This window comes from Zootoca vivipara, chromosome 7 (assembly GCF_965207765.1).
Source record: "Zootoca vivipara chromosome 7, rZooViv2.hap1.1, whole genome shotgun sequence".
In the NCBI taxonomy this organism is placed as follows: Eukaryota; Metazoa; Chordata; class Lepidosauria; order Squamata; family Lacertidae; genus Zootoca; species Zootoca vivipara.
Genome location: NC_142590.1, coordinates 68524051 through 68596139, shown reverse-complemented (window position 1 = coordinate 68596139; position 72089 = coordinate 68524051). Strand labels below are relative to the sequence as shown.

The following is a 72089-nucleotide window of genomic DNA, read 5'->3' as shown; positions in this document are numbered from 1 at the left end:
TTCAGTCCAGAATTGGTTCTACTGCTTCTGGGAACAATGGCTGAGAGGGAGACAACACAGAATCGGAGAGTGACCCCAACAAGATCTGAGCAACGAAAGAAGAGGTCATAAACTTGAATAAAGTTGAATTTTCACACTTTGTTCTGAATTTAATTTGATCCCCCCCAAACCCCCCTGGAATTCATTGGCAATGATTTTGGTGGTAGCAGAAAAAGAGATTGTGTGGATACAGGTGAAAGCCAGAGCATTTATATAAAGCTGCTGACAATTTCCAGTTCCTAATACTTTCCACACTTAAATATACCTGAACATAAGATAGTACACTCACTGGAGTTCTTACCATACACAGAACTGAGATTAAATTAGTTTTAAAGTTTAAAAAAAACTATTTTGAAGCATATGCTCCCTTTTTTATTTTATTTGTTTAATGTTTCCTAAGAAGTCAATAGTGTGTTTTAGATTGTGGAGGAAAACTACCAGCACAAAACTTTTCCATTTGGTCAGAAACCTGGCTGTGATTTCTACTACAGGAAACATGGTGCAGATATATACATAGATAAATGTAAAGTGAAAGTTCCCCACCCCTGCCTCACTGGCCAACTTTCTGTTTGGTGAGTATGGCAGAAGTGAAGAAAAAATCACTAGAGGAAAGTGCAAGAGTAAGAGAGAGAATATCTCAACCAGTATGTTTCAGTGTATGATGATGGTTGATATAGGATGGTGTGCATGTGCAGAAACTAATCTTGCTAGCAAATAAGCACACCCATTTCTAATTTTGTACCCTTGTCCCTTTTTAGCCTGCTTAGGATTTCTTCAGCAAAAAAATGTTAGCCAAAGAGTTTTATAGAGGCACTAAATTTTTACTAACTCTTCCTCCCTCCTGACTTCGGGGAAAAAATTATGAACATACAATGACTTCTAGACCTTTTCTATCCCTGTCTTTTTAGCAATCCATAGAGTCGGCTTTCTGTCACTTCCCCCCCCCCCAAAAAAAACCCAGCAAGGTTAAGTTTCAGTAAGATCACATGGCTCTGTACTTGAATAGGCATGTCTTCTTTCATTTTTTTAAACAAATCCTAAGCCATGCCCAAAAATGTCCCAATGTATAGCCCATTAATAATGAAAGGAGAATGCATTGATGTATTACTGAGTAAAACAAGGGAGATGGTAAGAGAGAGAACAGTTTTAACCACAAATAAGTTGAAAACACGTAACTGTATTTTTGCAAGTGTGAGATTTTAGGACACTGACAGAGTATAGAAATCCATGGGCAAAAAACCTAGAGTTCATAAAAGGTATAGGGTTATAGCCATTCATGAAACAGACTTCCATGTGTGCAACAGAACTTCCCCTTGCTTTCCTGCAGCCCCTTGCACACCCTCAAAATCTGCTTCAGTGGGTTAGGGGACCCTGTGGAGCAGATTTAGGAGGTGCATTTGGGGAGAGGAAGTCCCATTGCGTGAGCAAAAATTTGCTTGAGCAGTGTTAGACACGGCCCATAAGGTTTAGGGCAGATTAAATGTGAAAAAGCAAGGAACATTGTCCACAGTAGCCTTAAAGATATGGGGTGATACTCAACTATTGCTTCATTCAGAGTAGACTCATTGAAACTAATGACCACAACTAAATTAGGTGTGTTAATTGCAAACTCTGCATAAATGTGAGTGAATGCCAGCCCCAGTGTGATGCGAAGTTGCAAAGAATACTGAGAATCAGTTTTCAGAGGGCACATGCTTGTGGAATTTAGACAGGTGAGCATTGTGGTTTATGTTAGGGCAGGAAATTTGGGGAAGACAAAACAAAATATCCATTGGGTGACATCTAACATCACTCACATGACAGCATGTCTTCTTCCTCAGGGCTCTGCATTCCCATGTGTTCTGGAAGGTGTGTCAATCCTCAAATACATATTGGGGAAATGTGGTGCCAAGTGCGAGAGGCAGGAGAGCAAAGAACTTCTGTTGCACAAGTGCAAGTCTCTTGTGCTGAGAGATTGGCACCCATTGCTGGCTTTTAAATCTAACAAAAACAATCATGGGACACCTTAAAACATCTCCTTATGTTTGTATTGTGTTTTTTTTTGCTTCTGGAAATGATACGTGAATAAGCATTTTTTAAAACGAATAGATTGCAGCAGGAGTTTTCGCAAGCGAGAGTATTACTTCATCAAAGGCATGATGAAGAAACACTTGCTCCCAACAGCTTATAAAATATTGTGATGATGCAATATAAGAGTCTGTTGGTGTAGTAAGGCTGTTTATAATCTCTGCTACAGCAGACTAATATGGTTAGTCTCCTGGAACCTTTCTTTGAGACAATACTTTATTTTGTTCAGGTATAAACTTTTAAGATACCATATGCAATAAATTCATGTAGAACTGGCAGTACATTTCTGTTACATTTATTAATGCATGGGTAGCCTACATGGTACTCTCCGTTTGTTTTGGACTACAACCTTTGGCTAAGGCTGATAGGTGTTTTAGCCCACAACATCTAGTGGTCACTGTATTTGCTAGCCTTGGGTTGTTCCATGTTTCAGAATTGTCTACTGAGGATTCATTCTGATTTGTTTGCAGGGAGCAGGGTCGACCCACCCATGAGATGAGGTGAAGCAGTTGCCTCAGGCAGCAGTTCTGGCCTCCGAGGAGCGTGCCACTGCAATGTGCCACCACCTATTCCTCTCCAGCCTCCTTTTACTCCCCCACTGCATTCAGTGTAGGGGGTGGCAGAGGAGGAGGAAGAGCCAGGTGGCATATTCAGTTTTGCCTCAAGGAGCAAAACATCCTGGGCCAGCCCAGGTAGGGAGGTTAGATACTGTTATGTCAAGCAAATGTTATCACGCAATTCCCAGTGCATTTCCCCATCACTTTCCTTATTGCAAAAAGTTCAGTTTTGGGGGTGAGAGAGCAGGTTTGTTGTGCAAGAACTCCATATCCACTTTAATTGTGCAACCTAAATTTCGCAGTTAGTATGCGATTGAAAATAGTGGCACTCTGGAAGAATCCCTGGTGGATATGGAAATGGGGCAGGTTTCTGTGCAATTGTGTTTGTATGTCGCAGAGTGCCTGATAACTGTTCATTCTCAATGGGGTTCATCTGGTTTTCCTTTTGAAACCACTTCCTCTTGGTCCCTCCACATGCCTTGGGGTAGTCATTTGTGTGGAGTTTTGGGGCTAGTATCAAGCAGGGATTGCAGTGCTAATCTCTATCACTGATTTCCAAGGTTGCAAGAGTATAAAAGACAATAGAGTATATTCCACTCACAGTAATGTGTTTACCCTAGAACTGCTCAGCTTTTTCCTTGCTATAACAAATTTCCTCAATTGTAACTTCCCTGGGTAACTTATTTATCCAATTTCCTAGTTCAAAAGCAGAGATACAATGGATGTAGAAATAAGCTACCGCTCTTAATAGACTCACTAAAAGTGAACTTTACAGAAAGCTTGTAACGTGTAACATTGACATGCGAGTCAACATCCCTGTTGCCACATCAAAGCGCTTGTGATCAGTTTGCGGAGAGGCAGGGCTTAACAGCAGCTATTTTATTTGCAGAGAAATAGGCAGTGATTAGAGTGAACAGGAAATTTGGTGGTGAGAGGGGGGAATTCTCAGGCATCACCCTTCCCCTGGATCAAAGGCTATATCAATGGTTCTATCTCACTAGCTTTTAAAGTCTAATTGGGAAAAACTAATCATGTCCTACGCAGGCCTTATCACACTGGGTCAGAAACTGTATTGCTGTAGCGAACAAGGCAGGAGATGGCTGCCTTACAGTCATTCTGTTGTGTCTATTGTTACTTCACTCCCAAATCTAAAAATAACAGCTTCATATGTGGTGAGTGGCCTTCAAAGGGAAGATCCATAGCTCAGTGGATAGAGCTTGTGTCAGGTCTATTATCTTTATCTGACATCTCTTAAAAGCAGCTTTCTCTAACCTTGAGTCCCCATATGTTTAACTAAATGCTTGTCAAATCCAGTCAGCGTGGCCAAGGGTCAGAGACGAGATGGGAATGGTAGTCCCAACATCATCTAGGGACCCAATGATGGGTTAAAGCTGTCTTAAATGGTCATGGGTTGCAGAACTGGAAAACACCAAACATCTCTGTCTGAAACTGGACAGCTGCTGGCTTCATAGGCAGTATTAGCCAAGATCGACCATTTTCTGATTCAAGACTGACTAAATTCTAGTCCAGAGTCTGCTTAAATCATATTTTTATCATTGTCATTTGTCTCATGATGGAAGGTTCTAAAAGATAACCAGCTTTCAGTAATTCTAATTTGAAGGGGTATCAGCCTCCCTGTTACACCTGAGCATCTATGGCTGCAATCCTGAACACATTTACCAGGGCATAAGCACCATTGAACATGTTGGAAGTTGCTTCTGAATAAACTTGGGCAGGCCTTTGCCATATTCTACATTACATTTTTTGTGCTTTGGCTTAAAAACGGGAGACACAGTTGAGGCTTGAGGGGAATCCTGAGCAAAGGTTGCTACAAGGTAGATAAACAGTCCTTTTTGTGCTTCTTACCCGATATAAGTATTTTAAGATCTAGGGCTAAAAAATAACTCTGCCTTAAACTAATGAACAAAATAAGCAGTGACCTTGTTTGTTAATACTACTTGGGTCCAGAGGTGGTTGTATGTTACACCAGCAACATATTTAGGTGACTCCTCTACACAGGACACTGAGGCGAGGTGACACTTGAGTTCCCACTATGTGTAGTGCACTTGAGAACATGCACAGAATGGAAGGTAAGAGTGGGGAAGGCACCAAATAAATATTCAGCCAAATTACCAAAGTCCGCCCCTGGTTACACACAGCTGGCTATAATATCAAAAGTATGGTGGTATAAAAATGCCATGAATGTGCTATACTTCCCCCGTTGTGTAATGTAATGAATTTCAGCTTTCTATTCTTTTTTTAAAAAAAGAACTCAAACTGCATTAGTCATATGCATTTCTGTCTTTAGTGCTTCAGAACCACGCCCAGCAGGCCTTGAAGAGTCAGATCAGCCACCATTACCAGGAGAGCAAGGTATAAATTTGGATAACACTGGACATAAGCTTTCGGACTTCACAAACAGGCCACCAGGTGATGAGCATGTTTTGATTATTTTTAATGTACTCTTTATATACAATAGTATCATTTACTGTGCTTCACTCATTGCTTATTACGACTGAACCCGAATGTGGTATTCCTACTACTTGCAGGCACACTGACAGGGACTGAATCACATGTTAGTTATTCGGGTCCATGTAGCGTACCTTTCCCCACTTCAAACTTATTTTCGTTTCCCCCCCACAAAACAAACCTTAGGCTACATTGTTATCCAATGACACAACTTGCATTCCATATTTGCAATAACTATAGACAATACAAAAGAGGCCAGTTTTAGTGACATCTTGCAGATTTTTGATAAACGAGTGTTTCTATTTATCTCTCTAGGCTATCCAGCCCAGCCAATGGAACAAAGAGCTCTTCAGCAAATACCTCCTCAGCTTTTGCAGCATGGACAGCAGCAGCAGCAGCAGCAGCCACCAACACCTCAACAGACACAGTCCCAGCAGCAACAGATGATGATGATGCTCATGATGCAACAGGACCCTAAATCTGTCAGGCTTCCTGTTTCCCAAGGTGCCCATCAACCTAGAGGCCCTCTGAATGTAGACTCACAAAGAATGCCAATGCAGCAGGGGGGCAACATGTCGGTGATGGTTAATCTTCAAGGTCCTGGATCAGTGCCTCCATCTCCTGACAAGCAAAGGATCCCAATGCCAAACAATCAGCCTCTTTTGAACAGTGCACGGAAGATGGTTTACCCAGATAATGCACAGAATCCAACCAGCTCTCCACTGGGAGAAGTTTCATCAGTGCCCTCTGTTTCAGAAGGAAATGGGCCTGAAGTCCCTTTAGCACCTGGGCCTCAAAATAATATAGCACCCCATTTAGTAGTTTCACAAAACCAGTTAATGATGGCAGGGCCAAAACCTGGACCTTCTCCAATGTCAGCTCCCCAAGGTACAAGCCCTCAGCAGCAGTCTAATTCTCTTACAGGCCCTCACCCGCATCATTTTCAAAATGTTCCTACCACATCACAAACATCGAGACCCAAAACTCCAAACAGGGCAAGTCCAAGACCATACTATCCGCAGACTCCCAATAACCGTCCACCAAGCACAGAGCCATCAGAAATTAGTTTATCTCCAGAGAGGCTCAACGCTTCTATTGCAGGCCTCTTTCCTCCTCAGATTAATATTCCTTTGCCTCCCAGGCCCCATCTTAATAGAGGATTTGATCAGCAGGGTCTTAATCCAACCACTTTGAAGGCTATTGGGCAAGCACCCTCAAATCTTGCACTGAATAGCCAATCGAGTTTTGTTTCACCACAAGCACATAAGTTGGACTCCATGGCTATTAGTTCAGGAAAGCAAACCAATGCTTGTGGAGCAAAGCGAGCCAGTCCGAGTAACAGCAGAAGGTCCAGCCCTGGATCCAGTAGGAAAACAACACCAAGCCCTGGGAGGCAGAACTCAAAAGCAACCAAGTTAGGTTTGACATCTCAGCAGAATCCAGGGCTCATGCAAAACATAGACTTACAAAGAAGTATGATGGTCGGTCCAGCCTCTTTGCAAATGCCTACGCCTGGAAGTTTTCAGAATAATGGTATGATAGCTGCCCAGAATCCTGCAATCCCTGTATCAGTCATGACTGGTATTCCTGAGGATAATAAAGATGGCTTTAGCACCTCTCAAGAGAGTGTGTGCCAGAATATGCAGGTTGCCCCAGTAAACAAAGATCAGCGCAACATTGAGCTGAAAGGCGTTCCCAGCCAAGAAATTAAAATACTGGTCCATGAAGAGCAACAGAAGAGGGAGGCCCCTCCTACAGAATCCAACAAGCTTCCCAGTCTGGAAGAAAACAAGAATATTATCTCTCCAGCTATGCGGGAGGCACCAACATCCTTAAGTCAACTTCTTGACAATTCTGGGGCTCCTAATGTTACCATTAAGCCTCCTGGTCTCCCTAGCCTTGAAGTGCCTCCACCAGTGACTTATGCAGATGAATTCAAAAAGATTGCTGCCATTCCTCCTCCCCAGCAGGATCCGCCTTCTAGTAAAGACTCTGTTTGTTCCCTAAGTTTACCTGCAAATACTGAAGCCTGTTCAACTCAAGTGCAACAAGATCTGGGTGACATAAATTCAAGTGTTTCCCAGAATATTTCTCCAGTAATACAGAGGCCTGTTAGCTCTGCTTCTATTTCTACATCACTCCCACCCAATCAGATAACAGTATTTGTAACTTCCAACCCTATTACATCATCATCTAACACACCTGCATCATTGCCCTCTCATCTACAGTCTACATTAATGCCTGCTGTTGTCACCATGCCTAGTGTTGGCAATAAAGTTATTGCTTCTGAAGGACAAACAACAGTTCAGTCCAATGCTCGGCCTCAGTTCATTACGCCAGTTTTTATAAATTCATCCTCAATAATTCAGGTTATGAAAGGATCCCAGCCAAGTACAATTCCTGCAACTCCAATGACTTCTAATTCTAATTTAATACCACAGTCTGTTGCAGTTGTTGGTCCTTTGCATTTGTCCCAGAATATAAAATTCTCATCAGGGCCTGCTCCTCCTTGTTCGTCTTCTAATACTCCTATCTCAAGTATACCAACAAGTCGGCCAGTGGTTATTAATTCATTGCCATCTATTCAGCTTCCTTCTCCCTCATTAATGGCTCCTTCAAGCACTTCTCCGCATCCTTCCATTCAGCAAGTCAAAGATTTCAACCCAGAGGAGTTAAGTTCTCAGACATCAACATCTGACTCAAATGCTGAAGCAACCTCACAGCCTGGAGCTGTGGTCTCCCCATCTGGTGATCAGAGCCCTGGATCTTCCATCAACAGACGAAGTCCGGTTTCATCTACAAAGGGAAAAGGGAAGGTGGACAGAATTGGTCAGTTTTTGCTGACAAAAGCATGCAAGAAAGTCACAGACTCCGTTGACAAAGGAGACGATCAGTATGGTGTGGAAGGAGAAGTGGAAGGTCAAGGACAAGACATTTCAATCATCAACAGTCTGGAAATGGAACAGTTACCAGTAGAACTAGAAGACAATATGGTGGCCTCTCCGGGTCCCACTCTTTTGAAACAAAGCACTTCCGGAACTGGCCATTTAAGTGCTAGTACTACTGCTGCTGTTTCTGCCTCTGTATCTCTAAGCTTATCAGGTAGCACTCCTTCCACTAATGTTCTTTCAGTTGTAACCACTCCAGTGATCTCTGACATCCTAACCACAATTCCAAGCACTAATGGTAACACCTGCAGTTTACCTGCGGAGCAGGTTGGGATTGGACCAGAAGATGAGAAAACAGAAGACCACCATGAATCACCACAGAATAAGGGTATGTTACTCATAAACGTATTGAGCTATTATTCCATTCACTCTGTCGCCAATAATCCAATTCATCTGAAATACATGTGATGTTATGCTTCTGCAAGTATGAATTAAGGATGGGTCATGGTGACAAGGAGGGAGGTTTTTTGTGTGTGTGTTGAGGCCTAGAACAGTAGAACTGGAACAATTGGAAGAAGGAATCTCTTCCAAGAAGCTCTGTTTCTCAAGTTAAATGTAACAATATGTACAATACTGTATTTAAACATGGCTTTAAAAAGCATTTTAGTCAAAGTATTGCAAATCCCACTGATCAAAGATTGAGCGTTAGTAATGATAGCAGTACAATAGCATTTGAATAACTTATTGAACAACGCTATTCAAATGATGAATTCTGTTCTATTGTGTAATCTGAGAACCTTCCAAATTTATTGCTTCTGTAGCATAGTGGAAAGATCTTTATATAATGTCTCTGACTCCTCTGGTTTCTCACCTGTCTCAGATTCATTTGTCCTCTGTAACAAGTAAAATAATGTGATGAGTATTTGAAAATACATACCTCTGATGAACAAAGTAACGTATGAAAAAAGCTAATGCAAATGTTCCATATATACTGGGGATCTTGGAAATGTCTGCTTTTATACTAAATTGTGTAAATAAACCAAACACTATAATAATGGATCAAAGTGAAATTAGTGCATAGAATTGGCATTCCATAGCATCCATATTTATACAATAGTTCCCCCCCCCAATCACTTAAACAAGATACTAAGAAGGCCCTAAATGCTTTGGGTGGGGGGGATTTTGTTTCATTGTTTTCAAATACTTTTGTCTCCTTGACTTATGGTATAACTTGGGGCTATCAATGATATACCTTTAGTTTTCTGCTTAGCATAGGGTTTTCCACTTCGGGGACATTCATATCTTGCAGTGTGATACAGAGCAGTCTGTATTTTCTAGATATTTGTATTCTTTGTTTGTATTTCTTAAGACTGAAAAGTGCATTGGTAGCTTCTTATCTATCTTGTTTCAGCCTCTTTATCCCAGACTCCAGTTGCAACACCAGAAAGTACTGTTCAAAAAACAGGTATGTTTTCCCTTAGACTAAATGGCATACATGTTTATAGGGAAATATATATGTGCATAAATCTCTTCCCTGTATTTTATGTTATCTGCAAGATAGATTTGTAATTTATATTGGAAGAAATATTGTATGTAGTCACAGTATTAAACTGAAGAGTTCAGAAATAATGTATCACATTGACACTGTTTTGACACTGGTCAGAGCAAAGGAAGTGTACTGCAATAGTTTGCAGCTGTATTAGTTTTGGATTGTTTATGCACTAATTATTTTAAAATGAGCAATAAATTTAGGAGTTATGGGGATGAGATTAGAGGCAGTTTATCACAAGGTAAAGAAAAACCTGAATTAAGTTGGTTATGTCTGCTGTTTGGGGTGAGGAGCGATAGGCATTCTGTTCTTCAGAGGATGGTCTGGGGAACACTATCTGACCTCATCTCAAGTGATCAAGCTCCATAATAAAACTGGCAGCATCTAGCAATATGGGCACCGCAGTTATGGAGTGCACATACTCAGAATTCAAAGCTAAATGTAACAGAGATAAAACATTACAAGTTGAAAGCATGCTTTCTTTTCTTTAAAAGTAGGTAAATGTATTCTAGTAAACCTTCAGCTTAACCCACATTTAACTAGTTCACATTCAGCTTTAAATGCAGGGCAAAAATAAAAAAATCAGGAAGGGGGTGGGGTTTCAGGAAAAATGACTTTGGCAATCCCACCTGCCATTGAACCCAATGGGTTTTTGACAATACTATACACAATTTTGGCTTAGGTGTGATCCCTTGGAACGTAACCCCTGCATAAGCTGCAGGCTTGGTGTACTACACTTTGATTAAAAGTTGACAGGGTTGCACTTCATCTGATCTCTGCTTAGTTTATAGCACTGACTTACTTACTCAGACAGGGAAAGGGAGTTGGTGGGGGCAGAAGTGTTGCAAAGATGATCTGGTGAATTGTGCATTTTAGGCCCATTAAAGTCTGAAGTGACCTCCATTTCCTTAGATCAAGAATTATGTGATACATGATGAGGCTACTAATATCTGCTTAGATTTGTCATGTTGAAATATTGCTAGATAGATAACCTATCACTTATTCTCAGAGTAGCAGTTAGATTTCTTAATGATACCCATTTTCTTTTCTTTTCTATATGCTTCAGCAGTAGAGTAACTGATCACCCCACCCCCTCCATTTATCTGTTTCAGAACTGGAAGCAAATTCTGCAATTATTTCTGGCCTGGTTACGTAAGTAATTCACTATGGAATGATAGTAAAGGAGAAGTAATTTCTGTTCTTGGTTTATGTAGTAATGTGTATTACATAACTTTAAAGTATTATGTAATTTCTCTCTCCTTGGCCATGTCTTGTAGAAATCTGCCTAACACAGAGGAAAAGTGCAAACTGGTGGCTGATTCTTGCAAAGACGTAGAAATAGAAACAGAGATACTTGATTGTCACTGTACCACTTGTTTACAGTGAGAATAAACGAGCCCCCCTCCCCCACAATATCTCAGTCCTTGTTACACTCTGTGTGCTGTCGTACGACCACCAACTCCGAACGTCAGAACTTGCATGTGAACCTAATTTAGCATCCTGCATTTATTTCAATTAGTGACATAGGCTAGGGCTCTCATAAAAGCAAGAATGCTTCTTCCCAGGATGTGCCAATTGTATCCAATGTTAGCCCTACACAGAGCAGATCCATTCAAGTTAATAAGCATGCCTTTCTTAGGTTCATTAATTTCAGTAGATCTACAAGTAAAATTTAGCTAGATAGAACCCATTCTGTTAAATAGCCTAACACTTATCTTTCAGTCAAATATACTGAACTATACAGTCCTCCCCTAGATTGGACCAAAACATCTAGGACTAAGGGCTGAACCTTCCTCCTTTGGTTATTTTCTCAAAAGACCAAATATGCATCTTGCCTGGCTTTTCTGTGGCAAGGGTATTTTGCTTCCAAATAACGATACTTGACACCCCTTCATTGTAAAGAGGAATGTAGTTTCTGGATACCAGTCCTAGCACTGTGTTCCATATGTTCAAATGACTGGACCTATGTTTTTATTTATAAAAGTAGCTCTGTTCTTGGTTCCTTGTATTGTCACCGACTAATATTTCCAGAAGCATACAAAGCAAGAAACTTTAGTGTTGATGTTGCAAGGCTATCTTCCTGTTTTTCTTGTAGCATGAATTGTATGTAAATACACAGCTCTTGTATCACTTTTATCAGAAATGAGACGAAGGAGAGCTGCGAAAAGGCGAAAACTCTGAGCAGAAGGAATTCAAGAACGGAGGAATCTTCAGCAGTGCAGGAGACTGTGGAGAATGGGCAGCGCAAGAGGTCCTCCAGACCAGCATCGGCATCCAGCACTGCAAAAGGTAAGGTGCTCAGTTGTTTTCACCCAGTATGTTCCCTTTGGCTTAGAGTTAATTTAATGTGGTGTCGAAATTCTAGAACTAGGAATGAAAAGGAAACAATTTTATTGCATCCAGTTTTATTGTTTTTTTACCTTTCTCTTCTCCATTCTGAATGTCTCCTAAAATATTATATTCAGTACCCATTAACACAGCAAATAGCTTGAAAAGTCACTTTATAAATTTTGAATAGATGGAATATTTAAGTACAGTGGAACCTCTGTTTATGAACACCTCGGTTTACGAATTTTCAGTTTACGAACACCGCGGACCCGTCTGGAACGGATTAATCCACTTTCCATTACTTTCAATGGGAAAGTTTGCTTCAGTTTATGAACGCTTCAGTTTAAGTACTCTGCGGACTGTCTGGAACGGATTAATCCACTTTCCATTACTTTCAATGGGAAAGTTCACTTCAGTTTATGAATGCTTCAGTTTATGAACAGACTTCTGGAACCAATTGTGTTCATAAACCGAGGTACCACTGTATTAGAAGATATTTTCACCCTAAAATATGAAAGGCAGAAGACAAAACCTTGCCTCTCTCTGCAAAATTGGTTTTGCAGAGGAATGAATTTACTTATACTGTTCGTGCTTGTCTGTAGACATCAGTATACTGCAGGCACCCCCAAACTTCAGCCCTCCAGATGTTTTGTACTACAATTCCCATCTTCCCCAACCACTAGAGTTGGCTAGGGATCATGGGAGTTGTGAGCCAAAACATCTGGAGGGCCGCAGTTTGGGGATGCCTAGTTTACTGTTTATAAAAGCAAACTGTGCTGTTGTAACAGGTGTTCCCCAGTCTGGTGCCCTCCAGACAGGGTCGGTCCACCTGTGAGGCAAGGTGTAAAGACCATTTTCTGAGAACTTAGTAGACTGACTGGACAAACCTTAAAACAGAAAATATTAGTATGGTTAATACAGCATGATCCCCTCCTCCCTGTAGTTTATTTTTTTATTTGTTTAATTAATAATCTTCCAAACTGCTTTCACCCCCCAACAGAAACAAATGCGAGTGTTATGCAGTCAAAAAGAAGAAAATCCAAATGAAGTACAGACTGGATATGCAAGGCTTGTAAATGTGTGAATTTTTTTACCGATAGCAGTTCTGAACTGTGATTTCTCACTATATATAAAAAACAAAAAAAACTAAACAAAAATTCTAAAATTCTGTACAGTAATTAATTTTACTATGATCCTGTTCCCAGTAAATGCAACGTTTCTTTTTTCTGAAGACTAAATGATGAGTTGGGGGAATCAGGTTATTTGTTAAATTCTCTGGTTTTATAAAGTCTATACATAGCACACTAGATTTAGCGTGTTGTAAAGAATCTGAGGAGATAATTGTAAATTTATATCTACGTTTTCACTTTTCATAGGAGAAACTAGAGTACAGGGTTGTCATGGTTTTTTTAGATATTAAAATGATGTATTGTGCTGTTGGTCAAGTACTGTATGTGAATAGCAGTTTAAAGGGTTATATATGGCCCAATCTTGGAAATGTAAATAGTTTTATTATATAGTAGGCTTGATGTATTTGTTGTAGAAAAGGACCAGTGGAAAAAAATGAGAGAGTTTGTGAAATGTGGATTACCTAGTGCTCTAAATAAATGTCATCGATCTATAATTTGTATTGTATGTTATTTAACACCAGCTCCTTTCACATTGGGTGTGGGTTACTGGGGAGTTCAGGGACAACATCAGTAAGAGAAGTGCTTTATAGTTCTGCCACCTCAAAAATTTGTTAAGCCATGTTTTTAAAAAATATGAAGCAGCCGAACTCCTTGATACCATAGAGCAGATCTATTCAAATCTCTTGTCCTTCACTGTCTTCATTACTCCTTCCTTTACCTGGTTCACTTCCAACCAGGCTTGTGATGTGTGGAACCCAGGATATAGGAGAGCAGTGTTTCCCAAACTTGGGTCTCCAGTTGTTTTTGGACTACAGCTCCCATCATCCCTAGCTAGCAAGACCAGTGGTCTTCAGAATAATACTGTATACATGACCATTTCCTGTTGGTTGTTGAGTGCTGGAACACTAGTTGAGCTATGTCCTGTGTTTTGAGAGTGGAGGCTGCTTCTCGGGAATCCTTTCTTTCTGGGAACATTTAAAGCAGTGGTAACCAATGTGGAACTCTCCACATAGTAACTCTCTGTTACTATCATGGAGCGTTCATGAATATTTTCATGCTTGGCACGTGATAAAGTACTCTTTGTTCTGTGGCAAAGCAGCTCACATGGGAAAAGATAGCAAAGCAACAGAGGGCCATAGCAAATGGAAGGAGCATGGAGGCAATGTGGAAGTAGAATGGTATGCAAGGACTTGGTCATGCAAATGTGCAGACAGAGCTTTAGCTCAAGTTCCATAATTTTTAGATCCGCAGCCCACCCATTCAGAAAGGTTCATTTCATTTTGATCTCTATTTGGTTGGCATGTGAAATCCTATGCAAGTTAACTAGTATGAATCTACTTTCTCTTCCTGGGTCTCGATTGCCAAATGGCCCAATTGCCAAACAAACAAGAGAAATGTCAGCTGGTTTATTCCAACTGTAGCTACTAGGACTAAGTTGGCTTGTATCAAAGTGTTTCCTCAAGTTTATCCCGTTTATAAAACCACATAATGTCTCATTCATGCAGGGTTTCAGATATCTTGAGAGTTTGCTATGAGCACTGATAGAATGGAGGGATTTATTAAACAAATTTTCTAAATTGGAGTGACTCCTCAGCTACAGTACGTGGGGCATTTGACTAATTAGAAGCCTTATGGTGTAACATGTTGTGTCATGTATTTTAAGAAATCTAGTAAACACATCGGTTATGGTTTAAATATATTTTTTATTTCTTGTCCCACCCCTACCCCCCAAAAAGAGGACACCATTACAGTCTAACAATCAAAACCATATTACACACACACAGGCACACCACAGAACACTTTGAGGCAATTGTGTCCTTTGCTCTGTCAACTCCTTGCAAATGCCTAAACAGTACCCTACAAGCAATGGGCTTCCACCTTCCATTAGCCAACCTTATACTTCTTCAGCAGGTAACAAACACATAAGGACACATTTTGTTTAAACAAGGTATTTGTTCTATGGTATAAGTGATGCGGAAAAGGTTGGTGGGCAGACTTTCATCTAGTCTATGTAAGGCATACAATAAGGATCTATGCTTAAAAACCATGCCCCCGCTTCCCTGTCAGCAGAACAGAACAGAGAGAATGACCAGAAATGAATTTGTCTCGAACACTGAATAACTCTTCTCTAACATGTGCATTTGAAATGCAAAGGTTCCCCCTCCCCACCTTTGGAAGTGGCATTATAACAGCAGAGAAGGGGGTAAGTGTGTTTGTGTGTCTAAAATAAAAATAAATGCTTTAATACATTTTAATACATTTTTAATGGGTTTTTAAGACTAAAACCAAAAAGCACTTTTTGGTTTGAAAAGCCTACGGAAAACAAACAAAAGGTAACTACCCTAATACTATTTTGACAAAATGCTGGTGGTAGGGAAAGGGCTGTCGCTCAGTGGGAAAGCATCTGCTTTGCACACAGAAGGCCCTCTGTTAAGCCCCAGCAGCTCCAGGTAGGGCTGGGAGAGACCCCCACCTGAAATCCTGGAGAGCCACTGCCAGTCAGTGTAAACTATACTGAGCAAGGTGGACCCAACGGCCTGACTTGGTGTAAGAATGTGAGAATTTGAAAAGGTAGCAAAGATTTTCCATGGGAAAGGTGGCTGGATCTATATTCTTTATGGTTCTATGCTGCAGAAATGTCCCTAGCTCCATTGACAGGTTGCTGAAATCAGTGGTGGCTGCTTTCTACATTTTGTTTTGTTTTAAGCAGCCAAATAACTCATTTTTGTAACCAAAATCACAATGTTCTTCTGCGACTGATGCGGGAATCTGCAGAGAGATTCCTGGTTTCACAGTGTGCTTTTGTCTGGAAGCATGATTAAAACATGGGTACAAATGGAGGAGGCCTTACCTTTCAACATCTGGGTTTATGTATGTTCCATGGTCGTGTAGAAGTGGAATTCCCAGGTATAGCTTATTGTCATGTCACAGTGTTGGAGGGGTCTAAAAACCTGCACTTGTTGAAATTTTCCCACCTATGTACTTGCTAAAGGTATAGATGACCTCACGTTGAAAGGTTGGCCATGTATTGTATTGTATTGTACTGTACAGTATTGTATTGTTGTACCAAACTTTCTCTGCAATGTATAACCACAGGTCGGGATTATTGGATATAGTCTAGAATTTACTCTTAGTTTGCATAGGTTGACTGGCCTAACAGGCTTCTCTGGCATCCACTGTGGGCCCTAGAATGTGTTCCAGAATATTCTGCAACACTCATGGGTTCTGCACCAAACAAATCAATACAGAAAATGTTTTCTGAGGTAGGAACTTTGAACTCCGTTGGATTATTAAAAGGAATCACCAATTGCATATTTTGAAATAAAGATGTATGGATATAACAAAACCACATATTTAAATTTAGTTACCCTACTGTGTATCCTCACAGTAAAGATGGCCGCTTACTGTGTCAATAGAACTGATATTTCCATTATATGTAGTCTGGCCTATCAAACTAAACTTTCCTTCCTATTATTTAAATTGGGGCTTACTCATGTCTCTGAAATCGTACAACAAAGACATCAATGAAACCCTGTGAAGACCTATTTTTCCCATTTAATGTTTAAGATAGCCTTGACCATCCATTCTAAACAGAAACAAGTTTCTCTCAGTTAAATGAGACTTATTTTCTAGTTAGTGTGTTTAGGCATCTGACTTCAGTTTCTTCTTTATGGCCTAGTCAGGAAGGGTCTACAGCTGCTAGCAGAACACAAAAACAAAACTCATTTAAATGTGACTGAGAAAATAAATCTCTGTCATGATGTATGATTGCCATCGAGCGCTTTAGCTTTCCTTGCTTTTCTTTTTGCTTTTAAGTGCAACTGACTAATTACATTATTACTAAACAAATCAAATGAATGTTGAGGTGTCCCTTCCCTATGCAATTTATTGTAAATATCCCAGAGTATTCTCTGCCAGTGAAATTCTACCTCATTCCCATTGACTTCCAGTGGTGGGCAAGAGCTCCCCCATGGTTTGTAGCTCAGTGGTAGGATTGGCTATGGTTTTCTCCAGAGCACAGGCCTTGGCTCACTTTGCCTCCTCAGTGCCCCTCAAAACACTTGGGGACTTTGACAAAAAATATTGCTTAAATATATTTATATTATATAATTGTACGTATGTCACAGTATTTACAAGAGAACAGGTCTAAAGAAGGAAGTGAGTTACAAATGGCCACTCTCACTTTTCTAACTTGTCACCCACACCGTGCTGTACGGGAGTACTGTACCACAATGCAATTGTTAAAAACGGTCACATCCCAAAGACTGGCTCTAATTCTGTTATATAGCCAAGCCAGGGGCAACCGAGTCCTTTTTCCTTGACTGAAAGGCAGCAGCTAGTTGCAGAGTATGTTTCACAAATTATGCTAAGGTATATCTTTTTTAAGAAAAACAAAACAGCAGTTCTATCAAGTTCGTAAATTTCTTTAGGACATGCAAATTTGTATCAACAGACTCATACATACGACAACAAAATACCCATCCAAATTAAACAGTTCTAAAACATGTGTTTTTAAAGGTAACAACATTGTTTGTTTTGTCCCTGAGTCCATGCTGTAAATTTTCCTTATACAAATAAATAAGATGTTAGAACTCAACTGATCCCAGGGGTAGCCAAGCCAACACAGTGCTTTCCAGATGTTTTGGCCCACAACTCCCATGAACTGGAGTCAGTATGGCCAATGGACAGGAATCATGGGAGTTGCAATCCTGCAACATCTGGAGAGCACCACATAGGCTGCCCCTGGCCCATCCCATAAACAATGCCATTGCAACACTCTCCCAGCCATTCATTCAGGAGCATTACAGCTAGTCACAACTTTTAAATGCTTGAAGTTTAAAAATGCTTGCATCCTCTCATCGTTGTAACATATTTACAAATGTGAATGCACACCCACATACACAAACACACACAGAAGTTATTATTTTAAGCACCTTTCCTTCGGCTTAACACAGGAGAGCACTATGTAGTTGGTATTTTTTTAACACCATTCTTGGGACTCATCACTGAATTGCCAGGATGAGAATGTTAAGATGGCTTTCCTGAACTGCTAGTGACAGCAAAAACAATGCAGACATTATACAGGTGTTTTAAATTACAGTGTTTATAGGATGTAGACAAAGAGCAGGTTAACATTTTATCATTAGACTTTGGAATTCGCTCTGCAGTAAGAAGGTTTTTGTGTTTACCATAAGAACTCTAGATCCTGTTTTATTCTCATAACATGGCTATGGGGCTCCTGTTTTACAGATGGGAACTAGATCCAGGTGATCTGAGAGAGAAAATACAGCTTCAAATTCTGTTTTCTGAATTCAGCTATTTGCACACTCAACCATTGCAGCTTTTCTCCTTCCCAAAATTTGTACTGTTCTACGAGCTTAAGAAATTGGTTACATTTCTGCACCTTTGAGAGCTTTGAAGTGATGTTGGATCATGGCCAGCATGCGAAGGAGAAAACATGGTTGAATGGTTTTTGTTATGAAACTGATCAAGTTTTGAAAGGGTGACAGGTGATGTCATCCAGCTCTTTATTCACCCTTCAGCAAAGCTATTTATTTTTCTAGGTAGCATTGTTAAAGCCCCGTTTGCCTTTAGCATCACAGGAACATGATGAAATTCTAGTGCTCCACTTGTCAGCATATTAAAAACCTGTCCTAGCATTTAAAAAAAACTAAGCCTGGGGCATGATGGTGTCACAAATCTGATCAACATAAGCTACACAGGGCATGTTTTGACCTCAGGCTGAGCTCGCAATAGTCTTCAGAGTGGAAGCAATAATATTATGGGATAAGTACTTGTTGTTAGGGCTGACACTGGCATTAGGCAGTGTGAGGCAGCTGCTTCAAGCAGATGATTTTGGGTATCATTAAAGGGCAACAACTTGTGAGCTTTTAAAGTATCCTCATCATCCTTTTACTCTCATTTTGAAAGGAATGCCACTACCCTGGGAGCCTTTTTGAACGCCAATGCTCAAGTATAATTGAAAAACGGTGTGAAGACATGCAAAATTGTGCCAGTACAATACTTTCCCCCGTTAACCGCTGTCTGCATTTCTTCGTGTGTACTGCTAAGGCACCAAACCAGCAGAAACAATCAAAAGGTGCAAGTGCTCACAAAATAAAGTCACCCAGTTGAGAAACTGAGTTGATCTCACAAATTTGCCGCGAAATTATATGGTATCACCAGAGGACGGCATCACGCAGCTTACTGTAGCATGTTTAAAGTTGTAGTGAAAGATACGATGGTAATTTTAATGGGGCACGAAATAGGAAGCCAGGTCCCATTGCTCAGAGTGAAACACTGCCATAATTTTTGACCCCCATAGGAGGACAACATCTCTAGAAGGAATCTAACACTGGGACTGCCCCCCCTCCCCCGAGCGCACCTGCAAGAATATCCTACTGAAGCCAATTTTTTTTTCTAAGTGTGTTGATTTTAGGCAGGGATGGGGAAACTGGCCCTCCAGATGTTGTAAGACTCAAACTTCCATCAACTGTAGCCAACATAGCCAATGTTCATGGATTATGGGAGCTGCAGTCCAACAACATCTGGAGGGCCACTGGTTCCTCATCTCTGCGTTAAGGTGTCAGATCAGAACCTCTTGGACATGTTGCAGAGGTGGGGACAGCATAGGAGGCAAAGGTAAATAAGTTAACTAATCCAGTTTTTACTTAGAAAAATGGACTTGCTAATGTTCCTTTGGAGATATGAATCTGTTTGAATTCTTAAGGACATGGGGAGAGAAGGAAGGAGAGGCTTCAAACTCATCTACTGTTTGAAGCCACTGTTTGGAAAACAGGTGTTTTCAGAAGTCTTTCTTTGCAAAAGTTCAATTACAATGTAAATCATGATTCACTGACAATGAAGCATAAATGGTGGGAATAAATTTGACCTACAGCTTGTAAGACGAAGTGGTAGTAAATTTTAAATGGATTGGGACTTCCGGCCATTTCAGAGCTTTGAGGTGTAGTTTCCCCCCATCACAACCAGACTTTATGGTGTGTCACAGAACTGTAGAGCTGCAGACTTAAAGGGGCAGAGGCCCTATTCTGGTGAGATGCCCCCTCCCAAAATTGATTTCCACACCAATGAAAATAAAGAGTACCCAGTGAATCAAAGCAGAAATCGTTAACATCACACTCTTTCTCAAAAATGACATTCAAAAACAAGGATATTCAATACAGTATTTGTGAATTTTTTAGGGAGGGGAAAAGTCTTATTTCCAGAATTTGAATATTAAGCTATATAGACTCATAAACATATGAAATCCACCCCAAAATTAACTCCTAGTGTTCCATATTAAATTCAAGATGCAGCTTTCAATATCTTTGAATTGTCAGATTCAAAGCGGATCTGGGGCATTTGTTTGATAATTCCCACATGCAAAACTCATTTAATTTGCACTCCCCGCTCCCACCCCCCAATGTGTTTCAGCTGTTCAAATAAACCACCTTGATTTGTTCAAGAGCTGCTGTAGTGGTAAAAGGCATTTAATGTGACATGACAGAGGCAAAAACTTGTAAACACTTCACAAGATTAGAGAAAGTGTTAATCTCCCTATTTTAATCAGACACAAATGAAACCAACATAATCTGTGACCACCACCATACAGGTACAGTACTTGGGACTCATGCTCAGGCCTGCCAGCTCTATTGCTTTCTCGGTAAGTCAAAGGAGAAGTGGAAGAATCAGTCATAAATTTAATTGCTCTGCTTTCAGTTCTAGGTCAAGTGCATTTGCCCCAGAACTAAAATTAAATCAATTAGCTTTGACATTCTCTATCTGATAGGCTTTCTGCGGAAGTGTTAGCACTCACACATAAAACGAAATTTGGGCAACTGTCTAGTGTTATCTTCAGAACCAGGATTTTGGCATGTCTTTCTCAACTGCTACTCCTGGAGGTAACATGCAGCTGGTGACAAGCAACCAAGTTTTGAGGTTCTGCCCTTGTTAAGGTGCCTTGCCAAGTCCTCTGTACCAATAAACTGGCTGAAACTGATGCCTCTTCAGCAGTAGTTAAAAAGCACAGAGGCTGATCCTATATGGGGGTTTTGCCATTAATTTCATGAGGACAAGGTGATGAACACCAGCTATTCAAGAGTCATGAAGACAGCAAATAGGCAAATGCAGGTGGGAATGGCAGAAGAACAGGAAGAAGTCAACATTTTAGGATGAGATCTGGTCTTTATTTACCTTCTTCACCAGCAGCTCAAATGTACAGTAAATGTAGGTTTCCGACATTTTTTCGGTTGAGTAGTTTAAATTTTGAAGAAACATTTAGGGTGACTTTTTTGTGTGCTCATATGACAGCAGTGGAACAGGCAGGCATTCAATAGGGGCAACCTTCCCAACACTGACATGACTGACAAAGCTGGATTTCTACTATGCTGTTCTGCCAAGGTATAGTGCCAGGATCGGGTAGGTGGAAGACAATTTTAGTTCAGATGCATTTGAGTTCAGATGGAAATCTTCTGTTCGGTTGTGTCATGTGAATATAAAGCTATTGGTTTTAGAAACACAGCCCAGGACCACCCAGCTAATTCCCTTAGCCAAGAGGCTTTAGGCTTATATTTCTTGAATAGCAGCCCCCTTCTCCAAATTTCACATGGTAAACCACTTTTGAAACACATGCAGAATGTGATATGATACAGTATAAGGGGTGGGTGGTTCTAAAACCTAGGGTTGCTCAACAACTTTTTGAAATATGGCAACCCTATAAAACCACAGCACTGAAATGCTACCTTTTTTCCTTTCAACTGAGTTTCAGTACGTAATTTACTTTCTTATTCTAAACATGTATCAAGCTTATTTTTTAAAATGTATATATAGACAGTACCAAATGATCATTATGAGGTTTTATATAGGAAATTCCTAAGCTCAGTACAGATTAAATATGACAGAAAATTGCAGTTCTCAACCAGACCGAGCAAGTGTTTAAGAATCAATGGTCATTGTGACCATAATCAGGATGTGAACACTGTGATTAACTTGATAGAAGGGGTGGGTGGGGAAATGAACAAGAATACAGTATAAATGTTTAAAAAAAAATTACAGTTTTGTTGCAAGCATTTCATATGGGATTGTTTTTAACAGGACAATGCTTGTCTAAAATAATTAGACTGAAACCCAATTACCGTATTTTTCCGTCTATAAGATGCCCCCATGTATAAGACACCCCCTATGTTGGGGGACTCCAAATTAAGAAAACACCCCCTCAGCACTACCCGTGTTTAAGACGAGCCCCAATTTTAAACCTAATTTTTTTGGTAAAAAACAACAACAACCTAGTCTTATACACGGAAAAATACGGTATTCCTGAAATGGTCTTGATCAGAGGAGACCTCCTCCATGCATCTGACTACAGAATCAAAGCTATTTGTTCTCATAATCTAATGACTATGTTTATTGGGTGCTCTAGATTGTAAAAGGCTTTCTTCAAAATGTGGGTATTCATGCTGTTCTCTAGAGGGTATTCATTCTACTCTCTAGGGTCCAGACCTCCATGTCTTTGGCTTACACCTGGTCAACAGCTTTAGATCCCTTCTTCACTGATACACATCCGGAACCTATAAATCCACTGAATACAGTGGTGCTTACTCTCGAGAAAGCGTGCATAGGACCCTTTATTTTGCCTTCTGTCTTTGACCCACTTACTTCATCCCTCTAGCCTCATTCAATCTCTTATCTAACATCCTTCATTACTTCCTCCAACATACTTTATTACCTCTAAAAACATGTGTAAGTCCCTTTCTTTGCTGAGGTCCTTGGCATTAGCATCAACACCAGAATAAGATAACATGAATGAATATGAAGTGCTCTACTGCTGGCAAGGATCGGAAAAATGATGTTTTCCCACTAAACATAATATTAAGGCATGATCCTGCCATCCCACTGAAATCAGTGGAAGAAATGTGACTATTTACATATCTGTTTCCCATTGAAGCAATTGTCATGGGCTTATCTGGTTGGTGCCCTTAGAACTCAACCTGATAAAAGTCCTCAGAACAAGAGTCTCTGTCAAATGTCTGTTTTTATTTTATTCAGGTGACTTTTAATATTTTCCTTCCTTAGGACAATGAAATATTTTCATTAGAGGAAGTTTGCCATGATCAGCCTCAGGATAAAATGCATGGGATAAAGATGCAAAGTTAGGATTTTAAAGTTTGTGGGTTTTTTTCCTTGTTAGAAGTTATTTTATTTTACATTCACACACACACTGATGTCCTTCTAAAAAGTACCACATTCAACTGTGCTCTGTACACACGGGTTTAAACACTTGCTCATGTAGTTATGGAGCCACATGAATGATACTACAAGAAAAACTAGGATAGCTTTTATGCAAGTAATCAGAGGGAGGAAGAGCCCACTGCCTTTCAAAAAGGTCATGTGTGATTAAGAACAACGTTAATACAAGTTTGACCTTTCAATAACTGTGAACTTCTGCAGCACCCATAAACCACTGCTGGCAGCTACAGCTGCTCAAAATGAACTTTCAAAGGGTCCATTTCACATCACATGACACTACTGAACTGAAGATTCAGACACAATCCATCTTCTATTTGAAGTCAATGGCAAAACTCCCTTGGATTTTCATGGGTCTTACAGCCCCAATAAAATTAAAGATATGCCAGAATGCCTCATGACTAGCCACCACATCAGCCCAGTGAAAGGAACAAATGTGCAATTTGTGAATTTTTAAAGGAAGGACATCTGCCATAAGATATAGTTTTAAGTAGTTCCATTGGGACTTGTTCGGTTTATTTGTTATTTTTGTTTTCCAGTTTGCACATGAACCTGGTATCTCAATTTGTGACACCACACTGTAGAGAGTGTGATGTCATAAAGAAAGGCACTGATGTCATAGGCTCCCTAGTGCAACAACAAGGGACCCAAGGAAATGACAAGGCCATTTGGCCCTACTATGTACGTAACTCACTGGAAAGAAATTGAAATGTGATATATTCACTGGAAGCACCAATTAGTCTAACACCGGTTATTCCTACAATAACCAGTGTGTGATTTCATGCCGCTTGGTGACCAAGAATATAACCAAGGATAAATGGCCTTTCTTGGTAACTAAGAGGCATGCATATTTCTCCAACACCTCTTTAAAAACAACAACAACCCACATTGGAGTTTCAAAATAGACCTGCAGCCTTATTACTGGGATATTTTACTGGGTCATGTTGGGTTTCTTTCACCTTCAGATCAAAATCAAAATCCACGCTTGTGGATGGAGGGATGGGAATGGGGAAGATTAAACCCAAAAAGGAAAGGAAGCTGTAAATCAGAAAATGTATTTCTTGCTGAAAAAGGGGTGTGGAGGTGGAGATATAAAGCCCATGAAAAGCCCACAAAAGAACAACTATTGAACGTTGCCAGTTCAGGAGAATGTAGGAGGTTTTCTCAAAGGGGTGAGGGCACTGGGTTTATTTCAGAAAATGGACGAAGATGACCCTCTTGGCTGAAGAAAGCATTGTGAGGAACTGGTGAAGCTGAAAGTTAAAAGGATAATGCCCCACAGTGTAGACTTCCTGAAGTAGCTTAGTAGTTGTATTGGCGCTGGCATGGCTGGTAGACAAAGCTGCCTTGGTGTTTGGCCCGGCGCGGGCGGCACTCTCTGGTGCGGTTCTGCCGCTGCATGACTTTCTGACTGAACTTGTGCTTCTCCGACAGCTGCTTTGCCCTCTGAATCCGACGCACTTGGTTGACCTTCTCCAATATGGCGGCCTTGGTGGCAAGAGAGGTGGAGTGGTGAGGGGCATGACGCTGCAAACGGCGTTCAGGTACCTCACTGCAGAAACAAAGGTACACAAGACTCAGGGTGGTTCAAGGCTCTTGGCAGGGTTAGGCCTACTTGAGAGGACATAAGAGACTTCCCCTAAAGTTGCAAAAGGCCTTCTTCATCGAAGCAGCCCACTCATAAGTATAGCGGGGAAGCAGAAATACTTGTGCCCTCCCAATCCGCCTGCCACAAAACATGGAACCAGTTGTATGCAGAGACCACTCATGAGATCTCCCTCCTCTCTGCAGGGATAGGGATGGAATGAACTGTCTGTGCATTTGAACATGTTACACATTAGACTGTATACATGGTGGGAACATATGAGCTTCCTCCATGGCCTCAAGACTATTTCTACACCCTAGTCACTTCAATAATAATAAAAAAGTGTGTGTAGGAAATCATTTACAACATCAAAACAGTCAGATGCAAGACTAACACACCCAATTCTTTTAAAATGAAGTTATCACATTCAATGATGAAGAAAGTAGAAAAGGCACAAGTACAGAACTGGTCAACATTCTGCTTCAGTGGATGTCCCTGAGTTATTGTTATTCTTATTTATTAAATTTGTATACCACCCTTCATACAAAGATCCCAGGGCAGTTTACAGTAGAAAAATGCAGAATAAGAACACAAAATACATAATAAAACAAAAAACTAATAACCCCCTCTCTCACATAGTATTATGAACAGGGGGAACACTAATTTTTTACACACAGGCAAAAAAAAGGTAAAGGTAAAGGACCCCTGGACGGTTAAGTCCAGTCAAAGGTGACTATGGGGTGCGGCACTCATCTTGCTTTCAAGACCGAGGGAGCCGGTGTTTGTCCACAGGCAGCTTTCCGGGTCATGTGGCCAGCATGACTAAACTACTTCTGGCAGAACGGGACACTGTGACAGAAGCCAGAGCGCACAGAAACGCTGTTTACCTTTCCGCTGCAGCAGTACCTATTTATCTACTTGCACTGGTATGCTTTTGAACTGCTAGGCTGGCAAAAGCTCAGGCAGAGCAACGGGAGCTCACCCCATTGTGCGGATTTGAACCTCCAACCTTCTGATCAGCGAGCCCAAGAGGTTCAATGGTTTAGATCACAGTGTCACCTGCACAATACTTAATTTCATAGACATCTATATATCTAAACATTGTGGCAGTTGTCACTTTGGACACTATTTGCATATGCTCTTCATCAGTTAATGAATTGATTTTAAAATGATCCCAGACCGTCAGTCAAGACTCATTTGCCTAAATTAATTTTATTATTATTATTTTGGTAATGAAATCTGATAGTGGGTGAGGTTGTTCTTAGTAGCCAATGTCTTGGCCCATTTCCCTCAATAATCCAAGCTTACCCTTCAGGGATGTGCTCCTCAGCATTTTCCGTTTCCACAATGATGCTGCTGCTGGTGACATAGACGGACATACTGGGATGTTCAATCAAAAGGTCCTCCATGGGGTTGCTCTCCATGCTGACGGGGTCAGGACCTTCTGCAGTAAAACAGGGGGGAGGGGTAACAAACCAACTCTCGTCCATCAAGCAGGGGTCAGGCTGAGAGGGCATGGACCTGCTGACACAGTCACTGAGGGAGTGGGGCGAAGACGTGGTAGGTGGAGGGGACCCACGGCGGCAACGAGAAGCACAAACAGAATCCTTCTCACCTACCCGCCGCTCCTTACTGGAGGCTGAAGCGTAACTATCTAATGAGAGACAACAAGAGTCACCACCCACACAAAAACGGGAGGACAGCCAGAACAAGAGCAACGACAGCAAGAAAATAAAATAAAATAAAAAATTCAAAACCAAACCAAAAAGAAAAGGTAGTTACCGTTGTTCAAAGCCATGCAAGGGTTGTGCAAGGCAGTGCAGGGGTGGGGAGAGGATTAAGAGGGGAGAAGTGGCACACACATTCAATATACATTGGATGGGAAGGAAGGGGTGAGGGAGGGAGAAGAGAAAGGGGGCATTATTAGTACAAATGACACCCCAAAGGCATTTTTTTAATTCATCCCAAAGCCTTCCCTGAGGAGTCAGGGCTGGCTCAAGATGTTTTGCCACCCCAGGTAGCTGCGGCCTTGCCACCCGAGCAGTGAGCCCTGGCATAACTTGCAACTGCAGCTGCACCCCATCTGAGATTAGTTTCCCAGCATCCTTTGCAACAACGGCAGGGAACCTGGAGGTGCTCCTCTCAGAGTGTCTGTTGCCACCTCAATGCCCCTAAAAACATGGTGGTCCCCAAGAGACGCCTTGGGTTGCTTGTACACACAGTCCAGCCTTGCAAAAGTGTGAGCCACCATGCTGGTTGAAGGAAGGGAAATCAACAAGAGTGACAACCCACAAGCAAAGCAAGGACGTCCTCCCATGGTGGGTTATCAAAGCGCCAGAGGAACATAGAGCTACAAAGAGCGTTGCCAAATAGTAAGAGTGCCTAGCTCTCCCTATCTGAAGAAGTGTGCATGCACACGAAAGCTCATACCAATGACAAACTTAGTTGGTCTCTAAGGTGCTGCTGGAAGGATTTTTTTTTATTTTGTTTCGACTACAGCTACCTACCTCTTCCAAGATGGTGAAAACCAGAAATACTGTATCATACCCACGTGTGTTAATATATTTAAAGGTATGCATATTTAAAAGGAATTACTGGTTCAAAAGAAGAAAGAAAAGAAGTAACAGAAGAATGAAATGGATGGTAAAACAATAAATAAGGTACAAGAAACAGGCAAGCTGGTACAGATGGCATCCCTAGTGGAGAAGGATAGAAGAAAGAGACCTCACCGGTTCATCTCCCTTTCCAATCTATCCCAACAGATCCAAACCCAGACACAGTGACTGGGCAGATGGAAAACAGAAATGCTCCATTTGACATTAAGACACCAACCCTACACACAGTGATGTGCCACCAAGTCCCACTGACATACAAATATATATATAGGGGAAAACACACACACACACACACACACACACACTTTTAACACCAATATTACCCACTTGAGTGAGCACAATTATCCACCAGGACTTCATTTTGTCTGTCCTAAATTTTCTAACTTTCTGCTTCATTGGACGACCCTGGGTTCTCATATTATGGGGAAGTGAGAAAAACTTGTCTCTATCCTCCAAGTAAAGGAGAAAAGGCAAAGCAGGTCTGGGTGCCAAAATCAGTAGAGTTGGAACGCAGAGCAAGTGCCGATCACCATGGAGAGAACTCACTAGTTCACAAGGGACACAACAAATCACTGCTTCCCCCTGTCATAATTAGGGGGACATCTGCATACTCGGAAAACTTGGCAACTGGCTAACCACTAGGGGCTGTATATGAAGCGGCAGCCTAGTCAAGAAGACAGCAGCAATGTCAAACTCCGGATGTTGTAACTCGGACACTGTTGTAACCTGTTCTGAAAATGCACAACCTTCAGAGAGTGTGAAGAACATGTTCTGCAACTTCCCACTAGCTTACGAGAAATTGGCTTTAAAAAATAGCCATGGAGAAGCTCATAGTAGACCAGTGATAAGCAACAGAATACCATGAAGGTACATCAAGTTGGGAGAGCAGTAAGCACAAGCCACCAGCATCCAATTCTCCCATGCAGATTGTAATCCCTTACTCCACATCCCAGGCCTTTCCTGGTGGTACCCTGATCCTTAGGAGATGCTTCACAGGGCATTAACAGAGCAACTCCTCTGATCAAAATCAGAGCTAATTTAAAGTTAAAGGTTACTTGGGAGATCCGTTGTTGAAGGTTAATTGAGGACTGACCATGGGAAAAATAGTTTTCATAGTTTTTAAAACCTTGGCGCGTGCGTGCACGCGCGCGCACACACACACAAAACCAGAGCTTTGCATTGTTGCCAAGTTGTGGGTAGCTTGTTGTGAGAAAATCTTGTTTATTTCAGTATGAGAATGCAAAGTGTCTCATTCCTCTTATGGATGCCCCTTATTCATGCATATGTGCAACAATTCTCAAACATTTGGCAACACGGCTGCATCTCATTGGTCCAGCTGACTGGCCCTGTGTCTCATAGGATGGTTACTCAATCTGGGCAGTATTAGCTCATCACCAAAGATATACAGTAATTCAGCGAAAGGTGGAAATTCAGCAGGGGCCTTGGTTAGGGCTTGCGCAATTCCAGTACCAGGAAGAAGGTGGCAATAATTAGCCCTGACTGACAGGAGGAATGCAGGATCTTAAAAAAGAAAAGAAAATGTAAACAGCATCGCTTCTTGGCAGGGTGTGTAGCTGAATGAACACAGAGATCAAAATACCAACAAGTATGCTAAGCAGGAGTGGGGAATCTGCAGCCTTTTAGATGTTGCTGGGCTCCAACTCCCATTATCCCTAACCATTCGCCGGTCTGCCTGGGACTGACAGGAGCTGGAGCCTAACAGCATCTGCTATTGTGGGGGCCGAAGCTCCCACGGTCCCTAGGAGTTGGTTCTTATTGCTCTGTATCAGATAAGGGAAACTAAAGCACTTCAAATATAGCTGGGACTCCAACTACCATCAACCCCAGCCATCATGGCTAGCTTTATCTGTTTCTCCACCTTCTGCTGTGCACCACATCTCAGTTTCCTAGCCAGGGCTTCCTTCTCCGTACTAGGCATCTTTGCATTTCAAAGCATGCAGCTAATGAATACACCAGATGTATTTCTCACTCAAATATGGCCAGCCTCTTTTGTTCCCTCTCTGTGTGCAACAAGTTGCATTGCACACAGTAAAGGTGAGGACAGGAAGTGAAGCTGAAAGTGTTGCAGCATCTGTTGCCCAGCAGTATTGCTAGATGTGGTTTTCCAAGGTACTGTACTGTAATTGTGTTTTTCTTGGTGTGGAGCAAATGTCTTGGGACAGCCTTGTTTTGTTATTAGTCTGGGCTGTGGAAGCTGAGAGAGGGAGTGGGATGAGCAAAAAAAGAGTTTCTGATCACTGTAAAGCTTTGAGAAAGGAGGAGACCCAGCGAGGCCTTTCAGATTATCAAGGACAGAATGTTAAACCCACTCAGAGAGTAATCCTAACTGAATACAGTCAGATTTATGTCCACATGTTCATTATTGCTGTGCAGTGAACTAGGTGAAGAGAAATACTCTTCCTGCCCCTTAATTCAACATTCACACATTGGGGGGTGACCATAGCTCAGTGGGAGAGCACCTGCCAGGTTTAATCATTGGGATTTCCCCCCCTCACTTTTGTTACACAAGAGTGCCCTTTCAGTTGGCTATAATGCAGCAACACTGGGGGAAACATCACAGAACAACTAGTAAAATGTGTGGATGGTCAAGTCAATCCAGCACTAATGCACTATTATTGTGTCAATGACATATTGAAAGTACACCTGTAAAACAAAACAAAGCACCTCACTCTGCAAGGATCCTCAGGCAATCTCCAAACGTCACGCAAAAAGCATTCTGAGGAGAGGACATAACAAACAGGGCTTGCTTTCCAACTGATAGGTAGCTTTATTCTTAGCTCCCTCTTAGGCTATCTAATAATATCTGTAACACAAGCATGAGCCTGGTGGGTGTTTTCCCCCCCAAATGGCAATGGATTGTCAGAAGGAACAGAAAAGGGTGGATCTGTGCAACACAGAGCATTGTTTACTTGGGTTCTCTCTGCTAAATTTGCAAGCAAAAAGGGTCATAGATTGGTTGTCACTGGATGCTGAGTCATCTGACTTCCGCTCAGCAAAATGGCAAAGGCAAAAATCAGTGACTAAGATGGAGGAGCGTTCACTTGCCTGAGAAACTAGCAGCTAGGCAGCCACGAAGACCTTCACAGCGAACGATGCAGCCTTAAGCACACTTACTTGGGAGCAAGTTTTGAATAAACTTCTTTGGATTTGGTAAAGGAGACCTTGAATTAGCACCGATTCTTTAAAAGTGGTGTGTGTCATGTGAGTTATCAACAATATCAAGCCAATCTTTTTAAAAAATAAAAGAAAGCACAAAGTAGAGAAGTCTTGGAAACAATTGCTTTCAGAAAAAGCTGTTTCCTATTACACCTATGCAAAAACCAGCAGCTAAAGCTAAACATGACCACCTGCTAGCTGCTCCAGATCAATCCAGTTTTAAAGGAACAGCCACAGAGGTGTATTCAGAAGCTGGCAACACAAAGCTGGAGCCCATGAAGAAGGCTGATAGGGCAGAAAGCAGGGAGATAAATACTAGGGAGAGCCATAGCCAATAACAGGCACAGCCAAATAATTCTACTTTTTACCCCTATGCTCATTCCTGCTGAATTCTTCAAGGGCAACACTTGAGACTAAGGAGAAGGAGATACAGGCAGTGCTATCCCTTGGACTGGTTGTAAGCAAGAAGTTAGGCAGGTGGGGCTGTCTGAGGGCAGATTGAGGTTGGTGGGGCAGGCTCCATTTGCCCAAAGGGATCAACTTTCACTGAATATAAAGCCTGCCTGTTGGACATGTATGGTGGTCTCAGCTTAGTAAGATGTAGATGTAGAATCAGGTTTCATGTCTGGAAGTTTGACACTTCTGTGTATTTTGTTTATATACAGTGGTACCTCCAGTTACGAACTTAATTCGTTCCAGAGGTCCGTTTTTAACCCGAAACCGTTCTTAACACGAGGCACACTTTTGCTAATGCCGTCGCACCGCCAGCACGCAACTTCTGGGGCAAAGTTTGCAACCAGGAGCATCTACTTCCAGGTTAGCGGAGCTCGTTACCTGAAGCGTTCATAAGGAGGACGGTAGGTAACCTGAGGTTCCACTGTATTAAGGAATCAATAAAGATCTACAGCCAGGCTGCATTCAATCAAGGTAGATGATGCTTATAAATAGACTTCATCACTCAAAAAGAAGGAAGGAGGGAGAGAGAGAAATACTTTCAGCCGCTAGGAAACAAATGTCTCCAGCTATTCCATCACCAAATAACAAGTACTTGTGGCCTTTTTTAGCATAAAGCGGGTGCTCAAAAATAAAAATGCTGACTGCAGTTTGACTTCAAGAAAGACGACGTGATGCTTTCAAATTTTATGAAATCAGCCTGGTGCATTCATTCATTGGTGCCAGCCCATTCATTGGAAGGACAGGGCATTTGCTGTATGAAGCTCTTGCAAGTGCTGCTATTGCCAGGATTGGGAATTAGAATATGGATTAGAGTATGGATGAGGAACAATGGCACAACTGAATCCTGAACACAAGATCAGAGCAAAATTACTGTATAGCCAGCATAAAGCCAAGGCTCCCTAATGGCAAGGATAGCCTCTGTCACAATTGTTCTATGATGAGCAAGGAGGTAGCTCACTCGCCAGCTGGGATCCACCCTGGAGCCTGGATCTGCCTGCAAAGGCAGAGCTAATCTGCTGGCTGCACTTGGCTGCCAACCCTTAACTCATTCTTTCTCTCTGCTTCCATTTTAGGCATATAGAACGGGCTCAGCACTGAGAGAGAAATACATGCTAAGTTGGGAACAGGATAAATCAGGAATAGCCAGCTAGGGAGTTTTTTGTTTGTTGCATAAGATGAGCCCAAGGGAAAAGCAACTGCCCAGATGCCTGCTCCCCTTCCCTTGTTTGCTGCTGTATCATGCAACCATTAAGTCCAGGATAGTTGGAGAAGAAGGACAGGCAGCTGGGCTGCTGCATCACCTGAGCAGGAAAAGACAGGCAACTGGCAAGTTAACTGACTCAGAGAGCTACAAGAGTTCTAGCTTGATTGAAAAGTGGCACTGTACACCCGAGTGCCTTATTCAGACACCAGGTTTGTGAGACACTCCGGCATCTGCAGGTAGCTGTGACTTCCAGGCAGAACAGAAGCATCTTCCACCCTAGGTAATGTAGCCAGAATGAGCATACATTCACCTTGCTTGGCCATAGCAAAGGTCAATGCAGTCCAGAATTCGGTCTCCAGCTGTAGTTAGCCACATGACCTTCTCATCGTGTGTGTGTGTGTGTGTGTGTGTGTGTGTGTGTGTGTGTGTGTTTAGAAATTTTTCAGTTATCCCCTGATCTGTGGAGTGCACAGTAACACCTTTCATTCCGAAACCTAGAGAACCAAAACTACTTAGAAAGTTCTGCCTCTTGCGGAACCTCTTAAACTGCCTTTTGCAACCTCTTAAACTGATCTGAATTTTGGGAAACGCTTCCAAGGCCAAGGGTATCTCAGCTTGCAGCTGAGTTCCAATTTTAGTGCTCAGCGTTGAAGGTTTGAAGAAGCAGAGACTATGTGGGTGTGAGACAATAAGAAACAGGGGAAGGAAGAAGGCAGAGTACGAGTTAGGGGTGGCAGTCAGCTAAGCTTTTACTCAGAATAGACCCATTTAAAGTAATGAACATGACTAAGCTACTCTGAGTAAAACAGCTGAATACCACCCAGTATTATTTCGTGGGAGAGGATTGGAAAAATGCGAACACAAATGGTAAGCTGCAAAGAGGGAGACTTAAAAACTTGTTTGGGGAGGACTCTAGCCACTAAGCAACCACACACCTAAATGGTACTGACCCCAGCCACAACCTCTCTCCTTGGCTCCCTCCAATAGGAGCCTGGAGGCTCCCCGCACCTCCTTCTCAGGACTGGTGGCCTCTTTCTACCCCTTCCTGGCCGGTGTTACCCTACAGGCGAATCTTGCCCAGACTGAGCTTCAGATCCTCCACACACTGACACTACCCTTCCCACAAAAACCGCTGCTTATCATTGAAGAAAGCTGGGCTGCTAGTCCTCAGGAAGGAGTTCTATTATCTAGTAGAAACAAACCAGAACTCCAGTTCTCCAGTTTGAGAGTTATGGCTCTGAAGTCAGGGGTGGGGAACCATTGGCCCTCTAGATCAGGGTCTCCAATTGTTTTTGGACTACAACTCCCATCTTCCCTAGCTAGCAGGACAAAGTGGCCAGGGATGATGGGAATTGTAGTCCCAAAATAGCTGGAGACCCAGGGTTGGGGGAACCCTGCTCTAGATGTCGCTGAACTATAACTCTCATCAGCCCCAGCGAGAATGGCCAACGGCCAGGGGTGATGGTAGTTGAAGTTCAGCAACATCTGGAGGGCCAGAGGTGCCCTGCCCCAGCACCCGTTCTAGGTAGACCCTGGCCATTCCATCTCATATTTCTCACCTGGAAGATCAATAATGAGCCACCCATCTTCTTCTTCCTCTTTAGAGACAAACGGCTTAGGCTCCTCAAGGTCCTCAGGTGCGCTGCTGTCACTGAAGAAGAGGCTGGTGAGGCGCTGGAACATGGCTGGAGACTTATTTCAGAGGTGGACTTGGGAACGAAAGGCGGGGATGAGTTTGTAGGCGCTGGCTTGAGCGTGTGCAAGCTGGTGTGGAGGCAGGAGCACGAGTTGGGGAGTGTTGGATGGACGGATTCCTTGCCAAGGGCGGGAGCTGCTTGTTTTCCTAAGCGGAGTCTTATCTGAGTTGAGTTACGTAGATAGTGCAATCATAAGGTTCTTCACTTGGCTTCAGTGCAAAGGCCTGCCAGAGAAAGGGAAAATTCAGTCAGGCCAAACACTGATGGAATCACGAGGAACTCAGATGGCCTGGAGGAAGGGTGAGATGGGAACCCTTGCACGGACCGTCATCCCAATTCACCACGGTCATTTCCCTTTATTCTGCCTCCTACACATAGTGCCTTCTCAGCTGCATTCCCACTGGGCTGCCAGATGGGCCTTCCTCACTTTTACTATAGAAATAAACACCTCGCAAGACGGCTGAGTCGAGGTCTCTCACCCTACGGGGTTCCCCAGGCAAGAAGCAGCCTGTTCGCTTTGATTACGGTTAACTTACTTCCCCCCACATGCAGGCAAAGAAAACAAGTGTGTCTTCTCTTATGCCAAGCTGGTGCCCTCCAGATGTTTTGGATGTCAACTCCCATCAGCCCCAGCTAGCTGGGGGGTGGGACCAGGTGGGTGAAGGAGGCCCTAGGTCGGCAACCTAAGGCCCATGGGCCACAAGCAGCCCATGAGGGTCATTTAACCGGCCCATGGACCCCCACCACCCGCTCGGGGACCCCCGCTGCCCGCTCAGTCAGCTCCCGTGCACCGCGCTAAACCAGCGCCAAGCAGAGCGGGGACCACCTTCCGCAACACTGGCTGGCTTCCCATTGGCTGCAGGAAGTTCCTGCAGCCAATGGGAAGCTGCGTGTGCTTCCTCTGCACCGGCAGGAGCGCCGGAAATGGTGTTTGCACATGCGTGTGCACGCACTCCGGCCCACTGCAGCGTCTGCGGGACCGTGAACCGGCCCAAGCCACAAAAACTTTGCCGACCCCTGCCCTAAGCCTTGTGCTGCATGTGCTAAGCACCAGTCAGAAATACTGTAAGGAGACCTAGATCACCAATGTGTGAGTTTCTGTGGGAGATAGGTGGCATGGTTCATTTATATTCAGATACATCCCTGCCTGAGATCTTTGTTCCTCCAGCTCTTCCATCCCTCACCATCTTAGGCGGTTTCTTGCTCCCTTCAAAGACTTTGCACTTTCTCCCTTGCTGTCCACATGATATAGCACCCCTGGACACCTCTGTGATGCTCTTTCCCTTTTTTAAAATCCCTCCCCAAAGTCCACCATTCCTCTAAAGCATTTGGCACAACACTGTCATTCCCTTGCTCCACTGTAGTTCAGCTTTTTTCAAAGCGTTTTTTTTTTTAAAAAAAAGCATTTTCACAGCATTTTTTTTAATATGTGTGTAGATTCCACCCTTTTGTCTTTTTAAGTATTTGAAAACTGGCAGTATGTTCATCCAGAACCAGAGGAGAGACATCAAGATCCAGTTTCTCTTTTGGGATCTTTTAGACTGTGATGGATCAGATCTCCTTTAAAAGAGGGAACATTTGTTTGTCAGAGAAATTCCTTCCTATCATTTTGCCTATATCTGCTCAGCTTCCATCTGTTCCTACAGCAAAGGGCTTCCATTAATCAGCACAGCCTATTTAATCAGCACAATGCATCACTAATAACTGCACCCACTTATTACAAAGCGCTGTCTGGTTAGACCCGTGGGCATTGGGCAGCACTATAGCAAATCAATCTGACATGTAACCACCCCATGAGGGATCTGCTGGAAGTCTCAAGTCCATAGAAAATATCATTTTCATGGAGGAACAAAGTGCTCCTGTGTTGTTGCCACAACAATCCTGTGACATAGGTTAGACTAGAAGAGAGCGACTGGCCTGATATCACATACATAGCAATCTTCAGGGCCGAGCAGTGATTTGAATTCAGAACTCTACTGTATCACATTATCTTTTCCCAACTCTGTTGCCCATGGATGCCTTCTTATGTGCCCAGGAAAGCTTTCAATTGGGGACTCCAGGGATGAACCTACTTACTCCATTATGCTATACAGTTCCTTTCCCTGCATATCAAAGAACATAAATGCTCTGTTGGATCAGGCCAAAGACCCATCTAGTCCAGTGTCCTGTTCTCACAGCAGCCAACCAGATACATATTGGAAGCCCACAAGCAGCACCTGAACACATCAGCACTCTCCACACTCATGTTGTCCAGTAAATGAAGTTCAGAGGCACCATTTTTACCCTTGCCCTTACCCCACTCTTTTCCCAGGAAAAAACCCTGCTCTTTAGTGCTAAATCAGAGCAAACGTCAAACAGGGGAAAACACAGCTGGTGGAATGTGATTTCCCAGCCAGAAGTGTCAATACATCCTGACAGCTTTCCAAATAGGTTAATACTTGCCCCACATCTTATTTAATTGATGCCTTTTTCTCCTGGTTTTCCTCCATCCCCTCTGCCTTAAGTGTTGAAGTTCTTCTCTCGCCACATCCCACTGATTCTGTCCAATTGGATTTGCAAAGGACTATGATTTGGCTCAAAGGCAGATGGTTGCTCCTTCCTCCTTCATAATGACCCCTTTCCTGTCCAGAGCCTTTAGTTCAATGCCTTTTGGGACCTACAGATGACAGTGATGACTTGCTGCAATTACCTAGGCAGGGAGCTGCAGTGGAAGCCATTATGATGGCAGCAAACACATATACAACTTGGCACCAATGGATGGATGGATCCTGTAGGCATAGCAGGCAGCACAGGAGAAGCCTGGTAGGGTAGTTTATCTCAGAGGTCTGTGAGACAGGTAAGTTGGCATTCATACTCAGCATATAGCTGGGGCTGTATTTGTTTCCTTAGAAATGTGTCTGACTTATTTCAATGGAATTTGCTTGAGCTCATTGCCTTTTACAGTGGTGAGCTTCTGTTACATTGTGACCTGCTGGTCAATCTCTAATCATTTGCGGTAGATGTGCAAGGAATTTTGGTTATGAATGACCCCTCTCCACCTGAAATTATACTATTAGAAATGAAGAAAGATTGGGGGTAAACTGGAATGGGTTTTTGGGTGGAAGGACTGTGAGCTCCATTCGGTTCCAGTACTCAAAACCAAGTCCTGGACTCAGAATTATTTAATTCTAAATGTATGTTTTCCTGCACAAGGCTCTGCTCAATGAATCTTGGGGGTCTAATTAGAAACCAAGTAGATCACACTGGAAGTGGCTCATGGGGTAGAGAAGAGTTGCTATTCCAGCTTCCCAGCAGATGGGTCACTTCATCTTTCAGGATGAAGAGGAGGAGGCAGTGAGGAGGTCAGCGCAGTGTAAATGCAGTGGAGGAGCCAATCTAGTGGCACTGCTGGTGTGTTTGCATCATGCTGACATCCCCACCACCTCATTCTCTCTCCCTTTCCCTTCTGGTAAGCAACAGTGCCTCATCTGTCACGAAGCTAAGATAGCAGTTCTGCTCTTGGATCCCACAAGCCTGGCATCTGCCCAGCTCTGGTGAGGTGGAGCAGGGACAGGCAGGGATGAAGCACACCACTTATTTCACAGCAGTGCTGCTGCTCTAACAACAACAACAACAACAACAACAATTATTATTATTATTTATTTATACCCCACCCATTTGGCTGAGTTTCCCCAGCCACTCTGGGCGGCTTCCAACAGAACATTAAAATGCAATAATCTATTAAACATAAAAAGCTTCCCTAAACAGGGCTGCCTTCAGATGTCTTCTAAAAGGCTGATAGTTGTTTTTCTCTTTGACATCTGGTGGGAGGGTGTTAATATTTGCCAGTCTCCTGCATGCCAAATAAATAAGCCCTCCCCACAGAACCCACCAAATAAACTAAGCAGAGGAAGGGATGGGTTACATTTGCACAAATGGCTAAGGATTAAATTGTGGTGTTTAAATTTTTTGAAGCCACTTTATTTTGACCAACCAAAACGCTGCAAAATGACAAGCAAGCTTTTGAGTCCACCAGAATTTCCATCAGGGTGAATGTTAAGCAACATTTAAATAAAATAGATATCACACCTGAGAGTCTTTGCCAACTGGTTCTTACTGATACAAGAGCCAGTGTGGTCCAGTGGTTAGAGTGCTGGATTAGGCCCTGGGAAACCAGAGTTAAGATCCCCACTCAGCCATGAAGCTCACTGGGTGACCTTGAGCTACCGTAGTCACTGCCTCTCAGTCTAACCCACCTCAAAGGGTTGCTGTGAAAATTAAATGAGGAAGGGCAGAGGCATATATGGTACCTTGAGCTCCTCGGAGAAAAAGATGGGATATAAATGCAATGAATGAATGAATGAATGAATCTGATCTTTTTATAATTCTCATTGCAGTACTGCGTTTTCTGTCTGTATTCCACCTTGCAACAGAATTACTTATAGAACTACAGTATGTGAAAACCAGCAAGGGGACTTAAAAAAATAATAATAATGGTGGTGCTGGCAAGTTGCTGTTACCACAAATGCTGGGATCTATACTTCGTTCCTGAATGCTCCAGGCTCCTTTCAAAGCCCACTCGGCTCCAGCCTTGAGCAGAGTCCTTCACAAACAAGCTCAGCTGTGTTCCACAATGATGGATTTTCTGCCTTTCAACCAATCAGCAAATCCATCCTGAAATTCAGTCACATTAGCGACATTGAAAAGAGGATTGTGTGGGGCCGGGGGAGGGGGTGGGAGGGGACTGTATGTCCATGTTGCAAAGAACTGAGACAGCTGAGAACAGGAAATGTGAGCAATGCAGATGGAAAATACACAGGAGGTGGGGGTCGGGGAGACAGCAGAACACAGGGAGTATTTGAGGGGCTTTTGGCTGGCAGGTCTGTCCATGATAAGACATTGCCTGTATCTTGCCATTGCCTGTATCACAGAAGCAAGAAGGGAAATGTACATCTGGGGAAAATATAATCTCTGCAAAATAATAAGAGGCTGCCTGATCATGAGAGATGGAAGAATTGGCTTTCCCTCCAAGAACTTTTGGACCACAACACCATCATGCCAGATCATTGGCCATGCTTCCTGGGACTGATGGGTGTAATCCAAAGCTTCTGGAGAAAGGATGCCAAGTTGGTGGTTTGCTTCATGAAGCCACTTGTTACTCTCTTGGGTTTCTGTAGTGTCACTAGCTATCAGAGATGTTGCTGGATCAAAACTGATCTATCCAGTTTGGTGTGTATGTGGCCTGAGGTTCTCTACCTTGATATATAGGATTCTAGTTTTACAAATTATATGGGGTATATCCTTACTTTTTTGGGGGGTGGGGGGTGGGAGTATTTAACTCACTTGCAAAGATCCTGGTGCTCACTACGCATTCTTTTTCCTGCCTATGCATTGTTTGTTGCACACCTCAACTTTCCCTCGTCCCTGGATTGGCCTGCCGTAGTCTTAATGATCAAATAATGCGGTGTGTGCACAAAATGATTTTGCCTGGTATCACAAACCTCCCTAATCAGGTTTGGGAAAAGAAAAGACCATTGAAATGAAGACATGCCCCCATGCCTTTTGCAATTGATGTTGTGCACTCTGGGTAAAATGGGTAAACAAGATTCTATCCCTGAATAGTCATATTCTAGTTACAGGTAGGTAGCCGTGTTGGTCTGAAGCAGTCAAAACAAAATAAAAAAATCCTTCCAGTAGCACCTTAGAGACCAACTAAGTTGGTCATAGGTATGAGCTTTCGTGTGCATGCACACTTCTTCGGGTATCTGAAGAAGTGTGCATGCACACGAAAGCTCATACCTATGACCAACTTAGTTGGTCTCTAAGGTGCTACTGGGTCTGGAAGGATTTTTTTTATTTTGTTTAGTCATATTCTGACACTTCCTTTGTTGAAACCAAAGAGCCTAGCATCTACTTATTCGAATACTTTTTCAAGAGTTCCTCAGGGGGCAAAAAGAGTTGAAACTGGAGAGGGCATAGTCATCTCTCCTCCCAACCCATCACTAATCTCAGCATCATCTTTCAGCTCTTTCTTCACCTCCCACAGTGCAATCCACAATTCGGAAAGGCTACATGTACCAAACACATTTCTACATCATGCTGTCTCACTAGGGGAAAATCAAGTTGTGCGGCCCACACTGCCTTATCCTCTATCTGTTCAAAGTTAGTGTGGGAGAAGCCCAAGTGCCATAAATGTGCTTTACATTTGATTTAAATATACAGTGTGTGCATCTGACCATACTATCTGTGTTTGGCAACCTTTCATCATATACATTTTTACACAGCCACAATATTTGAATTATCAAAGAGTTTATATAAATCAATTCCTACTATTGAGCTTAAAAAAAAAGGTCTGGCAGAAAACGAAATGAACAAAATTTCTATCTGTTTCTGAACACGCAGGCAATTGTTTTTATTTTATACCAGCCAGAGTGTAAATCTGCAAGACCTCTTGAATTTCATGGGTGAGATCAGATTAGTATGAATGTATGTTATTTGATCTAGTTATCCGATTAACTCATTTATACAGTGGGTGAGACACCAACCCTGCAAGGCATAACACCACAGGGGTAACTTCAGTTATAGAACTAGGCACCTGGCAGAGGGTGTAATGAAGTAAGAAACGATTAGCATCGTTGAACTGCTCGATAAACAGAATACAGAGGCCCAGATTTCACTGACTCAGAACCACCAGAATAGCCACATGCTGTGGGCATGATTCAGAGAGAGAGCCCACATGTCCTACCTTACAGAGGGCAGTCCTCTATTTGAAGGTGTCCTCCAAAGGGCTGTTTAGTCCAAATGTGGTTTAAAGAAACAGAACTGTAAGGAGGGAGAGCAGGGGCCCTTAAGATGCCCATCAACAGCTCTTGAGCTGCTGATACACAGATCACCTGTTCACAAAGCCTTCTCCATTATGGTTAAGGGTGGAAGAATCTGACCATTGCCGTCCTCTCAGTTCCTCAGGGTTCCAATCTTAAGCTTGGTTCTCCACATTTCTGCAGCAATATGAAAATTTTATTTGTGTTTTTAAAAATCCTCGTGAAAATTCTTAGCTATTTTAGTACAAATTTCTCTAGATGAAAACATTTTTGTATATCGTTTTGACTAACGTATACATTTTTGCAAGCAATTTCCACTGTAATGCATTTTGTATGTTATTTCCATGCATATATATTCATTTTTATGCACACTTTTTCCTAATATAGGCATTTTTGTAAACACTGGTCAGTTGGAGAACTGTATCGCAAAATTAGGATAAATGCAATTTTCAAAGGATGGCTATGTTTCAGTTCTCAGACCATCAAAATTGAATCAAAAACTGAATTTGATAAATTTGGCTTTAAATGTGAACTGAATCAAATTTCTCCCCATCCCCAACTATGGTAAGATGCACTGAATTTGTATTTAAATTATAGACATTATTTCTAAATCTGCATCTATATTTATTCATTAGGAATCTTTTGCCCAAAGTGGGTTTCAAACCCATAAACCCTGAGATTAAGAGTTTCATGCTCTACCTAATAAACTATCCCTGCTAAAGAGATGTGCCCAATGTTTGGTGTAAGTCCATGAAAGGTGTGCTGCTAATAAATTATCTTCCTGTTTCTAACGTTTGTGCCTAATTCCCTTCACAGAAAAGGCACTAAAAGCCATCAATAATCCAAGCTGACTTTCAGGGTAGTAAATATGATGGCAGATGCCCATAGCAGAAGTTCACAGGATTACATCATGAAATGTCCAGCAACATAGCCCTGAAATTTCACCAGCTCTTTTTTCACAATATCCTCCTAAATGACTGAACTGTGAACAGAATCTGCACCACTCTGACCCATCTTTAAAGCCCTTCTATAAACACACAGAAGGCTAGTAGTTCTATTGATTTTATTAACCAAAGCTTTTAAAGCAAGAATAATGTTTGGCGTTTATAGGCACTGTTTCTAAGTGCCTTACCCCTCCTAGTCATCTTTAGAGCAGCCCTGCTCCCTAATGTAATATAATAACCTCCCCATGTATTGAAACCACCAAGTAAGGCTTTCCTTTGGGTGCCCTTGCCACCTCCAAAAAAGTGGGTGGTCAGTTGAGCAAGGGTCTTCTCAGTGGTGGCACCCTGTCCTATCTTGTAAGCATTGGGATTGGAGAGGGAGACTAGAATGGAACAGAATATCCCAATGGGGCAAGGGATGAGGAGAGGCAGACATCACTGGCTGGCTTGAACACGGATCAGAAGCTCCCCACACTACAACATATTCTTGCAGATCTCACTTGTAAATAATTAAGTGTGCACATAATTGCTGCTATAGCCATTGCGTTATGCTAGATCTCCTTTGAATATCTCAGTAATACCCTTTAAACAGTGGGAGTTGGCAAGCCTTACTTGCTTTGGGAACTGACAGAAAAGTAGGAAATGAGACTAGGGGAGAAAAAAACTGCAGTGGGACTTGAGGAGGTACCGGTACTCACTACTGAGCAAAGCAAGCATGATGGGATGCTGTATCCTGTGTGTCTTTATGTGACCCAGTTCTGCAGCAGTTTGGCCCAGCATAATGTGTGGGAAATAGGGGGTAAATGAATGACCTCCCTGCCCCCACTTCTCCCCCCCCCTTTGTACAAATAAGAAAGTGACATGATGGAGCTCAGACTGTATGCCAGTAGGCCTAGCAGGGGCCATCTGCTCACAGTGAGAGGGGATTACACTTTCAGGCAACAAAGCCCTTTCCAACCCCCTCCTCCAGCACCAAGGAAGAGATGGCTGGTGCCACCAAGCTCTGCTGGGGGAATCAACCTTGTGTGTGCAACTGGCCCTCCCCATTCACCGACAAAGACTCCTGCTAATCTCAGCTTCTTGCTACAGGGCAGTCATTCCCAAACAATGTTTGGGAGAAGCTGCTAAGGCACAGTGAGGTACTCTGTTCTTCTGTTGAACAGCTATCTGAGGGCCCTTCTCCCAGTGTTTAACTGGAAGAAGAAGAGAAGAAGAGTTTGGATTTGATATCCCGCTTTATCACTCCCCTTAAGGAGTCTCAAAGCGGCTAACATTCTCCTTTCCCTTCCTCCCCCACAACAAACACTCTGTGAGGAGAGTAGGGCTGAGAGACTTCAGAGAAGTGTGACTAGCCCAAGGTCACCCAGCAGCTGCATGTGGAGGAGCAGAGACGCGAACCCGGTTCCCCAGATTACGAGTCTACCGCTCTTAACCACTACACCACACTGGATTTCCACACAGCTTCTGATGGGGGAAGAACATTCAGGGACATCTCTTGCAATAAGTGTGATTGAGTTATTCAGGGTTAATCCTCATGGGTCAATAGCCAGGGATGATGGGAACCTAGAACATCTGGAGGCCCCAAACTCCCTCATTCCTAAAGGGCAGGTATTTTTTACTCTTATGTATTCTAAAAGCAAACCTTTTTAGATCCAAGTGTGTCTCCAGTTTTAACTGGGGCTGTGCATGTCCCGGTTACAGTAATTCGGGAAATGCTGCAATATGCAAAGGGTGGTAAGAATGCAATATCAGCTGGTGTTTCCTGTCAAAAAGTTAATAATAATAATAATAATAATAATAATAATAATAATAATAATAATAATAATGCCCTGCCCATCTGGCTGAGTTTCCCCAGCCACTCTGGGCTACTCCCAACAGAATATTAAAAGCACAATAAAACGCCAAACATTAAAAACTTCCCTAAACAGGTAAATGAAAGAAAGCAAGGTAATTTGTATAATTCTTGCCAAAATAAGTTTTATTTTCAAATTTTGCTATGGTGTATAATTTAGGAGATGGGTGAAGAGCTATGCTGAACAGAAAGTCTGGCCTACATCCTTTGGAAATCTTGTTCAGCAAAACTTCTGACTTTCAGTATAAAGACTTCCTACATATGTTCAAGCATACATTCAAAACCATGAGGGCTAGAAACTTGAAGAAGGCGAAGATGAAAACCAAGACAAAAAAATCTGAGATTCTCTGGATGCTGAATCCAGCATAGCGCTAAGGCAAGGATTTTTGTTTGCACAACATAATGCTCTCCCCATCTCCTGCCTTTCAATGCTCCCTAAATCTGCTCTAGGAGTTTCCCTAACCATCTGGAGCAGATTTGGGGAGGAGGAAGTGGGTGCACACAAACTGGGTACAAGCCAAAATCCTTGTGTTGACAAGACAAGTTATTTGAATTTGGGTACTGTGTGCTTTTTCCTTCTCTACCCCAGTGGAATCGCAATATAATTACTTGCTGTCAGTGCCAATGGGATGCTCTTCGGGGCCTCCTCCATCCCTTGGAAAGTTGTGCCATTGGCTTATGGTTTATCCATTTGCTATATGCATATATACCATATTTTTCCATGTATAAGACTAGGGGGGTTTTTTAACAACAACAAAAAGGTTTAAAATTGGGGCTCATCTTATACACGGGTAGTGCTGAGGGGTGTTTTCTTAATTTGGAGTTCCCCAAATGGAGAGAGAGAGAGAGAGAGAGAGAGAGAGAGAGAGAGAGAGAGAGAGAGAGAGAGAGAGAATGCATAACTGCAGAAATAGGATAAAACTGCATGCCCAACAGTGCTTTGACCAATACATTTGAAAGTCAAATGTTAAATTTGAAAGTCAAATGTTAAGCTTTATGAGATATCGGTTCAGTCCCAAAGCAGAGCAGTTCACACCCAAGTGATCTAATATTATTTTGATCCTCCAGGGCTGGGATTAAAATATGGCACCAGTCTATTAGAAAATTTCTGGGGGGGGGGGGTGTGGTGAGGAGGTAGTGGATGTGGCAGCAGGGTTCCTACAGATATCCGTGTAGCCACTGTGAGAACAGGATGCTGGACTAGATGGGCCACTGGCCTGATCCAGCAAGCTCTTCTTAGCTTCTTATGTACTGTATATTCCTGTGTATAAGACTACTTTTTAACCCAGGAAAATCTTCTCAAAAGTCGAGGGTCGTCTTATACTCCAGGTCGTATTTCTTATACAGCGAGTATATCCCAAACTCTATATTTTAACTGGAAAAGTTGGGGGTCGTCTTATATGCCCAGTCGTCTTATACGCCGGAATATACGGTATTTGTCCTTCCTGAAAATTGGATATTTTTTTTCAGTTATCTTCTGCATATAGTGAGACTGCTTTCATGATGTCAGGTGGCTGCACATTATTTTGATAAATCCAAGTGAACTCCGGAGAGGTTTTTCTTTGGCAAAAGGAAACTAAAACCAGAAAGAAAATGAGCTATTCTCCTCTCTCTCAACTTGGCATATATTGTTATCCTTCTTTTGTGAATCACTGGCTCTCCATAATAACCCTGTTAGGTAAGACCAGGAGGGAGAGAGAGAGAGAGAGAGAAAGCACAATGAACCAATGAACCAATGAAGCACAAGAACATTACAAAATAGGCAGGAAGGAGTGGGTTGCTTGTTTTTGTAATTAACAGGGACAGGACTTCCAGAACTGTTACGAGAGTTGCAAATACTTATTTAGAATCCCCCAAAATAAACCCTTTCCAAATTCTTTGGAGTCAAATGCCAAGACTCGCCAAGGAAAACATTCCGAAATAGATCTAAGAATGCCTCCTCTGTCATCACGACACTGTAGAACGGCAATATGTGCTTATGATGCTTGAGAATTGCTATCTTCATCACCTCCTACTCGAGAGGGAATGGCTGTGGTGGTTGGGAGGGTGGGAGCTTCATCTGTCACACTGGTGTTTATACTGTAGATTTAATGTGTCACAGTTTAGTATTAGCTTGCACAATCTTCACCCCAAACTTTAGAATGCATAAAGGCACAAAAACTCCAATTTCTTAATGCAGTCGGCTAACCCCATAACCTTCAAGGACAGCAGCTGTGAACTCATACAGATGGAAGCTGGATTAGAGGGAAATTCACCCAATCTCAATGTTTCATAGAATTATAGAATCGTAAAATTGTAGAGTTGGAAGGGACCGCAATGCAGGAATCTCAACTGGGTCATACATGAGATGGCCATCTAACCCCTGCATAAAAACCTTCAGGGAAGGAGAGTCCGCCACCTCTCCTGGAAGTCTCTGTCAAATAGCACTTACTGTCAGAAAGTTCTTACTGTTGTTTATTTGGAACCTCCTTTCTTGTAACTTGAATCATTGATTCAGGTCCTACCCTCTAGAGCAGGAGAAAATAAGCTAGCTCATTCTCCATGTGACAGCCCTTTAGATATCTGAAGGTGGCTATCATATCTCGTCTCAGTCTCCTCTTTTCCAGGCTAAACATACCCAGCTCCCTCAACCATTGCTCATAAGGCTGGGTTTCCAGACCCTTGATCATCTTTTTTGCCCTCCTCTTCACACCTTCCATATTGTCAATATCCTTCTTATATTGTAGTACACAGAACTAGACACAGTACTCCAGGTGTTCTCTGACCAAAACAGAATTAGAGCAGGACTATTACTTCCCTTGACTGGGGTACTTCTTGTTGTTTAGTCGTTTAGTTGTGCCCGACTCTTCATGACCCCATGGACCAGAGCACCAGGGTACTAGGCTTCTGTTAATGCCACACTGTTGACTTATGTTAAGCTTATAGTCTATAAGACCCCCAGATCCTTTTCACATGTACAACTGGCAATCCGGATTTCCCCCATCTTATTTTTGTGCAGCTGGTTCTTCATGCCTAAGTGCAGAACCTTACATTTGCCCCTACTGAAATTCATTTTGCTGGTTTATAGCCAGTTCTCCAATACGTTATGGTCATATTGAATCCCAATTCTGTCTTCAGTGGCATGGGTACACCTCCCAGTTTCATGTCATCCGCAAATTTGATTTGATTAGCATCCCCTCAATACTTTCATCCACATCTTTTATAACAATGTTTAACAACCCTGGGCCCAGGACAGAACTCTGCAGCAGTTAGCTACAAATCCACCTGACAGTTACCTCACCCAGTCTACATTTTACCAGCTACTCCAGAAGAGTACCGGTATCATGATGGACTTTGTCAAAAGCCTTACTGAAATCAAGATACACTACATCCACAGCATTCCCCTAATCCATCAAGCTTGTAACTCTATCAAAAAACAAAGAAAATGAGATTTGTCTGGCATGACTTGTTTTTGAGGAACCCATGCTGGGTCTTAGTAATCACAGCATCCTTTTCTAAGTGCTCACAGCCCTTTCCTGGTACTGAGGACCCACAAACCAGGTTTAATAAGAAATGACAGGACAGATACAACAAACATCTGTGATTGTATACCACTTCCCAAACCTGCGGCGGGAGCACACTGAATGCAGAGTAAATGGGAGTGTGTACACAGCTGCATCACAGCTCCCTATCCCACAGCTGTAAAATGAATGGTCATAGATGAATATGGTGTCTGCAACTTTGCAGTGTGCTTACGCATTTAATATGCAGAGTAGCTGATATGCAGGAGTCTATCACTTGCAGTCCTATGGATACAAATGAACATCTAAATCTTTTCCCTAGAGCATGAGACTACAGAGGGTAAAACTCAGAGCGATGACTACACTACAGTTTCATTGCAACAGCCATCAACTTTAACACACAAATCAATAAAGGGCCAGGCACTTCAGCTCCAACACTGGTGCCTCTGGCCTTTTTGTCACCCACAAATCAGGTTTAATTATCACTTGTGAAAAACAGACACCAGACCAGCTGAACATCAAAAGGGAATGTGATAAACTTCCTTACCATATATACTGTCAGTGCCAGCATCGCTCCTCTTGCAAGTTATCCAAAGCTGGACTAGTCTAAGGCCCCCAATAGAACAGATGTTAAAAGCAGCAAGCTAACCAAACTCTTGGGCATGACTGCATGTATGCTGCATTAATTACGTTGGAGGGGGCTCAAACTGTTTAAAAAATCTCCATAGCAAAGCAAGGCCTTTCATGTACTAATATGGAGGAATGATCACATTGACCCAGGAAATGCAGCATTACTGGTCAAATCAGACAGCACAACCAGTACAACCACTGTTCACCTTCTGGGCCAGCAAGAACAGCAAACCACCATTTAAAACATGGTTTTTAGTTCACTATTCAGCTTCTTAAGAAGCCTTTCCAAACCAATACCAATACCAATATATTAAGTGTGAAAGTGAATGGACGGGCAAATTCCTTTGAAATTTCAGAAGCTAGAGGAATTGCTAAGTGAGCTTTCCAGTGAGCAGGGCAGTGTCAGACTTCAGAGCCTTGCCTGTTTCCTCTGCCAAACTAGCAAGAGCAGAAACAGGTTTATACCATAGACCAGGCATCCCAAAACTGCGGCCCTCCAGATGTTTTGGCCTACAACTCCCATGATCCCTAGCTAACAGGACCAGTGGTCGGGGAAGATGGGAATTGTAGTCCAAAACATCTGGAGGGCCGAAGTTTGGGGATGCCTGCCATAGACTCTCCTGACAGATACAACTGCCTTTGGCGCTTTCTCAATGGTGACCTAGTGCTACTATCCATTCCAACAGGATGCCTGAACTGTTTTCATTCCAGCTGATTGCCATAAACACTATAACTTTAAGAACTGGTGCCCGAGTTTGTTTTTCCTCCCTCATCCCCATTTTCCTTTTGTAAACATTTTAAGGGTTTACTCAGAATATACATATTGGAAATAATGGACATGACTAATTTATGTTATACTCTGAATATAACTTAGTTGGATACAAACTGTAGATTTGAGAGCAGGGACTGTCTTTTACTATTATTGATTTGTAATCCATTACAGGAGCCTTGTCAGCCGAAGAGCAGGAAAAAATTGTTCAAATAAATATAATGGTTTCAAATGCTGGCTAGGTGGTGTGATGATTAGAGATTGAACTAGGACCTAGAAAACCAGGGTTCAAATCCTGATTTAGCCATGAATCCTTGATGGCCATGGACCAGTCATTGTCTCTCAGCTTAACCCTACCTCACATGGTTGTGGTGAGGATAAAGTGAAGATGTGGAAAAAACCCAATGTGTGACTCCTTGAGCTCTGTAGAGGAAAGGTGGGACATAAATGTAATAATAAACACATCAACACGTTTACTTTTGGGCTCACACCCTGAATTCTCCACAAGCAACCCATCATTCTTTTGCGCATTCGGCTTTTCAGCTTTCATAGTGCATAAAGGATTTTGCTTTTCTGGGAAGATATGGACACAGGAAGCTGCCTTATATTAAGTCAGACAACTAGTCCACCTAGTTCAGCATTGTCTACCTGGTTGGCAGCAGCTCTCCAGGGTTTCAGGCAGGGGATCTTATTCAGAGGCTGAGGATTTAGCCACAGCCCTTCTGCAAGCCAGGCCAATGTTCCACCACTGAGCTACTGCCCCTCCTCTTCCCAGCTACACCCACAATTAAATTATGTATGTTAAAATATAACATGCTGAATGAGCCCGAAATCCAAACTACCACTCAAAGCAATAAAAAAAGATGATGAGTAAAGTGGACCAAAGGAGAGGCACACAGAGCCCCAGTCCTCCTTCCCTTGGGTGCTTTATTTGCTGTGACACCGACCCTACGAGCTTCTTGCTCAGCAGTGCAAATACAAAATAACATGACATTGCTCCATGCAGTCCTCGGCCCACCGAATTATCAAAGAAATGCAATGCACCGATCTTCAGCGCTCTCCAGTATATGGCAGCCTTCCACACAGCAGGTCAAAAGAGGACAACTTCAATACGCGCGGGAGGGGGAGCGGGAGCGAAGGATTAGAAAGGGCCGGCCTTGGTGACGTCTCAATGTCATATGCAAATTAAGGTGACGTCACCCCAGGCTTCCAATCCCAGGCAGCCAATGGGGGTGGGAGCTGAGATCAACCTTTAATCTTAATCCGTTGGTGGAGAAACAAGTAACAAAAGAGGCAAAGACAAGGGAATGTTAAGAATCAAGCAGGGCCATGAAACTGACTGAGCGCAGAGCGGCTGGTGGTCCTCCAGGTCGAGGAAACGCGGCGCCTCGTTTGTCGTTTCAACAGCTCTGCCTTTTGTTCCCTTTTACCTACGTCAAGAGGAGGGACCTGGGCACCGATCCTGCCTCCTGCAAGCCCGACCAAGTGGGGGACTCGCATAGGTCACGAAAGCTTGTTGTTGTTGTTACGCCACAACAGCGCATCTGTTCGCCCTTTGCGCTTGGCGCGGAGATACATTTCCATAGAAGGCCGGACGCTGCGGGTTCTCGCCTTCCCTGCCCTCCACCGCACCCCGATCCACAAGTGCATGCTCGGTTTATAAACTATATAAACCAAGAGGCGATCCAATAAGGCACGTTCGTAGTTCGCTTGCAAAGAGTCACACACAAGTGAGAACTCTTCTCGTTTTTATTTCTGAACAAACCACCGGCGGGAGTGACGCCAAGGACAACAAATCAAGTCCGCATTTTGCATTAGGAGCCCATATGCAGCGGTAGCTGGAAGGATTGCAGTGGGTAACAAGAGCTTTCTCTCAAGGAAACAGCTGAGCGAAAAAGCAGGCAGCCAACCCACCACACTGATCTGCAGTTGATTATGATGAACATTTTCCATTCGCCTGTTATGACCTCAATGAGACAAGCTCCACACAAACAAGATGTTTTGCCTTCTTTCCGCTCCTTCGCCTCTCCCTCCCCACCCGCATCACCTTCCCAGTGTATTATTAATATCTGCAACATTTTGTTGTTGTTAATAGCTGAAGACAAGACAAAAGGCTCTTTCTGCATTTTGAAGCTAAGAAAGAGAATCAGTTACAAGCCAGTCAGATCCCGAACCCCAGCCTATTATTCCTGGCTGTGGCTTGCGCAGCCTTTTGTTTATTACCGAAGGCTCTTCAAAATCATAAAAGAGCAACCATGATTATTAATGATTCTGCAATTACTTACATTCGGGGATCCGGTTTTAAAGTGGGATATTTTACTCTCAAAAACATATGGTGAGATTACACAGATATATAGATACATGCACCACATATGTCATTTTTTCATTTGCAAGCCAAAGCAAAGGACGAGTCTGGGTGTTTCAAAGTAAACAGGAGCCTTTCTTCGTCGCCGCCCGCCCCCCTCCAGACCCCCAGTCTCTCTCTCCCTGGTGACTCTAGAGGTCAAGATAGCCTGCTTCTAAACTCAACACAAAGATCTGTCCCTCCTGAGGTTTAGATGGTCTCCTACCTCAATATAATGTATTCGTGAGTTTCCTGCCAACCAGAGGATGAAATCGCAACGCGTCCATAACAACATATTGAGAAACATAAAGCGAAGCACCCGGCCGCATAGAGACTGTCAAATACAAAAGGGAATTCAAATAGCACACCAGAAGGTAAATCGATATCAGAGATAAACGTCCCTCTCTCACACACACACTACATGCAAAGGGATGGACTCTTAAAACGTCGACAGCAACAAAACAAAAATAACTCGCAAGCTTCCTTTCGCCACAAAAATACAAGTTTGGAAATAAACCAACCGCCCTGGGTAAAGAGAATTGGGGAAGCGGGGGGGGGGGGAGTAGAACAGCACTTACCTTGCCTTTAATGTCATCAAATGTTTTGTAAACAACACCACACACACAAAAAGAAAACCCACAAGATTATTATTATTATTATTAAGCACCAGCTTTAGGCAGAGTCTGTGAGGTAGTTTTAATTGAAATCAACTAAGATCAATAATAGAAACGATTGAAAAAAAGACCCTTCCCCCAAAAAAGGATGGAGGGGGAGGCAGAGCAGGAGGTGGTGGTGATGTGAATGGTGTCTCAGGTCTTCTCAGAAGATATGCACCATTTGCAAACTGCAAGCAGCTGCCCTCGCGTCCGGACGCCCTCCCTCCCCTGGCTGTAGTCTTGGTATTATTTTTTTCCTGTTATTGCTGAATCCCCGGTTGATCTCGGCTCAGAAATTAGAACGTTCAAACAGCTGATCGTGGCGTCACAAAGGGGCCCGCCCGCCGCCGGAGCGGCAGCCGCTCTCTGCAGCCAATGGGAGGCGGACAACGGCTGGAAGGCGGGGCTTTGGTGCAGCGGTGGGGGGAGCTCTTAGCGCTCCACGTGAGCGCTGGGACCCGTGGAGGGGAAACGGGGAGGGCTTGCGGTGAAGCTGTGGTACTAGAGGTAGGATCCTGTGCACTCCTGCGTGCCGTGTGGTCAGCGGGGCCCGGGATTTGCCGGGGGACGGCTGGGAGCCGGAAAAAAAGAGGACGCATCCCTCCCGAAAAGACTTAGGGTAGATTGAAGAATGTGTCCGGCTGCTCCCTGGAAACTTGTAACTCGAGCGGGTGGGGATCGGGACCCCTCCAAGTTCTCCCTCTGCGCTAAAGTTTCCCCTCCCTATCGAAATAAAAAAGTTTTTCTACAGGACTGTCACGGTTGAACTGCGGGACTGTCGCGCTTGTTGAAGTTAAGAAGTAGTCACCTGTTAGATGTGGCTTATATGTGGTAGAAGATTGGTTTGTCGGGATGTGGCCCTCGGGAGTTGGAGTCCACCGACACCCGACCATTCCTGACCCATTGGCCATGTTGGTGGGGGCTGGTGGGAGTTCAACAGATTCTGGAGGGTAATATGGAGGTTCCTCAGCCCTGGTCAACAGGGGAGGTTTGTGCCACCAGATTGACAATGGGAGGTAATGCACTGCCTCAGAAGATGGTGGACTCTTGTGTGTTCCAGGATTTTGAGGCTGGGTGGCCATCTGTCAAGTATGCTGTCATAGTGTGTTTCCTGCATTCCCATCCATGAGGCAAGGTGAGGTGACCACCTCAAGTGGCAGGAGCCACCAGGACAGCATCTCTCAATGTCAATCTTTCTTCCCTTGTTCCTGATGTAGATCTTCCCTCACCCCTTCCTCCCTGGTTGCCATTTTTGGGTCTGCATCAGGTGCTATAAAATGCCTTGGGCTGGCCCCGCCTGCATGGATTGAGGTATATATTTTGCGTGTGTGTGTCTTGTTGGACTTGTCATAAATTACGGTATGTCTTTTTCATGTTATTGTCATATGACCTTGCTGTTTTAGATTTCTCACTCTACATACAGGTGTATGCCTACCAAATGGTGATAATATTCTGTGCAATGGTGTGGATAACCTGTGACTTTCCAGATTTGGCTGGTCCACAAGCCCCACCACCCTCTCTGACCACTGGTGTACTGGTTGGAGCCAATGGGATTGGGGGCCCAGCAAAAACTGGAGGGTTGCAGGCTACCCACTCCTCTTCTAATCCATAAAGGCTTGTGCCATCATGCCATTGATTAGTTTCAAAGGTGACACTAGACTCTTCATTGGTCTGGTGTCAGTGATTCAAATGAGGGCAAAGTCCAGGTGCACAAGGTCACAAAAATAAAACTTTTAGTAGGACTAGCCCATGTGCGCAATGCAATATGCAAGATTTTGAGATAGCACAGCTCATCATCTGCCTGCATATTCATGCAATGGAAGAAAATTCCTGGAAGAGTCAAAGATGTATTTCTAAGTGAAAGCATACTGGTAATACATTATTTCACTATTAAGATGGTATTGGAGGGAATTCTTGCTGAATTTGTTAGGTTAACTTTGGATGCTTCCAGGCAGAGGCAATATTTCACAAATGAGATGTTTAATTCTGATTGTATCTGTGCGTGCATGGTTTGTCTTCTGCTTCCCACAGTTTTACTGCTATTTCCTGTCCACATCAGGGGGAAGTTGATGGAATATTTCAGCTTTGTGTGTTCTGGCTCCTCCCCTCAATTACCTCTCTCCCTCTCTCCACAACATATTACTCGGCATGCACACAGGTATTTCTGCCTGTGTGTGTGTGTATCTTTAATTTGTTTTCAAGTGTGTAAGACAGCAAGAGCACACAATGCCAGCCCTTATTAATGTTGTTTCACAATGCACAGAGTGGAGAGTTGTGCTTTATTTATTTCTTTAGGGGCGTGTTTGCACAGCATCTATTTCCATTGGACTTTAATAATAATAATGCAAGAGATATTGCACAAGGCCTCTGTATTAAAAAATACTTTTTAAAAAGTCAGGGTGTACGTACTATTACAGTCTGCAAAGCTGAGATCTTAAGACAACAGCTGCTCCCAACTGGGTTGTTGAGATTCCTATGTGCCTTCAGCATGTAGCAATTGGCACATTGGATGGGCTGCTGGAAATGGCTAGGTTGTGCGCAGGTGAGGAGCAAATGGAAGTATGGTATAGTGTCAGAAGCCAGTCACTGAAATGACACCACACACACACACACACCATAGCTGCCAAGTTTTCCCTTTTCTCGTGAGGAAGCCTATTCAGCATAAGGGAAAATCCCTTAAAAAAAGGGATAACTTGGCAGCTATGACACACACACACACAAATGCCCTAACAAGTTTCCACACCAATAGAAATTTAGGAGAAATCCTGTATTGGACCCTTAATTGATCTGAATCCACTGTTTAATTGTGTGCACGTTATCCAAAAATTAAAACAAAGATAGATTTAGGATAGGTACATTCAAAGCACTATGATACTATTTTAAACAGTCATGGCTTCCCCCCAAAGAATTCTGGACGTTGTGATTTGTTATGGGTGCTGAGAGTTCTTAGGAGACCTCTGTTCTCACAGAGCCATTTAACAGTCAATCCCTCTTCACATGGAATTCTGGGAATTGTAGCTCATTAAGGGGAATAGGGCCCCCCAAACAACTCTCACTCAGAATTATCCTTTGGGGGATGCCATGACGGTTTGAAGTGGTCTCGTAATGCTTTAAATGTATGGCCTGGATGGGCGCTTATTGCAGCAAAAGAGTGGTATTCAATTAAGAAGAGAGAGTGAAGAGTTTTGGATTTGATATCCTGCTTTATCACTACCCGAAGGAGTTTCAAAGCAGCTAACAATCTCCTTTCCCCTCCTCCCCCACAACAAACACTCTGTTGTACTAGGAGTAGACATGTTGCAATTAATGAACACTACTAAGTTAGGTCCATTAATTTCAATTGGTCTAGTCTGAATTAAACTTAGTTGAATGCCACCCTAAGTTGATAAAGTGGCTTCTAATCCGCTAAAGTTTATGCCACGCCACAATACCATAGCTGCCAAGTTTTCGCTTTTCTCGCGAGGAAGCCTATTCAGCATAAGGGAAAATCCCTGTAAAAAAGGGATAACTTGGCAGCTATGCACAATACATCTTTCTCAGCTTCAAGCTGCTGCAAGAATCTTTTATAGTGATGCTGTAAGTAAGAGACTAGTCTGCCTACCCCTCTGCACATTGTTATCCAAATGCTGCGTGTTGTTCTCCTCTCTAGGGGAAGTGGCTATCGTAGTAGCAGCAAAGATAGTTGCAGCTAAAAACAGCTGAAGAGCCAGGAAGTGGTGGAAATGATAAAACGAACCCCCACTTGCCTGGTTAAAAAGGCAATGAAAGAAACAATATCTGCCTTACCAGAAAAACCAAGCAGTGGGGGGGGCAGGGGGGCTGCATCTTGAAGCTCCCTACATTAGCTGTGGGGAGGTCACCCACCTCTTGGTTTTCCTGCCTGTATGTTATTGATGTGAGTTCAGTGGCCCATATAAACAACAGTCAGTGAACACTGGCATCTATAACTTTGGCACATCCTCTGTGAGCTAGGAATTTCAAGCCAACTTTAGCAGTTGACTTGAGAATAGTAGACAACTCTACATCAGGATAGGGGATCGGATCTGGCTTGTATGCTGGAACTTTATCTTCCCCCATGAGGCAAGAAGGCAGACACCCCCACACACACCTGTCAGTCACAGAACATCAATGACATCAGGTTAACTATTTTTGCCCACATGGTTTGAAATTAAACCATGCACAGTGCTTTGAAGCACCAGCAGTTAGCTGGTTGTTGTGGTTTCAAAGCAAGGCTCTCTGCAAGCATCAATAATCAGCTGGGTGAAAATGGGTCAATATATGTCATTGCAGTGTTGGGTGATTGACAGGTGCATGGCGCCATGGGGTGGGAGGGGTGTGTGCTGGACCAAAACAGCCTCACGAGCCTAATAAGGCTATGAGCCAGAGTTCTCCACTGCTGCTCCAGCTCCTGCTTGGTGCACATGTTGCCAGTGGTTGAAGCCGAGCATGTCCTCCCTCTTACATTAAGATGGAACATACATTAGAGAGATGTGGTTTATCTGCATAAATATGTATATTAGCAGACTCATTTGAATAACGACTTAACCAGTTTGTAAATAGAGCTAATTTGGCAGTTCCCTGTCATTAGAATCCTGTGAGTTCCTGGACATCATGTGGACAAACTAAATTAACTTGCCTTCTTTTATTATGTGGCTGTCTTACATTAAATAACTCTATTTTGCTCTGGCATAACACATTGTAATTGTAGAATCACGGGTTAAGAACAAATTAAGCATTGCTTATTACAACGCCCTCTAGATGTGCAAGGGCATTCGTTGTCCTCCACTTTTAATAACAGAGAAGATGCTGAAGGCAAAATGTTCCTTGATTATTATTTTTCAGGCACCACACAGTGTAACAGCAAGTCTTACCTCACCAAGATTCCAGGGGTACAAAATTGTGCAAAGCAAGGGTGAGATGGCTAACGAGGGATATTAAGAAACACACACACCTGTATGTTCTTTCTTCGCAACAGCCTTTGCTGCAACATGAAACATGCACAGCACTGGGCAGAGCCTCATTTGAATGTCTGCTTCCTCCTCCCAGCTTGAAACTATGAGCAGATGTAGGCTCCAAAGTTTCACCATCAGCCAACTCCTTTCCACCACACATACAAACACCCCAAAACAGCAAACATCTAAACATCTAATTAATAGGGATTTCTTTTGTTCTACATGGAGCCAGATCTATCAGGTGGTACTCTATATAGCTAGGACCAGCAAAATGTTACTATCACACTGTGCCAGTTAGGCACACCTCACACTTTCTGTGTGGTGCATGCTTTGGGTTTCCTCGCATCCTTTTATACTTTGTAATGCTTATTGTGAGAACATACCTTACACTAAATCTATTAACGCTAGATCTTCAGAAATACCGTAGCAGCACAACCCTAAGCATGTCTGCTTATAAGCAATCCCTATCATATTCAGTGTGGCTTACTACCACGTAAGTAGGGCTATGATTGCAGCAAGGTGCTTGTTCATCAGTGAGTATACAGTACTGCCCATGAGGCAGGGTAAAGTGAGTGCCTCAGGCAGCAGAAGCACAAGAGGCAACACTCTGCCTGCCCCACCACTGGTATGAGGGAGACATTCTGGTGTGCGGAGAAGCCAAATAACAAAAAGCTTTGCAAAAAGCCCTAGTTCCTGCCAAGTTCGGCAAGAGCCAGGGTGTTGCTGGGCACCATGTTGGTGCTCGGTTTCCCGACCCCCTGGTCAGAGAAGCCAAGTGGCAGTGCTTTGCAGTACACATTGCTCTTGCCAAGTTGGTGAGAGCCAGGGCATTCCATCAGCAGAAGTTGCAGGGTGGGCAGCTGCAGGAGGCAGCAACTCCCATGTCGCCTAAGATGATGAAAAGGGGCAAGTCGCCCCTGCTTCCTAGTAACTAAGTTTGCCCAAGTTTGTTTTTTGAGTTTATGGTAAGGTGCCTCAAGAACTTTGGTTTGAAAATAAAAGCTCACAGTTAAGGTGTATAATGGTCCACATGTTGTTAATCCCATGGAGGAAAGGTAACCAGAGGTATGAACTGGTCAATCCAGTTACAGGGAGTTCCAAAGGTGGAACGGATACAACAGGAGTATACTATGTGTAAAACAACTGTTTGTTCATGTCACGTAAGGCTGTTTTGGCTTATGCAGCATCAGTTACCTAAAATGGAGGAGGATGTGAGGATTTTGTGTACCCGATGCTGGGTAGTGTGATTAGTATCTGCCATTCCAGAGACATGCCTAATGGGAGACGCACGGAGGCAGCGGGGGTTTGCCGTGTCTCCAGGTGCGCGTTTTCCAACAGATAAGGGAGGTAAAGGTAAAGGGACCATTAGGTCCAGTCGTGACCGACTCTGGGGTTGCAGCACTCATCTCACGTTATTGGCCGAGGGAGCCGGCGTACAGCTTCCAGGTCATGTGGCCAGCACGACAAAGCCGCTTCTGGCAAACCAGAGCAGCACACGGAAACGCCGTTTACCTTCCCGCTGTAGCGGTACCTATTTATCTACTTGTACTTTGACGTGCTTTCGAACTGCTAGGTTGGCAGGAACTGGGACCAAGCAACAGGAACTCACCCCGTCACGGGGATTCAAACCGCCGACCTTCTGATCAGCAAGCCCTAGGCTCTGTGTTTGAACCCACAGCACCACCTACGTCCCTTAGGAGGTAATAAGGGAGGTAAAGGCCCCTGACCATCAGGTCCAGTCGTGTCCGACTCTAGCTCATAAAAAGCTACTTCTATACTTTCTTTTTTAAAAAAGATGATATGAATTGTGGTTTGAGCCAGACAGATGCTTTGTTTTGTTTTAAAGCACAGACCAGGCCCCATTCAGATAGTTTGAGATGTTATCACATTGAGGAGACACTTTAATATTCGTTGAACCAAATGTGTGTGTACATTCATGTACACACATATTTTTAAAATTGCACAAAAACATCAGGTGAAAATGACGGTCATAAACTGGACAACAACACTCTTCTTGTTGATCAAAGGTTGCATCATGTCATGAGTCAATGATTCTGCCCTTTAAAATAGTCTTCCTCCTTGCATACAGTGGGCTCTTGAATCACTTGATGGTGAGCCTCCAGGCAGCCTGGGTGTGGTGACTTTGTCACTGTAAAAGCAAACTCCAAAGGAGTGTTAAGATGTTAGCTTTATTACGTTTAGTTTCCTCAGGGGGCTCCACCCTCTGTTCAAATTTGTCACTATCCAGGAAGGTCAGTTTAAGGAGACTTCCAGTTTACTCATGTGTTCTTGCTCTTGCTGTTACCATTTTGCTGCCTGGGGATCCTAAGAAGCAGAATTGTGAAGTTGCAGGAATTGCTCTAAAACAGAATTTAATTTAGGAGATTAGACCCTGACCTTTTTGATTTATAGCACAATAATTGACAGGGAGTGTTGTCCTTTCAAAGTTATTAAAATGTATCTTGTTGAAAGTTAATCAATAAGGGGCCCTCACCTCAACCATGACATGATGATAGTCTTTGAGCCTATCTTGCTTAAGTTTTATTTGATATTTTTCAACCCCAAAAAATGTCAATATTTATTTATTTATTGGTCTTAGATTTTTGTATGTTAGTTAATGGCAGGGATAATCACTTTTAGTAAGACAGAGCCCTCACCTAGTCAAAGAATGTCTCTGTGTTACTGCAATACAGATAAGATAAGAAGAAAGGCCTACTGGATTGGGCCAATGGTCCATCTAGCCCAGCATCCTGTTTACATAGTGGCCAGTCAGATGCCCATGGAAAGCCTGCAGCTCTCTGCCCACCTGTGATTTCTAGCAACTAGAACTCGGGGGCACACTGTATCTGGCTGTGGAGGTAGAGAATCACCATTGTGGCTAGTACTAGATATGTGTGTCCATGTGTGTGTACGTGTGTGGGTGTTACATATATGCTCATTAAAATATTGATACTGAAGCAATTAAAGTACCTTAAGTGTCTTCAAGGAATCCAAGAACCCTATTGTACATTCTCCAATTTTCTTAAAGTCTGACAAATGTCTTTAGACATGGTGCTAAATTCCTCCTCTTCCATGTTCTCCATTGCTGATATTGACTTTGACGTTCTCCTCACTTATGCCTCCACAACTTCCACCTCCATAGCTACCTCATTGCATCAAACCTGAGAGGGTTCGGAAGCTTCTTGTCAGACTCTGTTAGGTGTGGCCTGGAATTAATACATCTTGGGGTTCTGTGGACATGACAAGGTTGGTTTCATCTGCCTGTCCCTTATCTGGAGTTTCCAGAGCCACACCTTCTCAGATGCCTGTAAAGGAGTCAGTACCTTCAGTGTATTTTAGCAGAGATAATTGTGCTCAGCTGAACAGGAACCTTTACTCTGTCCAATGCTAAGCTTGTAATTAGCTGAATAATGCTTGCAGGGTCAAGTTAAAGAGTCTCGCTGGAAGTAGTTCCTGCCTCTTGTGTGCACATTGGCTATTTTGCAGCTGAAGACATCTGACACTTTGCCTCATCTTTTGAAACTTCCTGTTCCTTTTGCTGCTTAAAGTCGCAATCCAGTTGGGCATCTGTAGAACCATGCTTCAAGATGGTCTCATCTGATCTATCAAATAGAAGTTAAAACATGATGGTTGGGTACTTCTCCGCAATGCAAAGCTTCTTGTCATACTCCATGATGACAGAATGGCCGCTTTTAAGTAAAATTTGAGAATGAATTTATCAAACTAAGCAAGAACAAAGTTTCCTGTGGGCTGAAATCTAGAATGTCATGTGGAAAAAAATAACATAAAATGTTGGAGTGCAATCTGATCTGCCACATTGCTGTAGGTAAATTCATACCATAAATGCTGTACAGTTCATAAAGATGTTTTTGTGGAACCTTTCAAGAATTTTCTGACTCAGTGTGCAATTACTTAGAAGAGCCTGATAAACAACTTTATTTTGCCCGTTTTGCTTCTTGGCAAAAGGAAGCACAAAGACGTAGAGATGTGCCTGCTCCTCTTAACATTGGCATTTTCAGGTGTGTTCCTTCATTAACTCTATATAAATCTTTCAGCTTCTGTGTAATGATCACAAACATCTTCTATCCAAAGGAGAACACTGAACAACAGGTGGGCCATAGATTTTTGAACTGCCACATCACTAAACTTGACTGTGAGCTTTCTGTTAGTCTTTTTTCAACAGGAATCAATGATCTTATGGCCCAATCCTGTGCATATTTACTTAGAAGAAATTCCTACTGAGGTTAGTGGGACTTGCCAATGGAAACTCCTAGTTAAAGTGCATAGGATTGCAGTGTTAGTCTAACTTTTCTGCATACAATGTGAACACCAGTTTTATGGACAACCTAAAACACCGTGTCTTGCCTCACTTTCATCTGAAGGGAGGAGATAATCAGGTCACGAACATGAGGAAACCTGTTTGTTACGGAAACAGAGCCATATCAGGAAATCTGAGGATGCTATGGCAATAACATGAAAAGCAGCATAGAAATACAATAAATCAAATCAACATTGCACTATTGCTCCAGGCTGTGCAGGGTGAATACATGGGGAATCCCCATTTTATCCTCACAACAAACCTGGGAAATAAACCAGACTAAGAGATAGTGACTGGCCCAAGATCACATAGTGAGCTTTGTGACTGAGTGACAATTCACATCTTCCCAGTCCAAGCCTGACAGTCCAACCGTTGAACAACACTGGGTAGAGTTGTTCCTTCTAGAGTGTGATCTTTTAGCTTTGTCCAAATTCTGATAAATTAGTCACGATGTTATGACTTAAGATAAAAGTCTAAATACATGTATGCAGTAGATTAACAGAACCAGAAATTAACAGATTCAGAAATGAGAGATTATTGGGGCAGGGCCAGCCCACTCATGAGGAAAAGTGAGGCAACCATCTCAGGTGGCAGAATCCACAGGGTCTGTAGTTCTCGATGTCAAGCTTTATTCCCTCCTTGTTTCTGATATAGATCTTCACCCATCCCTTCTTGCCTGGCAGGGAAGGGGGCACCATTTTGCCATTTGCATCAGGTACCAAACTGTCTTGGGCCGGCCCTGTATTGGAATAAGCATTAAGCAACCTTTGGCTCAGGCTCTGAAGCTGTTGCATCCTACATAGTATTTCTAATCATTGCCATGGACCCCTTCTCCTCCTATACTTATGCTGACTAACATCCTATGGAACTTACTCCTTTGTTTCAGTCATCCTAGAACATGCTGGAAAAACCCTAGGTTGATGTTAGTGTGATACATTCTCGGAGTATTTTGTTCCTGTATCTCTTGTCAGCACAATGGAAAGATGGAAAAGACTATTATGTCATGATCTGGGGCTGGAAATGTGTGTGCTTGCATGTATACACATACAAACACAAACTATTTCAACTCCCATAACAACTGTATCTCCAGGAGTGAGATGCAGGAGATCCCATCACCTTTGTCTGATGGATTGCAAAGCTTTCTAAATGCATGATTTTTCTCTGTGATGTGTCTTTTAACAGGCTTGACCAGACTGGAAAATACATTTCTATTATTGCAATTATTCCAACATCCTCTAGGAGTTCCCTTCATTATAAAACATTCCCATTGTGTGTGTTTTTTCTCCCCTCCCCCTTCCTGTTGTTTAAAATTTGTGTCATGGTCTCCTGTGAAGTGTTTTGTTTACCTTTCCTAAGATGAGTGGCAATTTAGATAGATCTAGTCTCGCCATAGCATCATGGGTGTCTATTTCTATTACTTTGTATGTTATGTGAAGAGGGGAAAGGATGCTAGAGAATAGCAAAGCTTATGCCCTAGAAAATTTGGGCACTTCCAGATGTCACTATTTTGTGGTGAGATTCAGCTGCATACCAGAAAATTCAGGTTGTGTCGTTGGAGTGGATTTGGTGCTATTGTGCAGGGAATATGCTTTCGACATCCACCTTTACATACTGAGGAAATTAACAGGAAAATGCATTGGAAAGTGTGGAATAACAGTTGTTTGACACAGCATAATACTAACCTCCCCGCAAAGAAACCTGAATGTTCAATAAACAACTGCTGTCACATAACCTCACCACAAAATGTCTGCAAACAAATAAGGATGAATGTTCAGTTAGCAGCTCAGTTGGAAGTCTTTAGGGTACCACAAGACTCTACATTGATTTATCTGCAGCAGACTAACACTGGCAGCTAACACTGTAGAAGAAGAATACAAGGAGACTTGAAATAGTGACTACCGGTAGCTAGGCTCCTTTGGAAAGACTGCATCTGATTTGAATAGGTGGTTTTTGAAATCTGAGTGGTTTAATTTGGAATGTTTTACTTATTGCATCTTTTCAGGCTTGTTCAGGCTGGGGGATTTGGACTAATGTGCCAAGAATGAAATTTACTGTAATCCGCCCTGGGATCCACAGATGAAGGGCTGTGTAGAAATATAAAATAATAGCTAAGTAATGGAAAGGGCATGATCTCAGTGCTGCTGTCAAAACAAGACTTCAGGGCCCTCACTCAGTGGAATAAGTGGGAGTGACCCCCTACACAAGAGGGCTGGGCTTACCAAATTTTAAAATAGGTGAATGCATTTATAAATATATGTTAAATATAAATGTAAATACATTTATAAATAAACATATTTATAAATATGTTAATACTATTTATATGTTTTAATATAAAGCAGTATGCAAGTGTTTAAATTTAAAACCTTTCTTTTGCATTTTTCCAGTCTGCAATGATCCACTGGCCATGGCCAGTGTGAATGGAACATTGAAAGATGAATGGCGCACATGACCCTCCCGGCTCCTACAGAGTTTGAGCCCTCACATGTTCAGCCGAACATCTGAGCAGAGCTTGTAAACAACACAGCTGGTAAATGATACTGGGTAGACCACGGATTTCACAACCTTCCCTTCTTCCCCATCTCTCTGTTCATACAGCATATAATTACTAGCTTAGTACATTTACTTCGAAGAGAGGAAGAAGTCCCAGAGGAACACCTTCATGGATAAATATACAGTATTGCAGAATGTATTAATCCAGTGATTTCAGTTTGACAGCATCTCCCTGCAGGATTCCAAGATAAGATTATGAAAGGCAGGTCTCAAAGGTAATTCGGGCTTCAGGTAGTGAAATAATCACACTCCTTCATTGGAGGTTTTTAAGCAGAGGGTGGATGGCCCTTCTGTCCTGGATGCTTTAGTTAAGATTCCTGCATTGCTGGATGGCTAGATGGCCCTTCTAGCTACAATTCTATGATTCTATTATGGAGGAAATAGATAGCCAGAGAGAAATGATATTGATGGATTAGTCAAGGGTGGTGCAAAAATGCAGCTCTCAACTTTGTGTACTGGCACCTGATCCACATTGCTGCAGTAAGTTTTATGTGTCTGTATGTAGAAAAGATGCAGCTATATTTGCTTCACTGTGACTTCGTGATAAACATCTGTTACTATCATTATCTAAGAAGGCTTAAGAGAAATAACATGCATGCCCTAGCATGCCTAAATTTATCCACCTGTTTGGCCCAGAGTTGTGGGTTCCTTAAATGAAAGGGAATATTTCCCCCTCCCTCTAAGCTTCATGCTCTCATTTCCTCTACCACCACAGATCCTAACAGGAACATTAAAAATGACTTGCTTTGCCTATTTACATGAACTGCTTTGTAGAGTCATGCCTCTGCTTCAGCTCTTACTTTTGCTGCAATCTCAATAACTTTGCTGGCAATTTTTTCTACCACCTCCCCCCGCCCCTCCCCCACTGCCCCGGAACTCACTTTTGCAGTAGACACAACACTGGCTGGGGAAGGGGGGAGGAGGGCAGAGTCCTGCACTCTGAGGAGGCGGTGAATACCCCCCCCCAGGTCATGCCCCCCCCCAGGTCATCAGAGTGAACATTCGATGAGCAGAGAGGGGATGAAAAAGTGCTTTGGAAGAACAAGTCGGTGTTTAATGCCTATTTGAATACCTTCCAGACCGCCCAGGGACGTAGCAAAGGGGGGCTATGGGGGCGTGGCACCCCAGGCTCCAATCTGGGGGGCAGCACCCCCTCCTCACCTCCACTGACGAGGGCCGCCGCTGCCACAGCGTGACCACTGTCGCGGAGAGGCCCCGTGGTTGCTGGCTGCCATCCGCCGCACCCCTCTATTGAGTGGCATGTGAAGCAGCCCCCGGGTGCACGGCCACGGTACCGCCCCGGGCACCGGAAAGTCTTTGTCCGCCCCTGAGACTGCCTGTTTCTTAAGCATTCAACTTTACCATACTGACTGTGAGACTTGAAAGACCCGCTCCCTGCCTTACAAGCCTTTTCCAACTGGCCTGGCCTGGGAGGCTGGGGACATGACAGACTCAAGATACAAATGCTGCTGCTGCTGCTGAACAGAATCTTGGGCTGGGGTATTTTTTAGGGGAGAGGGGTTGTTGCTGTTGTAGATGTTAATTTTTTCTATTTTTATTTTGGATCTTACATTTTATGTGGAAATTGTTTGGTTTGGTTGTGTACTTTTTGATGTTTTCTTTACTGTTCATGACCCCTTCTGCTATGCTTGTAATTTGTGCAATTTTTAAAATAAATTTTAAGCCTCCTTCAGCATGGTTTTAACTTTGTAAATGTAGCATACAAATAAAAGCATTGATTGATTTACTTGAGAGGTTAGGTGCAGTTTCATCACAGCAAGTCTTATCTGACATTCTCCAATGCAATTTCTCATTACAGTACATTCCTTTTCTCAAAAAAAAGGTCTGATCTTTTGGGGAAGCGGGTTTGTTGTGCAAGACCTCCCAATCCACAATAATGGCAAGGCCTGGATTTGCTGGTATGTGATTGAATCCCACACAAATATACTGTAGTGACAGTCTGGAAATACCCTTCATGAATGGGGCCATATGAGACCCAGTTGGAACAGAGCTCACTCATTGAGTGTTCCACTTAAATAAATGCTTTGAACATTCCAAAAGACACATAAGCTCACTATTATTGTCTCTGCACAGCTGCTAATCACCCTGGGTCCTGCTGCTGCTGCTCTTGAAAACCAAACCCAGCACAAAGATCATGCTTGTTGCTAATGTCGCCACATCCGAGCACTGGGGACTCTGGACTCTCTTATTTGCATTAGTACAAATCCCATGGGTAAGCCAGCTCTGCTGATTGGAGCAGCTAGGACAGTGGTGTGTTGCTAACCTTCTCTCTTAAGGGTATACACTGGTGGATTTGTTCAGAATTCATCTTTTAACCAGAGACGTAAGAGCACAAGAAGCGCTTGCAGGATCAGGCCCATGGCCCATCTAGTCCAGCATCCTGTTCTCCCAGGGGCAACCCAGACGCCTGTGGGAAACATGCAGAACCTGAGCAAAAACCACCCTTGTGTGGTTTCCACCAACTGGTATTCAGAAGCATTTTTGCGTCTGAGACCTGTGTGTTCATTTTGCGTCTGAGACCTGTGTGTTCATTTTGACGTCAGTTGTCCCTCACAATTGCACATATTGCCCCACATTCTAATGGTGCTTTCCCCTGACTCCTTTTGCCTATTATGAGTGGAGCAGGAGAGTGCAGCCCAACAGCAACAACAATAATTAACAATAACAAATTATAAATCCAGCCCTATGCACACAAACAGGGCTATAAGCAACAAGTTCCATATGCATGGAATTTCATCTGCCATCGTAAGCAACAGCGATCGCTATGCATCTAAAGGGCTTTGGGTCACAGCCTGTGATGGTATGAGGTTCCTGTCAATCATTTTGTTCTCATCCATAGCAAGAGACCGGATCCACTCTATTAATAGCATATTTGCAAAAACAGCAAATGCTGACATGCAGAACTATTTTCTGAGGGGCGCGGAGTCCTGTCTGGGTTACAGTGAATAAGAGGGCTGGCTAGGATAAAATGACTTTCAGTGCCCTACTACCGTGTTAGTGACTCACCTAATTACCTTCCGGAGAAGAGAATGATGACAAAAATGGGAGATAACAACTTTGGGGGCATTCATGTTGATGAATGTGGAATTTGTGATCGTTAACATGTTAAATTATAAAGAATTTTAAATAAAAAAAACAGCAAAGGGAAGAGGTTCTCATTAAGAAACTGACTCATTCCAAGGGAGACCATTGGTTCCTCTAGCTTTGTACTGTCATATTTCAAAAAGTGAAAATCCGGAGACAAAAGTTATTGAGCTTCAAAAAGTTCCCTTTGAACTTCAATTCCAAAATGGGTTCGCATACATCTGGGTTTTCCTGGATATTTTGCCAATTTGTGAAAATTCCCCCCAGATGCCATTTTCGATGGCCGAATCCCAGATATCTCTGGGAAAACCCGGACGTTTGGCAGCCCTAGCGTACACTGATTGGCAGCTGCTCTTCAGGGTTTCAAGCAGAGGTCTTTCCCAGCCCTGCCAGGAGAAGCCAGGACAGAACCAGGGACATTCTGCGTGCAAAAAAGCATGTGCTCTAATGCTAAGCTATGTTTCACTTGTTACACATAAAATAAGAGCCCAGTCCTCAAGGTTCTGAACAAGTTGGTTGGCATCCATCCGTCTTGAGAGACCATGGTGGAGTGTGCCTTTGGGGGTGAAGTCAAAATGCTCAAAGGTTACAGCGCTTGCTGTGGCTGTAGAGACCAATGCAGGAAAGACATGTTTTGTTGCAGTTGGGGCAGATGAAGGCACCTGGTTGTGCTACTGCATTTGCACCATGGCATTTCTTCTCTCTGCACTCCTCCCAGTGGTCATTCCTCCTCTGGTCACTGCCATGAATGCACAATCTGACTGTCTCCAAGCACTGTGGTGGTCTGCAAGGGTTTCCCCCTTTTCATATTGCTTCTAATGGTGGGTGCACAGTGATGGCCATGTAAGATGTGCTGTAAATGAAGCCTCACAGGCTGTAGGGGAGCCACCAGCCCAGAAATCTTATTAAATTACAACGTACGGCCATTTTAGCTTTGTTTTAAAAGTCTCTCTCACAAAAATGTCCCAAGTCTGCCGCTATCAAGGAAGCCAAGAGTAGGAGGTTTTCCTGTTCTGCTGACTGTTTATTTTGCTCTCTTTCTGACTCCCATAGTTGTTTATCTTCAAGAACAGAGTGGTAATGTAAATGTCCTTCTAATCTCCTTCTTAGGAATACTAAAATACAAGACAGACTTTGAGGACTGTCTGTTCTTTTGATAGAGAGTAAACAAGACCGTTAGGTGGGTATTCCAAGAATCATCGACAACTTTGCTCATCTCAAAGGTAAGGAGGAAGGAAAATGGCACTCAGGCTGCAAAGCTGTGAATTTTGTTAGAGAAGGTTTGAAGTTATTTTTATTTTAAAAAATTAATATAACTTTGTCATGTCAGTTAATATACCACATATAAAGATGCACCTGTAATGTATATCCATTCTGAAGATATGTACTTCATCTTTAATTAAATTTCTTCTTCTCATAATCATGTTTCACCTCCAGTCAGAATGCATGTCATTGGATACTTGGTGTAAAATCAAACTAAATTGGGAGGCCCCCTCAACGAAGGACCACTGCAAAACATGGCCACCACTGCTGCCACAGCATTTGCACAGCACAGTTAGCATCTTTCCCTGATCTGTTTCAACTGTGAGCTTAGTACAATGTGTTTGGGTCATATCCTGTGGTCACAATGCTGGAGTACAAAATAGGAATGAGGAGACTTTTGACACGGCTGTGCATATACTCAGTGCCTTGCTCCCAGCAGCTGCACTGCTTGCCTGACCTCTGGCTGCCTGTGCCATTGCAGCATCGGATGGAGAAATGGAGGGGCACGTTGAATGGATTCCCTCAGAAGGTGGTGGACTCTCCTTCCTTGCAGGTTTTTAAACACAGGTTGGATGGACACCTGCCATTGATGCTTTAGTTGAGATTCCTGCAATGGAGGATTCTGCAATTCTATTATTCCTGCTGGTGCATTTGCACTGTGCCAGTCTCTCTGCTGTTGCTGCACCCTCACCTTTTCTATCCAGGTGTGCTGCAGTAACTCAGCTGGATTGAGGTCAGGTGAGCCCCGGAGCCCCACCATGTTGTCCACTGCTGATTGCTCTCTGTCTTGCATTTTCCCCAGCTCTTCTTCAACTATCTCTCCAAGGATTTCCATTTTGCAATTGCAGAGTGGAATTTGTTGCATCAGTACACGGCCTTGAATGTTTTGCTCTACTACCGGTAGATCTGACTGTTTATTAAAACAAATCCCAGTCTCAGTGTTAGGTAACATACTCCATTAAGCCATTAAGAAGGTGGGGTGGAGCTGATGGGTGTGATCAGCCCTTGAAGACAAACAGCTGGAACAGAATGTTCTCCAAGCTGGTAGATGACCGGTGGCTTTTAGCCCATTAAGAATACTTTGTGCCACATTATCTGTGAGACAACCAGCATGTTCAGAGACTAGTTCTACTAGACTAGGACTGGGAAAACCAGAGTTCGAATGCAGCCATGAAATTGAAGCTCACTGGGTGACCTTTGACCAGGTACTCTTGTTCATCTTAACATACCTCAATGGGCTTGCAGTGAGATTAAAGTGGCGGTGTAGTTCGTGAGAGGGACCATCTATGGTTCTGTGAACATTTTGAAGGCATTTTAAGATATAAATGAAATAAATACATAACTATTAATGCTTTGGATTTGCTACCTAAGTCTACTTAGAGTCAATTTAGAAACATGCAAAGGATAAATGTTTTAATAAATATTTCAATGTATTCCTTTCCTTTCAGTACTGGCAGATGTGGAATTGCAATAGCCACTTCTCCTTTCTTCTTTGGAGATCACTCGTAGCCGAGTAAGATTGTCTTCTGTGGCGAATTTGAAACTGTTATGTTAAGTTTTTGTTCTGCAACCGACCTATCGAAGGGTTAACCCAGACTCCTGGTTAACTGACAGCAACATTCCATGGGAGGCGTGGCCTGCATGGGGTTTAAATGGAAGGGGACAGTTATGTCAGTTGGCGGTTGGGGGTTTTGTGTGTGGGAGCTTGGGTGGTTGTGGAGAAGGTAGATTTAGAGTAGATGAAGTAGTGGATAGGTATTCTGTTATTTGATTACCAAGAACGTTACCTGTGAAATTAAGTTTGTACCAATGTTACCAGAAAGCAACCATTAAGATTCAAGCCAATAAATATCCATCTTTAAAGTGTCACATTAGTAATCGTCTATTTCATTTTCCAGCTAAGGTATCCAGGAACCCAGGTGGTGGGGAACTCTTTTAAACTGTCAAAAATGCCTTTTAGAGGAGAAAGGTTAGTTTGTGGCTGAGAGTGCACCAAGAAAGGAGGGGGCTAAAGGAGGAGACAGGTTCTGAGTGATAATAAAGTTACCTCAGGAAGGAGGCTAGCTTTACAGTAAGGGAGTTTGTAGTGAAGGGAAACCCTTATCTGAGTGAACATAGGAACAGTCTTATTTATAGCCCCAAGTCTATATAGGTACCTGGTCACGTTTAGGCTGGAAGAGGACTCTCTTTTATTTTTGAAAACCCACAAGTGCAGAGGGTTTAAAGAAAGGCTAGAGGGATAAGTGGGAGGTTTGATTTACCTCAGAAATCCCTATTAGTGCTTTTAATAATTGAGAGGTCAGAGTTATAAGACTGAAAGTGAGAGGGACTTTCGTCGCATCTTCCATAAACACGATTTTAATAATGGGTCCGTAAGTGACTGTGGAGACCAATTCTGGATCCACACGTCCTTCCACAGTGGGGACATTTGTTTCCAGGCAGGAGTTGATCACAGTGTGGATTTGCCAAGTGTGCCTTCCTCTTAGCACGTTTCTCCCTTGCGTCCTGAGATCGAGTTTCTTCAAAGCCCATGACACCTTTGGTAAAGGCTGTTCTACAACTGGAGCACTCACAGACCAGTGTTTCCCAGTTGTCAGTGTCATTCCTCTGTTCCCCGCAACATGGAGCAGAAAGTTCCTCAGAGAACTTGAGCGGACAAGAATGTTCTAATTTGATGCAGGGAGCTGACAGAGAACAAGGGTGTTCTGGTTGTGGAAACAGATGGGAGGGAATACTTTTGTTAAGCATCTCCTGTCTGCTTCTCCTGTTCTGCTTGTGGGATAGACTTTTCTCCCTCGTTATCTGTGTAGTGTCCTCATTGTGACACTCAGAAGCGCCCAGATGGCTGAGTCTGATTAATCAGAGCTTTACTTTTAATCTGTAATCAAACTATAAATCGGTTCATCAGTCAGATGAATCGATTTTAAAGCCTTCTGGTGCAGTAAGGGTTGGTTTGTTTTTTTGCTGTCTATTCTTTGGTAGTCATCAACGGTATAGCAAAGGGATCCTGTTTTGCATGAAGTGCCCCAGTCTTAAATGGGGAGGGGAATGTGGCGATGGGTGTGATTGATGTGGTGATGTTTCAGGACGGAACAAGTATTACCATACATCAGTGGCATGGGGAGAGCCCACAGGGGCGGTTGACCTAGGTGCAAAATTGTTAGGCGGCACAAAATTTCAACACCCAGTGCTGCCTCAATACAGCTGTGAGCTTCTGTCAGTGGGCTGCATTGAAAATGGCTTCTCCATGCAAGCCAGGAAGTGACCTCTTCAGACAACGAAATGACTCTTCTTTTCTTATCTCTGCAGCTGAGATCTCCTGGGTGACATGGACACCGTGAGGCAGTTGAATGTGCATGCATACTGTAATCTTGCACAGCGCCCAAAAATGTGCATTTTGGGGCACTGTTACTCACCAAAAAAATGTTTTGGGGGCTGCAACCTCATGTGGGTCATGTGACTCACAAGGGAATGTGGACTTGGAAGATGGCACCCCAGATTTGGGACGGGCCATCTTGGAAAGTATGCCATTACATCCAGATAGATCGGAGCAATGTTTCTGAATGACACACACTTTCCTCCCTGTCTGGATGAAATGGGAAATTTAAAGGTCGGATTTCCTTCTTGCTGACCCATAGCTAAGAGACATTCTTCATTTCTACTATTGCTACCCTTATGTAGGTGGAGCTGTGGGTTAGACCACTGAGCCTAGGGCTTGCTGATCAGAAGGTTGGCGGTTCGAATCCCCGCGATGGGGTGAGCTCCCGTTGTTCGGTCCCAGCTCCTGCCCACCTAGCAGTTCAAATCAAAAGCACGTCAAAGTGCAAGTAGATAAATAGGTACCGCTCCGGCGGGAAGGTAAACGGAGTTGCCGTGAGCTGCTCTGGTTCACCAGAAGCGGCTTAGTCATGCTGGCCACATGACCCAGAAGCTGTCTGAGAACAAATGCCAGATCCCTCGGCCTATAGACCAAGATGAGTGCTGCAACCCCAGAGTCGTCTGCGGTCAGGGGTACCTTTACCTCTGAGGGGATTGAACTTGTTTTGGAAGCCATGTTGGCACTGAATGATCCATTACTCATTACTGTAATAGAAAAGATTCTCTGTTTCATATTCCCAAATTAATGAAAAATAAAATATTAAAAATGACCTTTCTAAAAGATTGTATTGAGTGGCAGATTTATTTATTGCCACACGTGAGATAAAATGTACATTTATGCATCCTCAAAAGGTACAAATATTTATTTATCTATTTATTTAGAAAATGTCTGAATCACTTTACATTCAAAAGAATGTTGAAGCAATGTAAACATGTACTGGTAAGTGTATTTTCTGTAAATCATTTGTTAGGGCTTGTTCTCAGCTGGGTCACTGCCGAATCTGTTAGCCGCTAGGTGCCAGCGT

General features: G+C 43.0%; 2 protein-coding genes and 1 long non-coding RNA gene across 14 annotated transcripts in view; 2 read left to right on the top strand and 1 right to left on the bottom strand.

The window, feature by feature from the left end:
• Positions 1-13521, top strand: part of NCOA6 (nuclear receptor coactivator 6) — a 44242-nt gene extending 30721 nt beyond the window's left edge. For both annotated transcript variants that reach the window (XM_035123920.3, XM_035123919.3), the window contains 6 exons: positions 4972-5093; positions 5448-8408; positions 9432-9485; positions 10682-10721; positions 11710-11858; positions 12898-13521. In XM_035123920.3, the coding sequence (XP_034979811.3) occupies positions 4972-5093; positions 5448-8408; positions 9432-9485; positions 10682-10721; positions 11710-11858; positions 12898-12944 (3373 nt within the window). In that variant the 3' untranslated portion in view covers positions 12945-13521. The remainder of the gene's footprint in view (positions 1-4971; positions 5094-5447; positions 8409-9431; positions 9486-10681; positions 10722-11709; positions 11859-12897) is intronic.
• A 6975-nt stretch (positions 13522-20496) lies between these two features.
• Positions 20497-51825, bottom strand: TP53INP2 (tumor protein p53 inducible nuclear protein 2). 11 transcript variants are annotated; one of them, XM_088673490.1, is made up of 6 exons: positions 51421-51734; positions 40728-40980; positions 36446-36659; positions 33866-34227; positions 26163-26298; positions 20497-24821 (listed from the first exon to the last, which is right to left on the bottom strand). In XM_088673490.1, the coding sequence occupies exons 4-6, from the start codon at positions 33987-33989 to the stop codon at positions 24572-24574; spliced, it is 510 nt and encodes a 169-aa protein (XP_088529616.1). In that variant the 5' UTR covers positions 33990-34227; positions 36446-36659; positions 40728-40980; positions 51421-51734; the 3' UTR covers positions 20497-24571. The 11 variants fall into 11 exon arrangements, with proteins under 11 accessions (XP_088529616.1, XP_088529615.1, XP_088529617.1 ...); XM_088673489.1 differs by lacking the exons at positions 36446-36659; positions 40728-40980 and adding an exon at positions 26470-26508 and having other exon boundaries at positions 51421-51805; XM_088673491.1 differs by lacking the exon at positions 36446-36659 and having other exon boundaries at positions 51421-51766.
• Positions 51826-51933: 108 nt separating this feature from the next.
• LOC148685125 (uncharacterized) lies at positions 51934-65065 on the top strand. The gene is made up of 3 exons (XR_015950868.1): positions 51934-52117; positions 52716-52809; positions 63153-65065. It is a non-coding gene; the product is annotated as an uncharacterized LOC148685125 (long non-coding RNA).
• The last annotated feature ends 7024 nt before the right edge of the window (positions 65066-72089 follow it).

What these genes read in the sequence shown, in the direction of transcription:
- TP53INP2 (XM_035123921.3), bottom strand. Translation starts at nt 33,989, where the DNA reads ATGTTCCAGCGCCTCACCAGCCTCTTCTTCAGTGACAGCAGCGCACCT. An exon ending in GCTCATTATTGATCTTCCAG is followed by an intron (nt 26,509 to 33,865) that starts GTGAGAAATATG and finishes GTCTCTCATTAG; the next exon opens with ATAGTTACGCTTCAGCCTCC. An exon ending in GAGGAGCACATCCCTGAAGG is followed by an intron (nt 24,822 to 26,162) that starts GTAAGCTTGGAT and finishes TTGTTTCTGCAG; the next exon opens with TGAGGTACCTGAACGCCGTT.